The following is a 72,089-nucleotide window of genomic DNA, read 5'->3' as shown; positions in this document are numbered from 1 at the left end:
TTTATCTGACCACGGCCTACGCCCGTGCTCGAGAGTGATTTTTAAGTATCTTTGCTCCCTGTAGAAATTCTTTTTGTAAACCCTGGCATCAGGTTTGTTCCCTGACTTGAAGATCTAGCCGGAGCCCGTGGACTCCATGCATGTGGCGCCAGGGTTATGGTTTGAAGCAAAGAAACATCCATTTTCAAAAGCAGAACCACTAGACATCCAAAAATATGCACAATACACATACACAATATCTGTCCCCTTTAAGAGTAATCATTTTTTAAAAAGTCATACCAGGACCCCCCTTCCCCAACGACAGCCCACACCCCTCAAATGTTAAAAAAAACCAAAAATTGGCATGAGGGAAGCTCACTCCCTCCTGCCTTGGCCACCCAGACCCTCCCCCAGCCTCAAAATTGAAGATCAGCAGGAGGGATTCCCATTCCCTCCTGCTGTCAGGGCCTGGCAATGAAACCCCCCCCCTGCAAACCCCTAAACAGCCCAGTGTACCTCTAAATTGAATATCGGCAGGAGGGATGTCCACTCCCTCCTGCTGGTAGGCCTGCCTCTTCAAAATGGTGGGTCTTCCCCTTCTTGGTGCATCCTGGGATGCACTGGGATGGGCATAAGGCTCTTATTGGCCCAGGCACCTAAGGTTCCTCCCAGAGTCTTAGGCCCATCTCAGTGCATCCCATGATGCACCGGAAATGGGCCTAAGGCCATGATAGGCCCAAATGCCTAAGACCCCTTCCTATTGGGATCTCTTAGGCAGAGTAGGAGATAGTGGATGCCACAAATGAGCAAACTGGCTGGGCCATTTGGCCTTTATCTGCCATCATGTTTCTGTTTCTCTAAGTGGCTAAGTGCTACTGAAAATGACCAGATAGCTACATACAAGTGAGATAACTGGTCAGTAGCTGTTCCCGGACAGTTAATATGCTTTGAATATAGGTTGGTATATTTATGACAAACAGTGGAGCTGTTGGTGTCATATTGGATATGTGCACCCTATTATAAAACTGTAGAAGCCCAAGAGGCCATTGACTTCTCCAAAGATTAATGGGGAAACACATTGTTATTTATTTTGGGTGGAAGTGATAAAAGGTATGGTTTTAACTGATCTCTTTGCTGAGGTAAGGGTAAAGGGGTTGGGACTTGATATACTGATTTTTCTGTGTGGTTACAATCAATATGGTTTGCATATTTTACACATATGTACATTTGTCCAGAGTCACAAGGAGCTGCAGTGGGACTTGAATTCACAACTTCAGGGTGCTGAGGTAGCTGCTGTAACCACTAAGCCACTCCTTATGGTGGGGGTGATCCATATCATGCTAGAGTTTAACAAGTCTGTTACAACTCTTTAGCTGGAAAAGAGTTTGTGAGCCAAAACATATGGTTGGAAAAGTGAGTAGGCCTGCATGAGGGATCATGCAAGTTAACCCTGATATATCAGATGCCAGAGGACTCATATGTGTAGGGGTACCATATTTAAAAACAGAGAAACCCAGATGCATGGCCACGACTAATTCCACCCCAGTCCCACCCTGTTATGCCTCTAGCCCCGCCTCCAAAAAGCATTGTCTTTTTTTTCCAACTTTCAAGCCACGTCTGGAGGGCCTCCAGCATTCATGCATGCTTATTGAAGGCCCTCCAGATGCGGCTGGAGCTCAGGGCTTTCCAAAACCCAGACAAACTGCCAGGTTTTGGAAAGTCTGTTCAGGAACCTGGACAGTCCTCTAAAGAGAGGACATGTCCAGGTTTTCCCGGATGTCTGGTAACACTACACATGTGCCCGAGCGGGGTTGGCAGAATCAAACATTTGGTCCCAACTACAACAATGTAATATTTTATGGAATAAATAAAAGCAGAGGTGAAAGCCTCTGTTAATGGCTTTTTCCTGAATATGGCTGAAGATGAAGCTTTTAATACCTGGAGGTTAGTCTCTCTGGGTATGAGATCTGTTTGTATTGAAGAAATTATGATAGAGATAATACATTTGGATGCTTCTACTGTTGAATTGGAAGCCTTTAGGGTGGACCGGAACTGTATATTTCATTGTGAGATCAGCAGTAGGTGAAACAAAGTATAAAAGTTCTCATGTCTCAACTTCCTCAGGAAAGGTAAACAGGAATTTCTGAACATGATATTAATTACCTAGAGCTGGAGTACAAGAGATCACGGGGAGAAATGGCCTTACTGTAGTCAGAAACAAATTTTCAAATCCATGTACAAGAGGTGGTGGTCGATGTAAGTGTTGTAGAGTGCAACTGGCATAATGAATTTAGACTGGCTGCATCCTATATTGTGTTTTACCTATAACAGTACTAGGGTTCGCTGCCCATGCCAGGCTAAAAGGTTTAGGCAGTGCTCAGGTATGCAGGCCACAGATGAAACGGTGAGTAACTGATGCCTGTGTTAAAATTAGTTTGTTTCTCTTGGAGGGGGAGGTCCTTGGGACAATCCAATCTCATCTAATCTTCTATTTGTGCATCGCTCATGCCAATACAGGCTCATACCTATACAGGCTCAAGATGACTTTAAAGAGTAGAGAGAGGGGAGGAGGATAGGCAGGAGGGGAGAGAGGGAGAAGAGCTGGATGAGTGGGGCCACATAGTTTCCATAAAGTATGCGGTGAATGATGCAAGATATTTTGAATGTTATTTGCAATTGGATAGGTAGCCAGTTCAATTGTTTGATGAAGATGGTGACTAAGTTGTATTTTCTCATAACAGACACATTTTGATCACTAAATTGAAAATAAAATCATTTTTCCTACCTTTGTTGTCTGGTGATTTAACGAGTCTCTGGTTGTACTTCCTTCTGACTGTGCATCCAATATTTCTTTCCTTCTTTCTGCCTCCTGCATGCTTCCTCTCCTCCAGACCTCATTCCATTCCCCAACCAACATCTCTCTCTGTCAACTTTTTCTGCCTCTCTCCCTGCCCCCTTTCTTTCTTTCTTTCTTTCTTTCTCTCTCTCTCTCTCCCTCCCTTTCTCCCTGCCCCCTTTCTTTCTCTTTCTTTCTCTTTCTCTCTCCCTGCCCTCTTCTTTCTTTCTCTCTGCCCCCCTTTATTTCTTTCTGTCTTTATTTCTCCCTGCCCTCCCAAGCCATTGCCATCGATTTCTCCCTGCTTCCCCGACGCTGCAACAGGCCAGGCGCGTGCAGCGACTGCACAAGCGCCAGGCCCACAAGCCTCCCCCCGATGTCAATTTGTCTGGTGGTATTCAAACTTGGGAAAGGTAAACTTGGGTTTTGGTGGTTTATGTTTTGTAGTTTTCTTTTTAGCTCAGCAAAATCAGTCAAGCAGTAGTGTAGCCTTTAGAGTCTGTTAGAGAAGGAGGGAAGAGGACATTCTCTTTCTGAGAGGAGAAAAGCAGAAGACATATCTTTGGGTAAGTACACATTATTTTGCTCTGAGCTTTGATAGGTTTGGGAAGAAAAGTTCATTTGTAGGTTCCCTTCTAAATAGCTTTGGGGAGGTTAGTTAGCTCAATAATAATAAGGTTAATTAGCTTAATAATAAGATGCAGACAGTAGTACAGAGGCAAGAGGGTTGCTATCCAGTCTTTTGCATTGAGTGTCACATATTTTACTTTCTCCCGGTTGGCAAGAAGTTATATATGTGTGCTCACTGCAAAGAGCTCCTAGCTCTCAGAGAATGAGTACGTTCCCTTGAGGCTAGAGTAGCAGACTTGAATGAGCTGAGGGAGACAGAGAAGTACATAGAGTAGACCTACAGGGATGTTGTAGAGAAGTCCCATCTCCAGTCTGGTAGCCCCTGTGCTGCCTTGGAGGACAAAGGTCTAAAAGAAGAGCATCATCCTGGTGAAGTAGGAAATAATCCTGTAGCTAGGACCTGCAGGAGATGCAATATCCTCTCGCAATGAGGATGTGTCTTCAGGGGCTTCTGCCCAGGATGGAAAAGTTAGTGCAGCGGTTGTAGTTGGTGATTTGATTATTAGGCTTGTAGATAGCTGATTGGCTGGTGGACGTGAGGATCGCCTGGTCACTTGCCTGCCTGGTGTGAAGGTGGTGGACCTCATGCGTCACATAGATAGGATTTTAGATAGTGCTGGGGAGGAGACAGCCGTCTTGGTACATGTAGGTACCAATGACATAGGAAAATGTGGGAGGGAGGTTCTGGAAGCCAAATTTAGGCTCTTAGGTAGAAAGCTGAAATCCAGATCCTCCAAGGTTGCATTTTCAGAAATGCTCCCAATTCCACGCGCAGGACCCAAGAGGCAGGTAGAGCTCCAAAGTCTCAATGCGTGGTTGAGACGATGGTACAGGGATGAGGGTTTTAGATTTGTTAGGAACTGGGCAACCTTCTGGGAAAGGAGGAGCTTGTTCCAAAAGGACGGACTCCACCTTAACCGGGATCGAACCAAGCTGCTGGCGCTAATGTTTAAAAAGGAGATAGAGTAGCTTTTAAACTGGGGGAAAACCGACAGTCGCCTGGGAGCGGATGGTTCGGTGTGAGGTATCCTTGGAGGATACTATTGAAACAGGATATTTAGGGAGTCCTTGTAGAGAAGTTCCAATAATAGTGAAATAAAGCCAGGAGGGTTTAAGAGGAAGGCAGAGTAAAAGACTCAAATTTTCCCTATCTTCTCAGCAGCCTGTAGTTGCAAGGAAAAAACACAATTTAAAGTGTCTGTATGCAAATGCTAGAAGTCTAAAAAATAAAATAGGATAGTTACAGTCAGTGTTCCCTCTAAGCGGGCGGGTGTTGTGAGCAAACTTTTTTCACTGTGAGCTAAAAATATCGGGCGCCAGCAAGTTATGAGCCAAATAAATATGTTGCTTTCTACCACAGAACTTCCTTACGTTTGTATGGAATCTATCCCCTTTCAACTTTAGAGAGTGCCCTCTCGTTCTCCCTGACTTAGCTACTAAGTCTATTCCCTTCAGTACCTTGAATGTTTCTATCATGTCCCCTCTCAATCTCCTCTGCTCAAGGGAGAAGAGGCCCAGTTTCTCTAATCTTTCGCTGTACGGCAACTCCTCCAGCCCCTTAACCATTTTAGTTGCTCTTCTCTGGATCCTTTCGAGTAGTACCGTGTCCTTCTTAAAGTACCAGTGCTGGACGCAGTACTCCAGGTGAGGGCGTACCATGGCCCGGTACAGCAGCATGATAACCTTCTCTGTCTCTTCAGTCCAGCATCTGCCCCTTCCATTCACTGTCTGTCTTTCCCTGCCATCTCTCCTCCTGCCCCCCCCCCACCCCCCAATTTGGTCTAGCATCCATCATCTTCCTTCTGTTCCCCTCATGGTCTGGCATCTCTATCCTTCCCTCCCCCCTGTGGTTTTTTAGCATATCTCTCTTCTCATTTCCTCCACTCAGATCTGATCATTCTCTGCTCTCTTTTCCCTTTTCTTCTCTGGTCTTCCTTCTCTATTTTCTGCCTCCATCTAAATTAAATTCTTTCTTACTATTTAGTCCCGTTTCCCTCTTTTCACTGTGTCTACACACAGCTTGTCACCCCTTTCCCTCACCCCTCCATTATCTTACTATTTTCTTCCCCCTTTATTTATCTCCTCCTTCCATCCAGTATGTGTTCTTTCCCCACTTCCATTCAGCATCTGCTCTCCCTTCTCAACTGACATCCATCTGCCTTCTGCTCTCTCTCCCTTCTTCTCACTTCCATCATCTGTCCCCTTCTCTCTCTCTCTCATCTCCTCCATTCCATCATCTGCCCCTTCTCTCTCTCTCTCTCTCTCCCCCCTCCCCAACTTCCATCATCTGCCCCCCTTCCCCTCACCTTTGTGGGTCACTTTCTTTCCCCTGAGGGTGGCTCATGTCACAGGGGAAGCTTTGGCCGAGCAGAACCGCTTGATTGACAGTGGAACTTACTTGATTGATGTCGATGCTGGGGCCCGTTGCCGTTTGAAGGAAAAAAAAAAGGTGGAAAAAAGGAACCTGTAAAGGCGAGAGGAAGGGAAACCTCCAGGACAGCTGCTTTTTGCCCTCCTTCAGCGGCCCAAGAGTTCAGACCAGCAGCGGCAGCTCTGTATGCTTTTAACTTCGGCACAGAGCTGCCCCTAATCAATAGTTTAGCGAGGTTTCATGAGGCAGCCTCGGGGCCTTTGATAGCCGGCCCGCTTCGATGATGCGATGTGGGCCGGCCTAGCAAAGGCCCCGAGGCTGCCTTATGAAACCGCGCTAAACTATTGATTAGGGGCAGCTCTGTGCCGAAGTTAAAAGCATACACAGCTGCCGCTGCTGGTCTGGAGGTGCGGAGACAAGGCAGGAGGCAAACGCGGTGGAAGGCAGGAGGCAAACGCGGTGGAAGGCAGGAGTCCCGGCACAGCGACTGCAACAGGAAGTTGCAAGTCAGCTGACGCCGGCCTTTCGTTGCGGCGGGGACCGAATCCTTCGCGGACCGGCAAGATTTTGTTTGCGGACCGGCGGTTGAAGAACTGTGCTCTACACTGTGTGCGCTGTGACGAGAAACTTGTGCGCTGCGAGGTAATATTTTGAGCGCCAGCGCACCCCAGCGCAGCTTAGCGGGAACATTGGTTACAGTATATAGCACTGAATGATGAGATAGATATAATAGGCATCTTGAAGACCTGGTGGAAGGAGGATAATCAATGGGACACTGTGTTACCTGGGTACAAATTATATTGCAAGGATAGAGTGGATCAAATTGTGTGTGTGTGTGTGTGTGGGGGGGGGGTTGTGCTATATGTTAAAGAGAGAATTGAATAAAATAAAATAAACATTCTGCATGACATAGATAGCAGTGTGGAATCCTTATGGATAGAAATTCCATGTGTGAAGGGAAGGAATATAAAGGTTGGGTTATACTACCGTCCCCCAGGACAAAATGAGCAGACAGATGAAGAAATGTTTTCAGAGATTAGGAAAGCTGGTGAAATAGGCTTTCAATTCTAGTCTCCTTATCTCAAGAAAGATATAGTGGCATTAGAAAAGGTTCAAAGAATACTTTTTTAAATTACGCCATTCAGGGAACCCACTCTGAATGGCCTGTTTCAACTGCAACCACCTATAACTTTATGACTTTGAAATCCCAAATAACTGTTGCAGCCATGAAAAATCAAGCATTAGGTCCTATGCTTCCAGACAGATTTTTTAGGGCATCAGGCCGCTAGGTGGTATAAATTGTTATCTGAATTCCTGAATAAAAAACCAAAATCCAGTATTAGAGAAATTTGGAGCATCCAGATAAAGCAGTATATTTCTGTGTCTCGATGGCTACGTATTTGGACTTGGAGGATGAGATGTACAGCGTCAGCATCTATGAGACAAACTTGGTTTTTCTTGTTACACAGATCTTTTTGGACCCCTGTTAGGTTACAAAAGTTGGACAGTTCTACATCTAATAGATGCTGGCACTGTCATCTAGACATCGGGACATTGGATCATCTGTTGTTTTATTGTCCTTTGATACTCAACTTTTGGAAGTCAATATGGGGACAGATTAACCTCATATTGGAATCGACAAGCCCATTGACTTATGAGGTAATTGTATATGGAACACTACTGTATGTTAAGCCCCCATGGATCGTTATAAATGCCAGCTTCTTCTGATTATGACTGAGGTAGCCATACAGATAACTCAAAATTGGAAAAACTGTGATTGTCTTAATTTTTCCTTTTGGTGGGCGAGCTTATGTTTAAGTTATAGGTATGAAAAGATGAATGCTGACATTTTAGGGCATTCTAAGATATTTAACTGGTTTGGGGTCCATTAACATCTTTTTTACAATTGTTATAGCCTTCTTTTATTAGTGTAATTCAGACACATCCGGTGGGGTGGGGGGCATCGGTGGGGATGTATCTTTAGGGTGATCTTTAAGGTAATTGTGGGGGAAGGGCATATATTGTTGTACTAATACTGATTGTATTTAACTGCTTATTTATTATTACTGATGTGAATACTGTGTTGCACTTTTTGTTAGTAATAAAAATTAATAAAGAAAAAAAAAAAAGAAAAGGTTCAAAGAAGAGCAACCAAGATGGTAAAGGGAATGGAACTCCTCTCGTATGAGGAAAGACTAAAACGGTTAGGGCTCTTCAGCTTGGAAAAGAGACGGCTGAGGGGAGATATGATTGAAGTCTCCAAAATCCTGAGTGGAGTATAATGGGTACAAGTGGATCAATTTTTCGCGCTGTCAAAAATGACAAAGACTAGGGGACACTCAATGAAGTTACAGGGAAATACTTTTAAAACCAATAGGAGGAAATTGTTTTTCACTCATAGTTAAGCTCTGGAACACATTGCGAGAGGACGTGGTAAGAGCGGATGGCGTAGCTGGTTTTAAGAAAGGTTTGGACAAGTTCCTGAAGGAAAAGTCCATAGTCTGTTATTGAGAAAGACAAGGGGAAAGCCACTGCTTGCCCTGTATTGGTAGCATGGAATATTGCTACACCTTGGATTCTGGCCAGGTACTAGTGACCTGGATTGGCCATCGTGAGAACGGGCTACTGGGCTTGATGGACTATTGGTCTGACCCAGTAAGGCTATTCTGATGTTCTTAAGTTCCGGGCTAGCCAAGCAGCGATTGACTGGCCCAGAACTTCCTCTCCAATGTCAGAATTGACGTTGGGGGGGGGGGGAAGGCTTGTGGACCTGGCGCTTGTGCAGACGCTGCGATAGGCTCCGCGATTGACTCGCGTTGCCTTTGAGAGCTACTGGTAGATCGCAATCGACGTTTTGGGCACCCCTGCTTTATAGTAACATAGTAGATGACGGCAGATAAAGACCCGAATGGTCCATCCAGTCTGCCCAACCTGATTCAATTAAAATTTTATTTTATTTTTTTTTCTTCTTAGCTATTTCTGGGCAAGAATCCAAAGCTTTACCCGGTACTGTGCTTGGGTTCCAACTGCCGAAATCTCTGTTAAGACTTACTCCAGCCCATCTACACCCTCCCAGCCATTAAAGCCCTCCCCAGCCCATCCTCCACCAAACGGCCATACACAGACACAGACCGTGATTGATAAAAGAGTAAGAAGAGGAGGTTATGGGAGGGAGAATAGAAATATTTGCCTCTCCATCCTCACTGAAGCTGGATTTTATGTATCCAAGGTCCCTCTATGTGTTAAGTCACTCTACGGTTCTTGGAAATCTGATGCTGTTGTATCACTGTTGTTTATGGATGGAACCATTGCTCTGTGTAAAATACAAGTGCTTTTGTGGAGCCGCAGAGCACTCATATCACTCAAACTTGGGTAACAAATGCTGTTCTATGCAGTTTAACCTACCTGCAATAGAGTTCTATGAGCAGCTATTTTTTTTTACTATAATACCTTTGTTCTCACTGACATTATCCTGAATGCCTAAGACGATTGCGTAAGCATTTCTGTGCATAAAGCAAACCTAATAAAACCTTGCCAGGAAACAAAAGCCCATTGCATTAAAAAAAAAAAAAAATGCAGTGGAAATAGGTGACATTTCCAGTATCTAGTTGTTTTCTGCCATTGTTCTGCAATGAAACCTAATTTAGCTCATGAAAAAAAAAAAATCAATGACTTTGAATATTGTGCTCTTTTTTATCTGATCTATAAATAATTTAAGCAGAATTAGCTTTCCTATTATTGGTGCTTATAGCGGCAAAAGCTTTGATGATTACCTATGCTATCAAGGGCAACAGTTTACTTGGAAGGGTGTACAGATGACAGACAAGAGAGAGAAAAAAAATGCACAGTATATACAGTGTGAAGAAGGCAGCTAAAGAACCATGGCCTACCTGCTATCTTGTTTATTTCAGACTTTATGCATTCCAGCTTTAATACTGTGTAACCCCCTATTTTTGCAAAGCACTCCAAGAAAATGAAAAAGGTGAGAGTTGCTTGTTGAGCCCTAAAACTCATTTCAGTGTCTGCAATAAGGCAGCACTGGGGTGCTGATACTCAAAGGTTCATGAAAGAGTGACTCCCTACCGTGAAACTAGCATAGATAAATTGACATGGCGTGCTCAAAGAAATGAGCAGGCAAAAAGCATGCCGCAATGAAATTGTGGCAGATCTGCTGTTCGACAAACTATTTCAGCTTTCAGTGCCTGAGTTGGGATTGGCTCTGACAATGACGGGAAAGTTGCCATAAAAAAAAAAACATACCAGAGCAAACCCTTTAACCCCAACCTGACACCTCTTCATGCCCCCTTGTAAACATATCTCTGGTGTCTGGCAATGCCCACCATTACTTAACCTTCCTTCTCCAAACCTTTTAAAATACAGTCTGGTGGTTCCTCACCCCCTTCCATCCCTCCCTGCAGATGAAAAATACCCTGGTAGTCTGGTGACCCCCCTTTGCCCCCATCTCACCAGCCAAGCCTGACCTGGCCCCCCCTGTCACAGCCTGGTGGTGTAGCGGAAGCCCAGCCCAACCCCTCCCAGATCCCCAAACCCCAAACTCCTGCTTCTCTGGGCACAATTTGAAAATGGAGGCACCAGGACCTAACTTGCATAAAAGGGAACTCTTGAAAGTCAACTCATGGATGTTCCTCAGCTCTGTGAGCCTGTAGAATAACAGACTGTTGTTGTCTCCCCAGATCCCTCTATAAAATTAATTCTCTATGACTCCTTAATTAGGGTTACCATAAGGCTCCAGAAAAAGGAGGATGGATTGAGACTTTCAGGTTTTACTTCCATTGAAAGCAATGGAAGTAAAACCCATATGTCTCAATCCATCCTCCTTTTTCAGAAACCATATGATAACTTTATCCTTAATTCACCTTTAGACTCTGCCCCCACCTTTGGGGACAGAGTCTAATAATAGCAACAACAATTTATTATTTCTATAGTGCTACCAGGTACACGCAGCAATGTACATTGGACATGCAAGAGATGGTCCCTGCTCAGAAGAGCTAACAATCTAATTATGACAGACACACAGAGGGGCTATAGGGAACTATTAAGGGAATGACAGATATGTTGGTTGGATCAGTATTTAAAAGCAGCTTAAAATAAGTGGGCTTTTAGTCTGGCTTTGAATTACATTACATTGATGTCTTCTATCCCACCAATACCTTTCAGTTCTAGGCGGTTTACAACAAGGAATCAGCCTGGGCATTCCCAGGGAGATTACAAGGTTGATAGCTATAGTATGCGTTGGGATCTGGGAATGGTCGATACGGTTTGATTAGATCATTTGACAAATTTCATGAATAGTATGATTTTCAGTTCTTTCCTGAATGTTTTGTAATTGGGCGTCATGGTCAGCAGATTTGAGAGGTTGTGGTCTATTTTTGCTGCTCTGGTGGCTAGAATACCGCCAGAGCTAGAGCCTGATGTAGTAAGCTGGGCAGGTTGTTCCAAGCATGTGATGTAGCAAGGTAGAAGGGATGGAGACGAGAGTTGGTGGTAAAAACATAGAAACATGATGGCATATAAAGATCAAATGGCTCATCCAGGCTGCCCATCCGCAGTAACCATTATCTCTTCCTCTCTCTAAGAGATCCCACGTGCCTATCCCAGGCCTCCTTGAATTCAGACACAGTCTCTGTCTCCACCACCTCCTCTTCCAGGAGACTGTTCCATGCATCAACCACCCTTTCTGTAAAAAAGTATTTCCTTAGATTACTCCTGAGCCTATTACATCTTAACTTCATCCTATGCCCTCTCATTCCAAAGCTTCCTTTCAAATGAAAGATATTCGACTCATGCGCATTTATGCCACATAGGCATTTAAATGTCTCTATCATATCTCCCCTGCCTTTCCTCCAAAGAGGAGAAGGGTACAGAGAGGAGGGACTTGTCTGATGTGCGGAGTTCCCGGAGTGGAGTATAGAGAGTAACAAGAGAGGAGAGATACTGAGCAACTGCAGAGTGAGTACACTTAAACGTCAGTCAGTAAGAGGAGTTTGAATTGTATGCAGAGACGGACTGGGATCCAGTGAAGCAACCTGAGGAGAGGAGTAATGTGGGTATAATGATTCTGGCAGAATATAAGGCGCGCAGCAGCATTTTGAACAAATTTAATTGGATAGATATGGCTTAGCAGTAGACCGTTGAGAAGCACATTGCAGTAATCCAGACAAGAGGGAAAGGATGGATTTTAGCAATATTATAGAGAAAGAAACTAGAGAATGACATGGTGGCTATTACCCACGTCTAGCCGCGGGTAATCTGCCAAAATGGTGGTGGGTGGTGGGGTGCTCACTGCAAGTACAGGGACAAGGCCATTCATCGCCCTATGGAGTGGTGAATGTCCTTGTCTCCTCAGTTAAGGGAGGAAACGCGCGCGGTCACCGATCACACGTGTCCCCTCTCTCCTTCTACCTACAGGCCGCATCTATTTCCCTCCCTCCCCCTTACCTTCCTGATGTGTTAGTGTAATTTGTTCAGGCCACCAGAGCCTGCCTGAAGTCGCATGTGTCTGCGGGCGGGAGCTTCTCCTCTGACGCAACCAGAAGTTGTGTCGAAAGAGAAGGTTCCACCCGCAGACGCACACGACGTCAGATAGGCTCTGGCGGCCTGCACAAATTACACTAACGCGCCAGGAAGGTGAGGGAGGGAGATGCTCGGACCGCGCGATGGGTGCTGTAGGAGGTGAGAGGGAAGGTAGTGGTGGAAAGGAATGGAACAGATGCTGAAGGGGGGTGGGGAGAACCAGACTGAAAGGAAATGTGGAAGACAGAGTGGGAAGAAGACACTGAAGGGAAATGGGGAAGAGAGAGTGGGGAGAAGATGCTGAAGGGAAATGGAGAAGACAGAGTGGGGAGAACACGCTGGAAGGGAAGAAGACAGAGATGCCAGACTATGGGGGAGTGGAGGGACGAAGATGGGTGCCAGACCAATTGGGGGTGTGTGTGTGAAGGGAGAGGCACAGTAACAGAGCAAATGGAAGACGCAGAGAGAAGACAGACAGTGGATGGAAGGAATTGAATGAGAAGATGAGGAAAGCAGAAACCAGACAACAAAGGTAGAAAAAAAAATTCTTTTTTTTTTTTTTTGCTTTAAGATAAAGTAGTATATTAGTTGTGTTGATAAAAATTTATAAACAAAGCCCTGCCAGCTGTTCATCTCTTTCTCTAGTTCAGCAGCCAGAACTTTGATTTATAAGGAAGGAATAAGCTAAATATTGCAGTACTGAGGCTTGTATGGATGCTGAGGGGACGGGGACAGTGGTCACGGGGACGGGGCGGTGACAGGGATGGTGGTCACGGGGACAAATTTTTTCCCCCGTGTCATTCTCTAAAAGAAACAAGTTTTGCCAGTCTGTTGGATATGAGAGGAGGAGGACAGCGACGAGTCAAAGATGACTCCGAGGTTGCGAGCTGATGAAACAGGGAGGATGAAGGTGTTATCTACTGCTAAAGAGAATGGGGAAAGGGAAGAGGCAGGTTTAGGAGGACAGTATTGGCTATGTTTAATTTTAGATGGCAGCGAGACAGGCTGAGACTTGGGCCTGAATTCCCGTAGAAATTTCAGGCGTGGAGAGGTAGATTTGTGAGTCATCAGCAGAGAGGTGGCACTGGAACCTGTGGGATGAAATTAGAGCATAGAGAGAAGAAGTGCAGATCCCTGAGGTACGCCGACCGATAGCGGAAAGGCAGCGGAGGAGGATCCTCCAGAACTTATGTTAAAGGTGAGATGGGAAAGATAGGATGAAATAGCAGAGTTCTGAAACCCAAGCAAGGACAGCATTTCAATGAGTAGGCGGCGATCTACGGTGTCAAATGCCACAGATAGATCAAGGAGGATGAGGATGGAGTCGTAATTTTCCTAACGCACAAGGTGCTTTGAGCTGAGCATTCATACTCTAGATTTATGGCATCCTTAAAAGCCCACTTCCCTCCCCTGTATTCCACTGTACTTGGGGGGTGGGTTGCCTTCCAGCTTGAGTGCAGCTATGTTTTTTTTTCCCTTGATTTTCTGGCTGTCCTATTGAAAGTGGTAGCTCCTTTCCTTTTCTTGTTGGTTTTTTTAATTGCAAACTGCTTTGATGTTATGTGGAAGGCAGTTTATCAATAAACTAAACTAAATACATGTACTTCAATCCCTAAACAGAGCTCTAGGGGTCTCTAAAGCTAAGCATAAAAAAAGGGGATAAATCCTTTACCATTAAAAGACAAATACTGTAACTTTTCACATTTGAGTGCCTTGTTTTAATCCTATTGCATATTTAGATTTATAATGCAGATGTGTTTGTTACCTTTCCAGAAAAAGAAACGCAGGTGGAATAGTTTGTTCATTGATGGCTTGCTTCACCTCCACTCTGTTTAGCCTCTAGGTGCAGTGGTTCACAACCCTGTCCTGGAGGACCACCAGCCAATCAGGTTTTCAGGATAGCCTTAATGAATATACATGGGGCAGAATCACACGTCTGGCACCTCCATTACATGCAAATCTCTGTCATGCATATTCATTAGGGCTATCCCAAAAAACCAACTAGCTGGTGGTTCTCCAGGACACGGTTGAAATTGGAAACCACTACTCTAGTGGATGATTAGTAGAAGAAACCAAGATAGCAAGGATCACAAAAACAGATATTTATAAGGTATTTGGCAGATCTAGAACAAAGATTCTATAGGTGAAAAAATATGTTTGGAATATGATAAAGAAAAGTTACCAGAGAGGTGCAGTTAACATCCTCCTTCCTCCTTTTATTCATTGTCCAAAATGCTCAGACCTAAAGAAAAATGTCTACAAGCTATTGTAATTCTGGCAGGGTTTTTTTAACCAGGGTTTGCAGCTTCTAGCATGAGCTCTGGACATTGTTTATGAGCACATAGAAATGACTGTTCTTAAAGTATGTGCTTCTTAACATATTTATAAATGATCTGGAAATTGGAATGAAAACTGAGGTGATTAAATTTACAGATGACATTAAACTATTCAAAGTTGTCAAAATGCATGCAAACAGGGACTGCAGGGAAGACCTTAGGAAATTGGAAGACTGGACATCCAAATGACAGATGAAATTTACTGTGGGCAAATGCAAAGCAATGCACATTTTGAAGAATAGTCCAAATCATAGTTACCTGATGCTAGGGTCCACCTTAGGGGTCAACACCCAAGAAAAAGATCTAGGTGTCGTTGTAAACAATAAGATGAAACCTTCTGCCCAATGTGCGGTGGCGGCCAATAAAGCAACCAGGATGCTAGGAATTATTAGAAAAAATGATGGTAAAGAAGACTAAGGGCTAGATTCACTAACCTCCGATCCGTGTCCGATCTTTTTGCATGCAGGCCGACAAATTCACTAAAGGCCTGCATGCAAATGGGGACGATCGTTGGCATGCCCCCACCCACTGCACGGATCACTAGAGAGTTATCCATGAGCATGCGCAGACCATATTTCTTGCCTGTATATGGTCTGCGCATGCTCTCAGTAATTTTTTTTGAGAGGGGGGGGTTGCAAGCCCTTCATGCCCGGCAGAGCTTTTTTTTTTTTTACTGTATTTTTCTACTTCATGAGCCCGTGGTTTTAACCCGCTATAAACTCGCGGGTTAAAACCACAGGCTCACACTTTGAGGAAGGGCAGGCTAGTCGGGGCTGAGCAGGACGGGAGATCGGGGCTGAGCTGGGCGGCAAGACAGCTGGAAAGTCAGGGGCTGAGAGCAGGAGATTGGGAGCAGAGAGCAGGTCATTGCAGAGAGCAGGAGAGCCGGGGGAGGCAGAGAGAGATTCAGGGAGGCAGGTCGCGGTAGACAGCAGAGGCAGAAAGCAGGTTTATTTCAGGGCTGCAGGGCCAGCAGGACTGTCGGAAAGGAGGTGAGCGACTGGTTCCCAGCAGTCGCTTCTTGGTGATCGGACAGCCCAGTCGGTGTTCAAGATTTTTGTTTAGTGAATCGCTTCCCTGCCTACTTTGCATGCCATTTCCCTCATTTGCATGCACGGATCGGAATCGGATCGATACACAGGTTAGTGAATCGGGTCAGAGGGAAATCAGGTCGCAAAGAGCTCGCAAACTGATCGGTACATGATCGGTTTGCTTATTGAATCTAGACCTAAGAATATTATAATGCCTCTGTATTTCTCCATGATGCAACCTCACCTTGAATATTGCATTTGGTTTTGGTCTCTGCATCTCATAAAAGATATAGCAGAATTAGAAAAGATTAAAAAAACAGAGCAACCAGGGATGGAACTCCTCTCGTATGAGAAAAAGCTAAAGAGGTTAGGGCTCTTCTACTTGGAAAAGAGAACATTGAAGGGAAACTATGATTGAAGTCTACAAAATCCTGAGTGGTATAGAACAGGTACAAAGACTGGGGAATACTCAATGTAGTCATAGGGAATTACTTTTAAAACAAATAGAAGGAAATATATTTTTTTTTCACTCAAAGAATAGTTAAGCTCTGAAACTTACTGCCAAAGAATGAGGTAACAGTGCTTAATGTAGATGGATTTTAAAAAAAGGTTTGGACAAGTTCCTGGAGGAAAAATCCATAGTCTGCTATTGAGACTGACATGAGGGAAGCATAGAATGTTGCTTCCATTTGGGTTTCTACTAAGTACTTCTGACCTGGATTAGTCTTGTGAAAACAGGATACTGGGCTAGATGAACCATTGGTCTTACTCAGTATGGCTATTCTTATGTTTTCTGACACATAGAACATCTGAAAGGCTGTTGTACTCTCCATCCATTCATCCGTCTGGGGGCAAGCTAATAAGTATGCTGAAATTAGAAATATCTTGGTTGAGTTGTTTTTTTTTAAAGAGCATTTGAACTGTGTTTTTAGGGAAATAGAACTGCCTCTAAATGCTTTGGTATGGGAGGCAATGCTATTAGGGAAAACCTGAAGCAGCTAATGAAGAAAGATATCCTTTAGACAACCTTCTACTTTGCAAGTCTCATACACGTGGAGGGGCATAATCTAAATAAACATCTAAGTCCGTTTTGGGCTGAGGGCACTAGTTGCTCAAAGTTGGCAGCATCCAAAGTCCATTCTCGAAAAATACGTCCTAAAATTTTTTTTTTTTTAAGCCGTCTACGTCTACGTCCAGCTGTTTGATCATCCAGACTACTAATACATCTATCTTATACTACATTCTCGTCCAAAACATTGTCCAAGTCCCAAATGCCTAGAACAAGACCTTTTGGACGTGGGAGGGGCCAGCAAAGTGGCCTCCCAGACATGGCAACAGAGTAGTGGAGCACCTTATAGGGCACTGCTGTGAACTTTTCACAAAGGGTGCCACATAGACATCTCACCACAACTCTCTTGCAGGTCATGGTGATCCCCCAAAACACCTCAAAACCCACTATACCCACCTGTCTACAACCCCAATAGCCCTTATGGCTGCAGGTGGCACTTATATGGTTTTTGGTGGACTCCAATTTTCCATCATGAATGCAGTGGTTACAGTGGCTTATAGGCCTGGGTCTTCCTCGCTATGGTTCACTAGCACACCTCCTCCCCCCCCCACCCCGGATTACTTAAGCAACCTCTGTGCCAGGTGCTGATGTTCTGGAGGCAGGTACATACGTTTTTATTCTGATTTTTATGGCAGTGGGGGGGGGGATCAGTGATCACTGGGGGAATGTGTGGGGGTCTGTACTTTTTGGGCACTTAAACCTGTTTTTAGATCACCTAAGTCACAACGTATAAGTTCCGTCCAGGCAGCCTTGTAAAACTTTTGATTATCCCTGCGGTACGACTAAGTCTAGGTTGGCACACATCCCGCCCTAACCACTTCTTCAAAAATGATCCTTTCAGCTCTGGATGCACATCGGGATTCAGAGGCCTAAAAAGTCTCTGGATACATCTAAAAACCCTTTTTGATTATCAGCACTTGGATGACCTGTGTTTTAGGTTGTCCAAGTGCCGATTTGGGCGGGTTTTTAGATGTATTTCTATTTTGATTATGAGTCCCATAGACACCCCAAACATAATGACATACATTGACACACTTACCCCCTCTTCTACGAAACTGCGCTACTCTACTTCTACGAAACTCCCCACGCTAGATACTGCTAGTGCAGTTTTGTAGAAGAGGGGGTTAAAGTCACCAAAAATAAACCTGTAGTTACTTACACATGGTAAATATATTTCTAATCAATAAGTTACTAAAGACAAAAGTTTTTGTTATCATTGATATTGTTATTTGAGCAAAAGCTACTGCAGACATTAGGGGCATATTCTATAAACAGCAAAACTGAAAAAAACAATTTAAAAAATGTTAGCAATTCCTAGAAAAACAGCGCCTTCATCGTATCTACGGAGGCACCTTAGAACCCATAAGGTCAAAGTAGGCATGGTTAATCCCAGAAATGACCTTAGGCATTCTTGGACACCTCCGTAGACTCGATTCATGTCAAACATAAGCGCTGGGAATGTAGCCCTTCAAAATCTTGGCCTATATTTCCGGCGCTTATGTTTGAGGTCGCGGCGATTCTACAAATTGTACCGTTGCATGATTGACATGTGATCAGTGGCAATTTATTAGCGCCGTTTGTAGAATCCAGCTCTCAATGTCTTTAGACTGAATTACTTTCTGGACCTTTAAATCTATGAGCTCACCAATTTATTTGGTTTGCATGCAGACCATATTTCTTGGTTTCTGTAGCCCTAACTAGCACCATTTTGGTGCCTACACTAAAGGGTGGTATCAGAATAGGGAAAAGTCAGAGAGGGTTTTTAGCTTGGCCCCTTCAGGAAGACCAAATGAGGTGAGTAGTTTATATGAAGGCACAGAGATGACTTTTCTCTACCAAAGAAATAGTTCCAGCTTCTCTCTGGATGCAGTACCATTATGAGCTCCCGTAGCAGATCTCCAATGAAAACGGACTGCAGCCTCTCCACTTCTGACACTGCAGGCTCACCTACTACAACCCGACATACCGGTAGCAGCGTAGCCTTTACCTGACTGAAAGTAATAGGAGACTTCCTAACCCTTTCCATAGGTACTATACATCATTAAAGTCTTGGAGGTCTAGACTAGTGGTTCTTAAACCTGTTATGGGGACCCCAGCCAGTCAGGTTTTCAAGATATCCCTAATGAATATGCATGAGGCACATTCTACACTGGTTGCCTGATGGAGGCACGTGTGAAATTCAAGTTTGGTTGTTTTTGCTTCAAAGTATTCTACGGCTTAGCCCCTAAATATATAACAGACCTTTTCTCCTTCACAACCAACAGACATAGCAGAAGCTCACATCCAAACTTTGTTTCTCCACCGGTTAGAGGTTGTAAATTTAAAAGTCATCACCAACATCTTTTCTCACATCAAGCAGCATTATGGGCTAAAGATCTGGAACAACCGCTCGAGCCCACAACTTATAGGGAATTCAGGAAACGCCTAAAAACACATCTGTTCCTGAAGTACTTAGGTAACTCACCTATACAATCTTTAGAACTGTTATTCACTAACTCTGATGTAAGTTTATTCCACTCAATCTGTAACACCTTTAATCATTGTAAACCGCATAGAACTTCACGGTCCTGCGGTATATAAATTGTTATTATTATTATTTGCATGCCTGTCACCTGTATTATATGCAAATCTGCCTCATGCATATTCGTTAGGGATATCTTGAAAACCCGATTGGTTGCTGGTGGGGGGGTCCCCAGAACAGGTTTATGATCTAAACTAGACGAAATATAGGTTTATTTAAAAGAATATATGTCCAAATAAAATGTAGAAAGTGACTGAAAACCTGGGCACAGGGCGGGATTAAAGGGTAGGCTCAGTAAGCACGTGCCTCGGGCCCAAAAAACATTAGGGGGGGCCTGCCGGTGTGGTGCTATGACCAGGGCCAACGTTAGAGGAGGGCAAACAGGGCAGTTGCTCTGGCCCCGTTGTCCGGGCATCTCTTCCCCTTGTTGGACTATCTCCCTCTCTTCCCCTCACCTTTGCAGCACTTTCCCAAACTAGCTTTCTCTCTCAGAGGGGCCCTGATGCAGCAGCCATTCTCACTAGTTGCACATGCACGGTTTCCCCAAAGCTTCTCCTCTGACGTGATTCGGCAGAAACTGGAAGTTGCATCAGAGGAGAAGGTTTAGAACAGCCACATGCAATTAGTGAGAAAGGCTTCCCCTTCAGGGCCTATCTGAGAGAGAGAACTTTAGTTTTGGAAAGTGTCCGTGAAGATGAGGGGAAGGGAGGGAGATGGCCTGATAAAGGGAAGAGGTTTAGTGGCACTTCAGGTTTATTGTGTGGAGAAATTAGACGCTGGTGCCATAGGGCGGTAAAAGGGGCCAAGGAGGCAAAAAACTTCTAGCCGTTCTTTCTTTTTTTTTTTTTTTTGTAGTGTATTTGTATTTATTTATTTTTTATTTTTTTTTCATCTTTATTCCTTTTTATTTCTTTCAACAAGTGTACAATATTATTACAAGTAATTCACATCACTCACTTGACATTCTTAAACAATATTATTACACATGTTTTAATTCCCTCCACCCACTTCCCATCCCCTCCCCTATCAACAAAATATTTTATCCAAACATATACATATTTAGACTCTCCCTCCCCCCCATTTTTACAAATTATCCCCTAAGGAAAAAGAATAACCCTTAATCATTACAATATTCAATTAATGGCCTCCACACCTCCTTAAACCTTTTAAAATATCCCCTCTGTACTGCAAGAAATCTTTCCATCTTATATAAATGACAAACTGAGTTCCACCAAAAACTACAATTCAATCTAGAACAGTCTTTCCAATTAGTCGTTATTTGTTGAATTCCCACTCCAGTAAGAATCATCAATAATTTGTTGTTTGCTGCAGATATCTGACTTTTGGCCCTCATACACATTCCAAAAATCACTGTGTCGTAGGATAATGCTACATGATTTTCCATCAATATATTAACTTGATCCCATATTGATATCCAAAATGCCTGAATACATGGACAATAAAATAAAAGATGGTCTAAAGTTCCAATTTCAATTTTACAATGCCAGCATCTATTAGACTTAGAGCAATCTAATTTTTGTAATCTAGTAGGGGTCCAGAATGCTCTATGCAACAAAAAGAACCATGTTTGCCTGATAGATGCCGACATCGTACCTTTAATTCTCCAAGACCAAATACGTGGCCATTGAGATGCATTAATTTGATGCTTAATCTCAATGCTCCAAATATCTCTTAATCCATTTTTTGGTTTCTTATTCAAATAATTAGATATCATTTTATACCACTTTGCGGCCTGGTGTCCCAGAAAATCTGCCTGGAAACTTCTAGCCGTTCTTTCAATATATCAAGGGGAAACGACCCGTGAAAGAAGCGGTGGGACCGTTGGATGACCATGGAATAAAGGGAGCGCTAAAAGAGGACAAAACAATCGCCGACAAAGTGAACACATTTTTTGCGTATGTATTTACCGAAGAAGATTTACACAGTATACCGGAACCCATCAGGCTATATGCTGGAAACGAAGACGGAAAGCTGACAGGATTGACGGTCAGTCTAGAGGAGGTGTGTAGGCAAATTGATAGGTTTAAGAGTGATAAATCTCCGGGACCAGATGGCATCCATCCAAGGGTCATCAAAGAACTGAAAGGAACCATAGCTGAACTGCTTCAACTAATAGCCAATCTGTCTATCAAATCGGGAAAGATTCCGGAAGATTGGAAGGTGGCGATTGTTACACCGATCTTCAAGAAAGTTCGAGGGGAGATCCGGGAAACTACAGACCGGTGAGTCTGACCTCAGTACCGGGGAAGATGGTAGAGGTGCTGATAAAGGACCGCATCATTGATCACCTTGACGGACATGGGCTGAGGAGGACCAGTCAACACAATTTTAACAAAGGCAGATCGTGTTTGACGAACTTGCTGCACTTCTTTGAGGGAGTAAACAGGCAGATAGATAAGGGCGACCCAGTTGACATTGTATATCTGGATTTTCAGAAGGTGTTTGACAAGGTTCCGCATGAACAACTACTTCGGAAAATTGCGAGCCATGGAATTGAGGGTGAAATACTCATATGGATTAAAAACTGGCTGGAGCATAGGAAACAGAGAGTGGGGGTAAATGGACAATACCAGTGGGTGCTGCAGGGCTCAGTGCTTGGACCTGTGTTCTTCAACATCTTTATAAAAGATCTGGACATTGATACGACGAGTGAGGTGATTAAATTTGCGGACGATACGAAGTTATTCAGAGTAGTGAAGACACAGGGGGATTGCGAAGATCTGCAACGTGACATAATCAGGCTCGAGGAATGGGCATTGACATGGCAGATGAGGTTCAACGTGGATAAGTGTAAAGTGATGCATGTAGGTAACAAAAATCTCATGCACGAATACAGGATGTCCGGGGTGGTACCTGGAGAGACCTCCCAGGAATGAGACTTGGGAGTTCTGATTGACAAGTCGATGAAGCCATCCACGCAAAGTGCGGCGGCAGCAAAAGGGTGAACAGAATGCTAGGAATGATAAAGAAAGGGATCACAAACAGATCGGAGAAGGTTATCATGCCGTTGTGCCAGGCTATGGTGCACCCTCACCTAGAGTACTGCATCCAGCACTGGTTACCGTACATGAAGAAGGACTGCTCAAAATGGTCCAGAGAAGAGTGACCAAGATGGTTAAGGGGCTGGAGGAGTTGCGGTACAGTGAAAGATTAGAGAAACTGGGCCTCTTCTCCCTCGAAAAGAGGAGATTGAGAGGGGACATGATCGAAACATTCAAGGTACTGAAGGGAATAGACTCGGTAGATAAGGACAGATTGTTCACCCTCTCCAAGGTAGGGAGAACGAGAGGGCACTCTCTAAAATTGAAAGTGGATAGATTCCGTACGAACTTAAGGAAGTTCTTCTTCACCCAGAGAGTGGTAGAAAACTGGAACGCTCTTCCAGAGTCTGTCATAGGGGAGAACACCCTCCAGTGATTCAAGACAAAGTTAAACAAGTTCCTGCTGAACCAGAATGTACGCAGGTAGGGCTAGTCTCAGTTAGGGCGCTAGTGTTTGACCAGAGGGCCACCACATGAGTGGACTGCTGGGCATGATGCAGTAATCCAGCCAACTGGTCTGACCCAGCAGTGGCAATTCTTATGTTCTTATGTGTGTGTGGGGGGGAGGGGGTTAGAGAGGGTTGGAAGGATGTGAGGAGGAGAGAAAAAATGGCACATGCTGGATTGGGGAAGAGGATAGAATTAGATATTGGAAGGGGTGAGGGAAAGACGTTGCAAACTGTAGGTAGACACAATGAAAGAGGAAAATTGAGGACTGATTAGTAAGAAAGAATTTAGACAGAGGCAGAAAATAAATTGAGAAGGAAGACCAGGGAAGAAAAGGAATAAGGGAGAGGAGAGAGAGATGCTAGAGCATGGGGGAAGGGGAGGAGACAGATACTAGATCTGGGGGGGAGAAAAGGAGGAAGGAGACAGATACCAGATCTGAGGGGAGGAAAGGAGGAGAGAGAGAGAGATACTAAAATCTGCTGGAAGGGAGAGATGGAAAGGAAGAAGACAGATGCCACACCATGGGGGAGCAGAGGTTAGTAGATAGATGCTAGATTAATGGGGGGGGGAAGGAGAGATGGAAGGGAGAGGCAGACAGTTTCTGGAAGAGGCATAGAAAGAGAGCAGATGTCATATGGAAGAGGCAACGAGAAGGCAGACAGTGGATGGAAGGAAGAGAATTATGAGAAGATGAGGAAAACAGGAAGCAGAAACCAGACAACAAAGATAGAAACAAATTTCTATTTCTTTTTACTTTAGGATAAAGTACTATTGTAAAATGGAAATAAAGTGATCCTTTTTATTGGACTAATTTTAATACATATTTTACTAATTCAGAGACCAAAACTCCCTTCATTAGGTCAGGAAAGGGATACCGTAATAGCAGTATACTGTAGTTTACTGACCTGAAGAAAGAGGTTTTAACCTCTGAAAGCTAATTGATAAAATGGTGGACACTAAATTTTCTTCCTGCCATGCCCCATGCCTCCTACCCAAATGCAAAATATAAACTGGTGGACTTCCCAGAGCCCTGCCAACTGAAGATCTCTTCCTAGGAAGGGCGGATTTGTTCAGAGATGTTTGGGGGTTGCATAGAAGAAAAACTGTACACTGGCACTGGTATAGTAATCTTTGTTGTTTATTTGATTTGTTAAAAGAAAAAAATCGAGTGGAAATAAAGAAGTAAAAAACAAACAAACAGGTGGGATGGGGCAGAGGGTCCAGTTTACTTGTGTGCCTAAGGGCCCTCGAAAAATTAATCGTTCCTTGCCTGGGCACACAGAAAGTGAGAGTATTTTTTTCTCATTCTTCTGTAATAATCTGCCCTTCTGCCACCCATCACAACCGCCCCCCCCCCCCCAAACAAATTTAGTCAGGTAGACTGTTCTTTGATTTACTATGAACTGGCTGTGCATCCTAGTCAGAATATTGTTTTTCTAGAACTAAGGAATGTTTCCAATGGAGTTCAACCCCAATGTGTTTTCCAAATACCAGGGTTTATATGTAGTGGTTGCTGTAGTGGAGTGTGCTAGACCATCATTCAAGGGTGTAACAATTAGATCATATGATTAACTAATATACCTTTTCTTTTTTTTATATACAAACACTGTGGTACTTTCTATACCACCTGAACCAGCAGAGGATCTAAGCGGTTAACAAAACTGAAATCAAAAATTACATGGAAACAGAACACCAAAATCAATAGGAAAGATCACACAGCATCATATCCATCATACAGAGAGTAGATACACAACAGACCTGCCCAACACTCCTCCACAACACCGATCAGTAAATGCTAAACAGTTTGATAAGCCAACTAAAAAAACCAAAAGTTTTAAATTAAACTATTGTTCTAATCAAATGTGATCAGGTAAGGAATTCTATAATGAAGGAGCTAAAAAGTAAAATTAAGTTGATTTTAGGTGGGCTGATCTCAGGTCATTCTACATTATGCACCAAGGAAATTACTTTCTCTGCCATTAACTATGCACAAATCGTTACACACAGCAAAGAACACCTTTAGATTTGGAATTTATTCATATGAGCTCTTTATTTTGCCACATACGCTGTGATAAGGTAAAAGCATCAGTTTAAATTTAGGCAAACAGCATTTCTCTCAAAGCTAATAGCAAATAGCTACTAAAACTTGGGTAAAGTGGTTTGTCTAAAACAGTGAATCGCAAACTGTGTGCCGCTGCAAGATTCTGTAGTGCGTAAATGCCACTTCACATTGTGGAAATTGCGAACAATTAAATCTTATTTTGAATTTACTGCTTTTAGATTACTGGTTCAATCGTTGCTACTGAATCTTCTCGATTATTGTAATATTATCTATCTGACAGTCACCAAGAAAGAATTAACAAGACTTACAATAATACAGAATACAGCGGTCAGAATGATTTACGGCCTGAAGAAATTTGATCATGTTACACCCTTTTATCGCAAATTGCATTGGCTGCCAATGGAGGCCCGGGTAATGTTTAAACTAGGCTGTTTCTGTTACAAGGCTGTTTATGGTACAGCTCCTTCTTACTTAGTCAATAGATTTTCTTTAGCATCATACAGACATAGTAGAACTCATCCTTTGTTTAATTTTCCATCTGTCCAGGGTTGCAGGAATAAGAAATTTCTGAATCACACTTTGGCATCTCAGGCAGCTCTTCATGACAACGAATTCCGAACATTGTTGCTTACTACCCATTCCTATGGCCATTTTAGAAAACAACTGAAGACCTATCTTTTTTCTAAATATTTGACTGTTTAACGAATCATCTTATTTCATGTAACATGTTTACTTTTATAACTTTTTGTAAACCGCGTTGAACTTCTGGTTACGTGGTCAATAAGCACTATGTTATGTTATATTATTAAGGAGATTAAATGCCTTTTTAAAAAAGAATGTCTTTAACAGAGTCTTAAATCAGGGAAAATTGACGTTTAAATGTATGGTAGGGGAAGGTCGTTCCATGTTTTAGGGGTAATAAAAACCCCCACAGTGCTTCTAGTTAATTCGTAGTGGGCTTTGCGAGGACTAGTTGGTTTACGTCAAGGGAGTGTAGCAATCCTGAGGGAATGTAGGGAACAACTGATGTTGAAAGATATGGAGGTTGACCAGTGTAGAATGTCTGTTGAACATAAATAGGTTTGATATTGGATAAATAGCCAGCAAAGATGTAGAAATAATGGAATCAGTCTCTCGGAGCTATAAGCATGACAGAGTAGATGCAGGGTATTTTGTAGATGCTTAAGTTGTGTGGTAGTGATTCCGGCATAGATGCAATTACACGAGTCTAGTTTTGAAATTATAAGGGGCACCGGGGCAGCCGCAAAGATTTTCAGACGCATTGTCCTGCTAATGCAGGTATGGGCTTGGTCAATGCTACTTATCAGGGTGGCAGAACCAGTTATCTGCAGAAGCTGCTTTGAATATCGGGATGCCTTCCTGATGAAATCACTGTTTAATGAGTAACATCACTTCTAGCATTTAATGCAGAAACCGGGATTGGGCAGATTGCAGATTCTTATTTTCAGAAGCTTTTTTTTTTTTACAGAAGAACAGAGAAGACCTTTCATAAGTTGGCTCTGGATTTTGGCCCGGTTGCTCTGTACATATTCCCTGCCCACTCGCATGAAATTTTAACAAGATCTGCGTATTAAGCAACAGTTATGTCTTACTAAATCAACAGTCAGCCAACTTATTTCAAGACAGAGCCCAAGTCAGGATCTAATGAAAAGAACTTTCCTCCCTGAGGTGGGTTAGGAAATTAAATATTATCATGGAAGAACTGTACGTAGTTCTTCTTAATCTCAAACCATTATAAACAATTCTGGCATCTGGATAATGTCAAGCCTCACTGGTTGCAACACGTTAAATGTGTTGTTTGGTTACCAGCTTGTCAGACGGGGAGATCTGCCATGCTATGCATTCCTTTGTCCTTTCACTTAACTGTACAAGAATAAATTCTATCACTACTGCAGTCTTCTTTAATGTTCAGGACATTTCTTCCTTGCCTGGACGGGCCTTCCAACGAATTTGGGAGCCCTTTTGGTCTACACTATCTCCGGTGGCTCGTAGCCGCCTTTTGAACTGCTAGGGTCTTGGTATTATCCTCTTATTTACCTCACTTTGTTTGGCATAAGTGAGATGGGGGAGGGTGGGGGGATGGGTTGGGTTGGTAGGGTGGGTTTGACGGTTTTTATATACAATTTTGAGCTACCTTGTTGTTCTTTGTTCTTGATTTTGATTGTAGTTGTATCTTGGTGCTCAATAAAATAAAATGCTCAATAAAATGATAAAACCTTTTTTTCCCCCCCCAGAATCCCAGAAGAATTGTTTAAGGGCTGTTCAATTCCTGGTATAGGATTATTCTACCTTGAGAAAATTGTATCTGTTTCTGAGTGTCAGGTTGCATAAGGAAATCAATTCCAATTAAATGTGTTAAAAGCAGCAATGCTAAGAAAAGCGGCCAGATAATGAGAAGAACATTACGTATCATTAAAATTCTCTTTTTTTTTTCTGATGTAATTTAATGTGCTGGACAATACTGCTGTTTCTGACATTTACGAAAGCCCTACCTGGTCCCTCTCGCCATTATTGAATCTAAGGGGCTCTTTTGCTAACGTGTGGTAGGTAACTGCGTAGCCTGTGTGGTAAATATAGGGGCGGTGCCTTGAATCTACCCAGCGTTTAGGGGTCCTTTTACTAAGGTGCACTAGCCAATTTAGCACACGCTAAATGCTAATGCATCCATTATATTCTATGGATGGGTTAGCGTTTAGCGCGCGCTAAATCGCGCCTTAGTAAAAGAGGAGGGCAGTTAATGCATGGCCACCACTTTACATGTCTGGGCTGATAGTGAAGGTCATCCACACTCAGGGCCGCCATCAGGGCAGTACTACCAGTCCTGCATTCAGGGGCCCGGAGCTGACAGGGGGCCCGGGCTCCCCCAGGGTCCTAGGCAGTGTTCTAAGGCAGGGGCGCAAGTAGCTCGCCAAGGCAAAGTGAGTCGATCACCCAGGACTCACTTTGTCTTGGCGATCTATCGGGCCGATCAGTCTTCCTCTCCCCGACGTCAATTCTGCAGTCGGAGAGGAAGTTCGGGCCAGCCAATCGCTGCCTGGATGGGCGGAACTTCCTCTCCGACGGCAGAATTGACATCGGAGAGAGGAATGCTGGTCAGCCCGAAGCAGGGAGAGCATGAGGCGTTGGCGGCGTCGGCTTTGGGGCCTGTTATCCATTGCTGGCGTTTGGATCCTGTTCCCCGATGGCAGCGGCAGTGGCAGTGGCTTGGGGAAGGGCAGGGAGAAAGAAAGAAAGGGGGCAGGCAGAGAAACAGAAGGAAAGAAGAGAAACTGAAAAAAAAAGAAAGGGGGCATGAAGAGAGAAAGAAAGAAAGGGCAGGGAGAGAGGAAGAAAAAATTGGGGGAGGGAATGAGATGTGGAGGAGAGGAAGCATACAGGCTGAAAGAAGGGAAGAAGATTGGATGCACAATCAGAAGAAGAAAGTGCAACCAGAGACTCATGAAATCACTAGACAAGGTAGGAAAAATGATTTTATTTTAAATTTAGCAAAGTGGAGGCAGTATTACCACAGTTTTCAAAGGAATTTGCCCAAATAACTTAATAGTTAACTGGGTAAATTCCCAGAGATGAAAACTTCCTTTCACTTACTATGCACAGTTCTGAATTTATATCTGCTGTCTATATTTTACAATATGGTCCCCTTTTACTAAACCGCAATAGTGGTTTTTAGCGCAGGGAGCCTATGAGCGTCAAGAGCAGCGCTGGGCATTCAGCGCAGCTCCCTGCGCTAAAAACTGCTATTGTGGTTTAATAAAAAGGATGGAGGGTATATTTGTCTATTTTTGTATGGTTGTTACTGAGGTGACAATGCATAGAGTCATCTGCCTTGACCTCTTTGAAAAAAACCCAGAATAGGAATGATAATTAACATTTTCTCAGCGTATAGTGCACTTTGTGTTTTTTAATTTTATTGTTGGTAGATCATTTTGACTTGGTCATTTTAAAGTAGCTCAAAAGCTCAAAAAGTTTGGGCACCTCTGAGCTAGAGCGTTGAAACTGTGTATTTCTATTTTATCCCCCCTTTTACAAAACTGTGGAGCGTTTTTTAGCGCCAGCCGTGGTGGTAGCAGCTCTGATACTCAGAATTCTATGAGCGTCAGGGCTGTTACCATCGTGGCTAAAATCCACACTACAGTTTTGTAAAAGAGTGAGGGGTTAGTTTGTGATGATATATTACATACTAGGCGAAGGTGTTTTCTGTGTTCTGTGTGTTCGAAAGACATGGTTTTCTGTTAGGATTGACGGTGTAGGATTGATCTGTGCTGGTCTGGCTTGTTTAGTTTTACAATGGGTGTATTGATGTACTGCTCACTGCAATATGTAAGATGCTGCCTTTTCCTAGGTACTCATGTGTGACGTGTGGTTTGTTACTAAAAATCATGTTTTTATTACAGATGGGGGGGTGCCAAAAAATGATGGGCCCCGGGTGTTACATATGCTACGTACGCCACTGTATATAAAGATACCAGAAAGCTGGCGTAGCAAAAACTTTAAGTAAATTGTTATTCTTCTAAGTTTTGAGTATTTAACCCTCCCACAATCTCACGGGCACTCGTTTCAAGTTTCAAGTTTATTGAGATTTTGATTTAAATGCAATATCAAATATTTTCAATGCGTATAACAAAAATTAATTTGGGGAAATAAATAAAACCATTTGAACAATAAACATACAAACATATCCATAGATGATTAAAATTACATAAGGAGTACAAGGATAAACTGCATTTGTTTAAAAATGCGTTCTCCGCGCCTGCTCATAAATTTGTTGACTGTAATGATCCAGCAATGTGGCCAGATGTCATTCAGGACAAAGACAGAGAAAGAATTGTGCAATTTGGATTAATGATGGAAGATGATTTAAAGCAAATGGCACAGTCTATGAGTAAAGATCTTGACGTACGTTCTTTTTATGAATATCTCCTCTATGCCAAATCACCCAATTTTTTGAGAAGATTTTAAGTGAGAAGATTTTAAGGGACTGGCTTAGGTGGAGCATTAGCAGAAAAGTATGTGTGTATTCGGCCCATGGAAGAAGGGGGGGATGTCGGGGGGGGGGGGGAAGGGGTGCGTGGGGGGCCCAATAGGATTGCTCAGTAAGGGGCCCAGAAATTTCTGATGGCGGCCCTGTCCATACTATTGGTCTAGCTAGGTAACATTGTGGATTTGTGGTAAAACACAGCACAACTACCTGTACCATATGTTCCCTGACACCTCCCTCCCCCCAGTTAGATCTTTCTCTCTAATGTTAGACCTCCTCCTAATCAAGTGCCCAACCCCCCCCCAAGATGAATCCAAACCACAGACTAACCTAATTGTATTTTTTAAGTTGAAAGATGAGGCGGAGGCTCCTCTCAAGATCCCCGCCTGCGTCAGACTTCCAACGCAGGTGGGGATCATGAGAGGAGCCACCGCCGCGTCTTTCAACTAAAAAATACAATACGGCAAGGCACGCAGGGAGCAGGGCAGACCGAAGCTCCAAATTGAACTGCCAGTTGGCCGGCTCCCTTGCCGGAGTTATTTTTCAGTTTACAGGTGCCACCGCGGCTCCTGTCATGAGCCGCACCTACTTCAGAGAAGACTTCTGATGCAAGCGGGGATCGTTAGAGGAGCTGCTGCGGCACCTTTAAACTGAAAAATAACTCTGGCAAGGGAGTCGGCCAGACCGCGGGAAGATTAGGGGGATGGAGAAATCCTGCTGCTGCACAGGGAAATGGAGGGGGAGGGAATGCTGTGGCTGCTGCACAGGGAAGTGGGGTGAGGGGAAAAATGCTGCTGAAAGGGAAATGGAGGGGGAGGGAATGCTGTGGCTACTGCACAGGGAAGTGGGGTGAGGGGAAAAAATGTTGCTGAACAGGGAAATGGAGGGGGAGGAATGAAACATAGAAACATAGAAACATAGAAAAAAGCGGCAGAAAAGGGCTATAGCCCACCAAGTCTGCCCATTCCATGTATCCCCCCCCAGAGAAATGGAGGGGGAGGAAATGCTGTGGCTACTACACAGGGAAGTGGGGGGAGGGGAAAAAATGCTGCTGAACAGGGAAATAGAGGGGGAGGGAATGCTGTGGCTGCTGCACAGGGAAGTGGGGGAGGGGAAACAATTCTGCTGAACATGGAAATGGAGGGGGAGGGAATGCTGCTTCGGCTTTTTCACAGGGAAGTAGGGGGGAGGAAAAAGTGCTGCTACACAGGGAAATGGAGAGGGAGGGAATGCTGCTTCGGCTTCTGCACAGGGAAGTGGGGGGGAAGGGAAAAAATGCTATTCCACAGGGAAATGGAGGGAGAGGCAATGCTGCAGCTGCTGCACAGGGAAGTAGGGAGAGAGACAGGAAGAAAGATACAGGGGCAAGGAGAGAGACAGACAGTCAAAGGGGGCCAGGGAGTGAGACAGACAGAAAGAAAGACAGCCGGAGGGAGAGAGACAGAAAAAAAGACAGGGGTAGGGAGAGAGACAGAAAGAAAGATAGACATATATTCTAGCACCTGTTAATATAACGTGCTTAAAGACTAGTTATGTATATTTTGGTATCTGCAGCCTATTGTTTTGTTTTATTCTTATACTTTTGTATTTGTAAAATTTCAATTAAAAAAAAAGAATAAATTGACAGTGTGTGACACCACTGCATAGAAGAAGACATTACTGATTGACAGACTGCACGCTATGAATTATATCTTTTCTTGAAGACAATAAAGTGAATATTAAAGAGAATGTTTGTTCCTTGATAAAAGTGCATTGGAATATAGTGAATCTAATCTTATCTAATCAGAACATTTACCACCCAATATTAAGCACTATATAGCAGGCTAGCACAGCTCCTGTCTGGCTAAATAGTTCCTTATCCATCCAACATCAATTAGCAAAATGCTGGAACCAACTAACACTTATATTATGACCTTGTGACCACTATCTCAGATTTAAAAAAAACTTTTAAAAGCATTTCTATTCTAAGACAGGGAGCCAACCCTGAAGTAACTGAAATGGTAATTGTAAAAGGTAGGGCTGTATATCGCTTAACATTTTTAATCGCACGATTTATTGCATAAAGCACCCCCTCATACTTCCTCCTCTATAGTGCAATATATAAATAGCCAACGTAAATTCTCAAAACATACACATTTCAATTCAATTGTCCTACAGAAAGGTGATATATCAAAACTCATTACCCTTTACTAAACTAAAAATAAAAAAAATCTTATCTTTATTATCTGGTGATTTTATCTTTCTAATCATTTCATTCTGCATCTCTGGTTCTGCTTCCCTGCTCTGTCTTTTCATTGTTTCTTTTTCTGTCCTCTATACTTCCTGCCCTATATCCATCTTTCACAATCAACTTTACTTCCACTTTTCTTCCTCCTTTTCAAATCTGTCTAGTTTTTGTCTCTTCTCTTTTCTTCCCTGCCATTCATGGGCACTGTCACCTCTCTCCCCTTTCTTTCTTTTCCCTTCTATTCACTTCCATGGGTACCCTCTCTTCTCTCCCCTCTCTGTCCCCACCACTCTGCTCACCATTTCTCTCCTTCCCTCTTCTGTCACCATCTCCCTTGTTTTTCCAAACCCTATTTCCAAAATCTGGTCCTCTCAAAGATGCTTCCCCCCCCTATCTGCACCTCTTTCTTCCAGCAAATCTTACTGTGATCCTCTCTTCCCTTTCTCCTTCCCTCCCTCTCTCTGTGTTTGGGTATCTCTTTCTTTTGTTCTCTCTCCTTCCTCCCTCGGTGGTTGCCTGCCTGTGGTATCTATCTATTTTTCCTCCCTCCCTCCCTCCCTCCATGGTCAGGTCGGGTTGGTCACTCTCTTTCCTTTCCTCCCTCTAACTAACCTTTTATAGTCTGCCGGTAGTGCTAGTGATTAAAGCACAGCACCACCGGCAAGCTAGTCAGCTCCTTAGCCTCTCACGATCTCTTCATTTGTTGCTACACTGGAACAGCTGATGTGACTTCCTGCTCCAGTGTAACAAGGACTGAAGAAACTGGAAGAGGTTGGAACTGGGGAGCCTGCCAGCAGTGCTGTGCTTTAATCGCTAGTACTGCTGGCAGGCTATAAAAGGTTAGTTGGAGGGAGGGAGGAGATTTTAGTGGACTGTGGTGGGCAGCAGAAGCGGGTGGTGGCTGATCAAGTAAATAAGTTTTTCAGTTTTTTTCAGAAGATAAGATTATCAATTTCTCTGAGAGGTTGAGAAAACTTATTCCATAGTTCAGGGCCTCTGCCTACATTGGATCTTAGTTGTTTCCTGGCACAGTGGGCTAGAAGGAATTGTTAAATGAATTTCCTGAGATGAGCAAAAAGATTTGGTTGAAGAGTAATTATATGGCGCTAAACCATATAAAATTGTATGGATAAATGACAAAAGTTTAAACTCAGTTCTTGGTTTTATAGGAAGCCAATACAACTTTATGAGAAATGGGGTGGCATGACCTTTTGATTTAACCTTAAAGATAAATTTGGCCACAACATTCTGCACAGTCTGGAGTTTGTGTACCCATCGAATTGGAAGAACTAAATGATGTTGCTATATTCCAGTTGAAGCAATCCATGAGAAAAAGAAACCAACCCCATGTCAAACTTTTAGCTTTAATGCTGCCAGTATCCGCACGTTACGCGGCTTATCTAGTGCGTTGTTCCTAGCTCTTGTGCATTTTTTGATAAGAGCCTGGAGATTGATACCATCACCCCTGAGGAAGGCTTTTCTTTTTGGAAGCCGAAACACAGGCCGTGTTGGGTCCATCAGCAGAGGAATAGACTTTGTATGTATACATGTGATATGTTCAAACATATAATTATATTCAATAAATTTCTTTGTTTCTAAGGCTTATGTGTACAGTCCCTTCCCCACTTGTTTTCTTGTTTTATAATCCGGTTGAAGTCAGAATGATGGCCTGCAATCCTAATTGTAATTGAATTGAATCCAAGAATGGTTTTATCCTATGCAAAAATTTTGTTAGCAAATGACTTCTTGATAACTCCATTTATATGTTTTTCCATATTTAAGTTGGAATCAACTGTCACTCCTAGAATCTTGATATATATGTTTTGTGTCCTCTCACCCATAATATAATGGTTTTATCTGGATTTATTTTCAATTCATGGACTAAGTCTAGTAATGATTTTTTTTTTTTTTTCAAATACTGCATTCATTAAGCCAAAGATATCCAACACGGCATTTTCAATTGGATCTAAAACAGAAGTATCATCCAAATAGGAATAATAAAAGATTATTAAAGGGTTTTAGTACTTTTTCTAAACCGATCAAGTAGACATTGAATGAAAAGGGTGCAAGGGGAGACCCCATGAGGCATTTAACAGCAACTTGAAAAATCTTTTCTGCAGGAGACCTGTAACGTTCTATTTTTAAAAAGCCTGAAAACAAAATTCAGTACCTTCCCTGTAATACCAATTTCATTGAGTCTGTAGACATTGGGCTAGATTCACTAAGAAAACCGATCGTGTACCGATCAGTTTGCGACCCCTTTGCGACCCGATTTCCCTCCTGCCCGATTCACTAACCTCTGTCCCGATCATTTACAGCTCCGATCCGATCCTCCCATGCAAATTAGTAAAACCCCATGCAAAATAGCCAAGCAATTGATTCACTAACAATATAGTACAATGAGGTCATTAATATTAAAAGGAGCACTCTGGGTGATTCTCTATCATTACCGAGTGATTCCCTAACATCGTTATTGTACATTTGCGGACAAATTGTTCTGGTAAGCTGTCGTAGCCTTACTTTCCTATCAGTGCTTGAGTGCTGATTGGCTCAGGTACTGACAGGAATGTAAGGTTTTACAGCTCAGAACCCCCTCCCACACATATTTTTTTTAAAAGAGACCCCAAATCGAAGATCAGCAGGAGGGACGCCCACTCCCTCCCACCACCGCCATAAAATGACCCCCCTGATATTCCCCTGGCAGTGGGCGGGATGCCCACTCCCTCCTACCATCATCAAACAACCCCCCTGCCACCAACCTTGTAGCAGGAAGGATGCCCACTCCCTCCCACTGCTACCATCGAGTGTAGCTGGTTTTAAGAAAGGTTTGCACAAGTTTGTGGAAGAAAAGTCCATAGTCTGTTATTGACCGACAGGGGGGAAGCCACTGCTTGCTCTGAATTGATAGTATGGAATATTGCTACCCCATGGGTTTTGGCCAGGTACTAGAGACTTGGTTTGGCCACCATAAATATGGGCTACTGGGCTTGATAAACTATTGGTCTGACCAAGCAAGGCTATTCTTATGTCCTTAATCCCCCTGGCAGCAGGAGGAATGCCTACTCCCTCCCGCCACCACCATTAAAAACCCTCCCCCAATTCCCACCACCGCCATGGCCCTGAAACCCCTCCCCGCCCCTATCTTCTTCAAGAAGGACAACCAGAGGGATGCCTGCTCCCTTCGGCCAGTAGGCCCAACTCTTCAAAATGACGGGCCTTCCCCTTTCAGGTGCATCCTGGTATGCACTGGGAAGGGGTCTAAGGCTCTGATTGGCCCAGGCATTTAAGGCCGGCCCATAAGAGGGGCCTTAAGCACCTGAGCCAATCAAGGATTTAGGCCCCTTCCAGGTGCATCCTGAAATGCACTAGGGAGGTGCCTAAACTCTGGTTGGGGGTTCCTACAATGAGAGTTTAGTGATCCTAGCCATGTGAAGGTGAAAATACCTGAGAAGATCATAACTTAGCAGATCCCTAAGTTATCATATTAGATGTGAGGAAGAAAGATATTAGTAGAAGCTGCTGTGGCTCAATGGGTAAAAGCCCTGTTCCCATCTTCCAGAGGTCATAGGTTTAAATCTTAGCACATATTTTAATTGTGGCATTCTACCTTGCAGGTGCACCTTGAAGATCTCACAATGAGGTCAGCATTGTGCAGCTGCACACATCCATTTGCAATGAAGTAGAAGCCATGCTAAGGTCTGTATCTGCTTTCTTTAGTTTTTAAGCTTTTGCAAATGAAGTTATGTATGCAATCTATGTATTTTTTTCATATGCTTTCCTTGCTTTCAGTAATGAGCTGATTGGAGCACTGTTTAGTCAGAAAAAAGGGGTAGTTTTTTAGCAAGAAACCTAAAGCTGTGTTTTTCATGTGCTGTGCTTCAGTTAATGGATCTTTTCTTCTAATTAGCAAATAGCATTGCTGTTTGTCCACAAAAATAGAAGGTTTTGCATGCAATATAACTGTTTTGATGTGCTTTGTTTATGTGGTGCCTTATTAAATGTATTTTGAGCTTAATAAAGCCCAGAGAGCTATGTAGCAGATCGCATTAAGGGAACAAAACAGGGGAAAACAAAACCACATATACAAATATGCAAAAGACAGAATGGAATTGTCCAAACCAGAATGATTTGCACTAATGAAAGTGTGCTCCAACTCATCTGAAAGTGTAAAAACCTTTATTCATTCAATAGCACAAAAGTTCAACCGATGACTCAATGACTCGACATGTACATGTTTCGGTACCTTGCTTTGTTTCCAAGAAATCATCACAAGCATTTTCTGTTGAAGTTTGGCAACACCTTTGTTAGTTGACACCACACCAATTCTCATTGGCGTTGGAGGCTCTTAAGACTCTTGAGGCAGGTCCATTGGCTGAAACATGTACATGTTGAGTCATTGAGTCATTGGATGAACTTTTGTGCTATTAGATGAATAAAGGTTTTTACACTATCAGATGAGTTGAAGGACACTTTCATTAGTGCACATCATTCTGGTTTGGACAATTCCATTCTGTCTTTTGCAGATCGCATTAAGGACATCCAAATTGTGCCTAAGTTCCGTTCATAGAACTCACATCTAACTGAAGGCCAAACTACGCTCAAAAGTAGACCTCCTTTACAATGCCTATAGGACCTAGTTTTACAATTGCTATGCAACTTGCTAGCTCATTGTGTAGCACACTGGTTAAACCTATAGCCTTCCTTAATGTTGCTGGTTTGAATCCCAGTCACTCTCTCTGATGGAAGAGAAATAAATAAAAGCATTAAACAGATCCAACTCCCTGTATCACAATTATAATGAAAAACATCATAAAATCGTCATTCTAATAACGTCATAATAATAAAATATTATAACATTAAGGACATTGTTTGATCGTCTCTCACCTAAAATCCGATTCTATAAAGGACGTTTCAAAATTTGGACGTCTAAACAGAGTTGAGCATCGCAAATTTGGTTTTAATAAATTACAAAATTATAGATGGTTGTAGTTGAAGCAGGCCATTCAGGTTGGGTTCCCTGAATGGAAAAATCTCAGTAATTAGTATAGTTTGCCGCTCTTATGCTTTCAGGTGGACTTCCTGGGACATCAGGCCACTCAGTGGTATAAATTAATATCTGGATTTTTAAATAAGAAACCAAAAACTGCTCTTCGGGACATTTGGAGCATTGAGATCAAGCATCAAATTACTGCATCTCAATGGCCACGTATTTGGGCTTGGAGGATGAAATGTACAGTGTCTGCATCTATGAGACAAACTTAGTTTTTTTCTGTTACATAGAGCATTTTGGACCACAGCTCGTTTACAGAAGTTAGATAGCTCTAAATCTAATAGATGCTGGTACTGTCATCTTGAAGCTGGGGCATTAGATCATTTGTTATTCTATTGTCCATTAACACTTGCTTTTTGGAAATTAATATGGGGTAAAATAAATAATTTGTTAGATAATTCGGTGGCATTATCCTATGCCACCGTATTGTTTGGTATGTCAATGAGGGCTAAAAGCCAAATATCCTGTAATAATAATAAGCTTCTACTCATTATGACAGGGGTTACCATACAGCAGATTATGAATAACTGGAAAAATTGGGAGAGGCTAAATTATAGCTTTTGGTTGAACTCTTTGTGTCACATATATTTAAAATGGAAAGGATAATTGCCATGCAGCAGGGAAATTTTAAAAAATTTCAGGTTATCTGGGAGCCATTAACAAGATACTGTAAAGATTGAAATTACTGCATAGAATAAATATTAATTTTTTCCCTTTTGTTCATACATGTCCAGGGTGGGGTGGGGGTGGGTGGGAATATGTTATGATTTAATTTGCTTATGAATAACTGTTGGGTATAAGGGAGGGGGGTTATTTGATGCAAGTTAGAATTTGAAGATTTATTAAGTGATGTTAAAGTCTAAATGATTGTATTATTTGTTACACTTATTGTGAGGTTTAAAAATGACTAAAGATTAATTTAAAAAAAAACAAAAAACAACCCAATAGATCCAGCTCCCAGGATCACAATTATAATGAAAAACACCATAAAATTGCCATTCTAATAACATCATAATAATAAAATATTATAACATTAAGGACATTGGACTTCTAAAACCCAATTCTCTAAAGGACGTCTAAACGGTGCTGAGTGCGATTCTACAAAGGACGCATACCTAGGACGTCCAAACTGCATCTAACTTTAGAGGCGCTTTGCAGAATCAGGGCCTGAGCGTGTTGACTTACAGCCACAAAGCAGAAACACTGGAAAAATTGTAAAGCATACTTTTCTCTGCTTTAATTAAGCTTTAGTAGCAAGATAGAATCTTCAAACAAAATCTTTTTATTGGCTCTGTTAGTTCATCTTTCACTACTTTTTCTGGGTCTCTTTTCTGTTTGGCTGTAATCTCTTTTCAAAGATTTTTATTGAAATAGAAAACATACATTTTTTTCTTTTTTATGGGCACATTCATTTTCCAAATCCCATTTCCTATAGATCCTAAAATCTGAATAACAGATGTCACAGACTCTAATATTAAGGAGATATTGGTTAAAAAAAGATATTTGTCTTACTCAAAAAAACTGATATGTGTAATTTTCAGGACAAGGAGCCAACATAGATAATCTATTATTGTCCTCTGCTCTGCTCATCAGCTTACTGATGGAGATTGATTCATCCAAATATACTGTATAATACATCTTTTATTTGTTCTTGAAAGCTTCGAGGATCCATATCCATATCTATATTTATCTATCTCTACATCTCTATCTTTATATCTATATTGATAGTTATATATAGATATACAGTATAGATATTGTTATCTCTCTTTATGGATGCTGTAAATTTGAGCTAAGCAGGGGCACAGCTGTGCAGCTCCCACTAGTTCCTATGTGAGCAATTTGGTACTTTTAAACTATGTCTTAACATGAGGAAAATAGATAAGGGATGAGTGAGGAGTTCACAAAGGTACTGTTGGCAGTGATGATGTGTAATTACTGGGTAGAATCCCCCCTATAATTCAAATTTGAGAGACCGAGGGGTTTACTTGATAAAAAATGCTTGATAAAAAATTCATTTCATATTGGAGGTCTAAGCCTTAGAAACCAATACTCTTTATTTTCAATGTAGGCCTTTAACAGCTATTTTCCATTATATAGAGCCATGTTCTCCTCTATCCCTTTTATGGTTCCAGTTTTCTCTAGGCTATGTATCAAGAGTGAATACTTTCATGCATTTATAACCTTGTGCAATTTTATGAATGCTTATTCTTGCATGCAAAGCAGCTTTTTAAGAACAAAAATACTTATAAACTTACCTCTGTGGAGGATAATGTTCTGTAGATTGGATAAGTTTTGCTATGAACCTGGAAATGGAATGACCCCAAAATGCAACATATACTATACTTATGCATATCTCTGCCCCCTCCAAGCACATATGTCACACATGCAGAAATATAAGTACAAAATGCTTCTATGTGATGTGCTGACCTGCATATGAAGGGACATTTGCAAAGTAGCTCTGGGCCTGCAAACTTAACTTTGTTGCTGTAGACACATCTTTAATGGTAGTCCACCTTGATAACTCCCCCTTAGTGCATTTAACTTTGCATATTTCCAGGAGCTGAGTTTTCTGTAGGCATATAGATACATATATTGCCTTTACAAAATAGCCATAGGTTTAATAAGCCCCTTTTAAAAGTCATTCTGTTATAAAATTCCCTTTATATGTAGAGAAATACAGTTTTATATTTTATATCGATTTATACCATAGAAGTTGTATGATCTTTCAAATGTTTTTCCCCATAGGCCAAGAATGAGAAAAAAACTCACCATAAATCATTCAGCGTGTCTTACTAGAAGCTTTGGGCATTGTAATATTTCTTACTCCTACTAATAAAACAGAAAAAAAAGTCATTCAGCTAGTGTTGGTTGGGGGGAAGCTTGGTTGTCCCTCATTAAAAAGACCATTAAAACATCATTTTAAAAAATGGTAGGCAACACAAAAATAGAACAAAACAAAAAGAAAAACTGCCTGAAGGAATGAAAAAGGCAGAAAGCGCTTAAGGTTTATAAATCTCAGCCTCGATGTATTTAAACATTTTCTCGGCAATCCAAAACATTTCATCATAGCTGCCTAAAGAATACTGTCTGTGCAAAACAGTGACAGTATAAGATTAGTGAAACAAGAAGAGGAACATCTAAAGTGCCAAAACTGGCAGAGCAAGCCTCAGATAAATGCTTTTTTCTAACCTGCACATGTTTTGATAAGATGTAATTTATCTATTTCAAGGGATATAAACACTTACTTCAGATTGCAATGATATGTAATGATGGTTCTTTCATCTGCAAGAACTGGCTTCTCAAATAGTCTACTTTTAGCCATCACTCTCATCTGTCCTGGAGATTTAAAACACATCACAATAAAGACATAAATATTCAGAAATTCTTATGTGGCTCCATCAGTTGTTAACCATATAAGCACTTTTGTTATAAAATTTCTTATTGACTAGCACATATATTTTGGGCGACACAACACAATGCCCGGCCAAAATTTTTCTGCCTAAGATAAGGAGGAGTTGGAGATATTCTGCACACAGGGCCAAAACTTGTCCAGACAGTGGGTATATTGAGTTGCTGTCTAGATAAAGTTATTTGTTTAGGCGGACCAGATCAATAGGAGGCCAAATTAAAGCTGGTAGATGGCACCACTGCATATGCATGATGTTTCTGCCACTTTCACAGTTTTAGGAATTTTTCATATTGCTTTGTTAATTTTGTTTTGTTTACCATCTCATTAAGGGGGGGGGGGCAGGGCGCAGAGTTATCAATGTAACATAGTAAATGACAGCAGATAAAGACCTGAATGGTCCATTCAGTTTACATGCATAACAAATCCATGAGTAAATTCAATTGTCTTTATTCATTGATGTCTGCCCAGTAATGTGCTTAGGTTCCAATCACTGGAGTTGCCTTCGAAGCTCACTCCAGCCTTTCTAGACCATCTCAAATTACTGAAGTGCCCATCAAAGCCCTCCCCAGCCAATCCTAACCCAAATAGCCATATACAGGAAACAAACTGTTCAAGTCTGTCCAGTACCAACCTTAGTTCTTCCAATTATACCTTTCATTTTCTGATTAGAGATCCTCTGTGTTCGTCCCACGTTCTTTTGATTTCTGTCATTGTTTTCTTCTCCACCACCTCCCTCTGGAGGGCATTCCAGGAACATGGGTTTACTAAAGGTAAATCGTGCCAAACAAATCTGATTGAATTATTTGACTGGGTGACCAGAGAATTGGATCAAGGATGTGCACTAGATATAAGTTACTTAGATTTCAGCAAATCCTTTGACATGGTTCCTCATAGGAGGCTCTTAAATAAACTCCATGGGCTGAAGTTAGGGCCCAAAGTGATGAACTGGATTAGAAACTGGTTGACGGACAGACGCCAGAGGGTAGTGGTGAATGGAATTCGCTCAAAGGGAAGGTCAGATGAGTAGTGGATTCTGTTCAATATGTTTGTGAGTGACATTGCTGAAGGGTTAGAAGGTAAGGTTAGCGTTTTAGTGGATGATACCAAGATTTGTAACAGAATGGACACCCCGGAGAGAGTGTAAAATGTGAAAAAGGATCTGCAAAAGTTAGAACGGTCTAGCGTCTGGCACCTAAAATTCAATGTGAAGAAGTGCAGAGTGATGCATTTGGAGGGGGGGGGTTAGAAATCCAAGGGAACCGTATGAGCTGGGAGGTGAGGGAAAAATGCTTGAGTACCTGAATAAGTTCATGTAAACCGTTCTGAGCTCCCCTGGGAGAACAGTATAGAAAATTGAATAAATAAATAAATAAATAAGCACAGATGGAGAGAAGGACCTTCAGGTGATTATGTCTGAGGATCTAAAGGCATCTAAACAGTATGATAAGACGGTGGCTGTAGCCAGAAAGATGCTAGGCTGTATAGAAAGAGGAGTAACCAGCAGAAGAAGGGAGGTGTTGATGACCCTGTATAAGTCATTGATGAGGCCACATTTAAGTTTTGGAGGCCATATCTGGCGAAGGACATAAAAAGACTTAAAGCAGTCCAGAGAAAGACAATGAAAATGGTAAGTGGTTTGAACAAAAAGAAGTATGAGAAGAGAATGGAAGGCCTAAATATGTATATTCTGGAGGATAGGAGGGACAGGGGAGATATGATACACATGTTTAAATACTTGAAAGGTTTTAATATAGAACCAAATATTTTCCACAGAAGAAAAAAATGGTAAAACTAGAGGAGATAATTTGAGGTTACAGGCAGGAAGACTTAGCAGCAATGTTAGAAAATTCTTCTACACGGAGAGGGTGGTAGATGCCTGGAATGCCCTCCTGAAGGAAGTGGTGGAGAAGAAAACGGTGATGGAATTCAAAAAAGCGTGGGATAAAAATAGAGGATCTCTAATTAGAAAATGAAGGATTTAAATTATAGAACTAAGGCCGGTATTGGACAGACCTGCATGGTCTGTGTCCCATATATGGTGATTCGGTGTAGTATGGGCTGGGATGGGCATCAATGGGAAATCCACTAATATGGAACAGGAGGATGTTACTGGCCAGACTTTACAGTAGATATCCTGCAAAGAACGGGATGGTTGAAAAGGCTGGAGTGCGCTTGAATGGCAACTTCAGCATTTGGAACCTAGGACAATATCAGACTTTACATTCTACGGCCCAGAAATATCAAAGAAGAGACAAGTTAATTTAATCATGTATTTTTTAATGGGTATAACTTATGGACAGACTGGATGGACCGTTCAAGTCTTTATCTGCCATCATTTGCTATGGGGTCCTTTTAATAAGGCGCGCTAACCGATTTATCGCATGGTAAATGCTACGGCGACCATAGAATAGCATTTAGTACGCCTTAGTAGAAGGGTCCTTATGTTACTATTAAGCCTTAGTAAAAGGGCCCTAAGTTTACTCAGCTTGGAATCAATCTGGAATGTTCTGCAAAAAAGAAACATTTCAAAAGATCAATATCCTGGTCACAAAAGCAACTGATGATAGCTATTTTCTATACTTTTGTGGCATAAGCAATTAAGAAAGAACACTTATTACAAAGGAACAACAACAATAATAAAAAAAAAAAGCTCCCGGCTTAATAGTAAGAATCTTCTGAAGCCGGGAACACATTACTCATGGTACAGCCACAGTCACATAACAATTCCTTGGTTTACTGCAATAACATAAACGAGTTAATGTACTTCTATGGCACTGAACATGATCCTACTCAGTGGAGGCATTTTATAGACTCATCAAAGAGGAGCCTCAAAGGCGTGTTACTGCATAATGGGAATGTGTATGGATCCATTCCTGTGGTCCATTCAGTTTAAATGAAAGAGACATTCAAGAAATGAATAAGTATCCAGTATGAGGAGCACAAATGGCTTATCTGCAGTTTCAAAGTTATAGGAATACTATTAGGACACCAAGCTGGGTTCACGAAAATGCCTTGTTTTCTATGTGAATGGGACAGTCGGACAAAGCAGACATTGGAGTATGAGAGTTTGGCCAGAGCGGTGAAATTTTGTGCCTGGAACTAAAAGCATCCTGCATGAACCGCTTGTAGACCCCCCCCAAAAGTCCTGCTTCCACCACTACACATCAAATCGGGTTTGATGAAGCAGTTTGTAAGGGCTCTACCACAGGATGGGCCCTGCTTAAAGTACCTTTCTAAGAAATTTTCCATCATTACACAAGAAAAATTGAAAGCTGGAATTTTTGTTGGTCCTCAAATAAAGAAACTGATGACAGATAAAGATTTTGATTAAACAATGAATGAGAGAGAAAAAGGCGCCTGGACCACCTTCCAATCTGTTACTGAAAACTTTCTAGGGAATAACAAAGATCCTAATTACAGAGCCATTGTTGAAACAATGTTGGAAAATTTCAAGAAGTTGGGTTATAATATGAGTGTAAAAGTTCACTTTCTACATTCCCATATCGACAATCCGGGAAATCTGGGTCATTCTGGAAAAATCTGGGACATTCTGGAAAAATCTGGGACATTATAGTGAAGAGCAAGGTGAAAGTTTTCACCAAGATATTAAAGAGATGGAGAGAAGGTACCAGGGGAGATGGAATTAAACTATGATGGCCAACTAACTGTTGGCTGTTGAAAAGGGACAGTCATGATCTTCAAGGATCTGCAAGGAAGTCAAAGAGGAGAAAGTTTGAAAATTAATGGAACATTGTATGCTTTTTGTTTTGTTACAGGGAAGTCACGAAATAAATTAGGGCAGTTCTTTACAATATTTTTAAAAATGTGTTTGTAATAAAAATTGACTTCGTGTGAAATGGTGTTTGAATACATTTGTGCTTACAGTAGTTAAAATCGTGAAAACATAACTTCTTATTTTGGGTAAAACCTGATGTGATAGGCAAAAATGGATGTCATTTCTAGAATCAGCATACAAAATTGATTCAAGAACAACTACTTTTAAGAAATCATCTGAGTAAAAGTTTTAAAATGCAGACTGGTGTAATGGGAAAAAATCTTATAAGAAAACTTAAAAGCAACCTCATGTAGGGCAGGTGTCACAGCAGAGTTTCAGCCCTATAATGGTATACTCTTACCTCTGCAGTAGGCAGAAGAAACAGTATTATTATAGTCATTAGTTAGGTAAATGGAAGCAGAGGATGATACAGTAACATTGCTACGGTCAGTGATTTAGAATCAGAAATACCAAGTGATATTTTCAAATCACACTTCACCTATAGTATATTGACAATGTCTCCCTGATATCATATACTTTTTTTTTGTCATTATTTCAAAGATTGTTTTAGGACATACCAGGGTGTGATTTTGGGGAGGCAGAGCAAAGCCCTAAGAGATATCAGCGATTTTTGCTCACCTGGGTTGCTTATTTAGGTTCGTTGACCCCGAGGGGGGTCGTAGTTTACTGGTAAACAGAATATAATACTTTGCTGATGCCACAATCTGTTTGGAGTGGGCCTCTCCTTGTTGCCTTGTTTTTGGTTTTGGTTTTGACCTTGCCAGCAGGGGTTGGGAGGGTGTAGATCAGGGGTGTCCAACCTTTTGGCTTCCCTAGGCCGCATTGGCTGAAAAAAATGTTTCTGGGGCCTCACAAACGTGCAAACGCTGCTGCAAGACAAAGGAGGGGGCCGGCAAGACGGTAAACACCTGGGGACAGCAGAGGAAAACACTGAATCGCCCTTGACCGGGGCTGCACAAAATACTTCACGGGGCTGCATGCGGCCCTCGAGCCACAGGTTGGACACCCCTTGTGTAGATCTTATTAGACCGGAGCATTGGGGCGTGGGGGGAGGGGTCTGGGATTCGTATTGTTTTAGCGCCATGTTACTAAACCCATGATTTGGTTGTCTTGTTCCATTGTTGATGATCTTCTTGCTGTAATTGTGGTCCCCTTTCTGCTTATCCTTGTGGTTTGATTGTTGGGTTGAGAGGACGATATATTTTTTTTGAAAATTTGATATTAAGGCTTGTAGACCTTAGTTTGGCTTGTCTTTGTTTATATCTTGATGGAAGCTGGTTGTTCTTGTTTCTGTTGTTTTCCTATCAATAAAATTTTTTAAACACTAAAACAATGTGTAATGTCCAAAAAAAAAAGGTACCAATTGTAAACATGTTACAAATACTTTAGAAATACAGAATGGGGTTTTGCCTAAGGTAGAAATTGTAATCTCAGTGGCAAACTATGTGGAGTGGATATATGGCAACACAAAAAACAAACAACCCCAAAAAGGGAGACCCAATGATCCACAGTAAAAACAATCCAAAGATAAAAACAACAGACTGTGGATGTGGATGTTCTGAAAGATGATTTTTATTCGCTCTTCACAATAAAAATACAAATAAAAGTCTGAATTAGTAATACACGTATGATTGTCCTGACGGACCCTACATGGTCCCTGTTTCAGTGAGACCGCTTTCCTCAGGGGTCCTAAAGGGAATAAGATATAATGAAATGAAATAAGAATGATAAATGAGACGTAAAAATGACGTGAAGGTGACTGTAGTGCCAACCGTATGCATGCAAATTTGATGACTGACCTTGACCAGAAGATAAGAAGAATTAGAGAAGTGCCAAGTGTGACCATGCTGTCTAAGGTGGCAAAGAACAACAACAGACATAAGAAGAAAGAGAATGTAAACAAATTGAGAGTACCAAGACTAACCAGTGAAAATTCCATAGTGCATGATGCGCACGTGCAGATATGGGAACAAGCACTGGTGAATGTCATGATGTGACAGTAAAAATTGCAAAGGAAACCACATACATACCGGATGATGGGTGCAAAGATAAAAATATGAGCAAAACAATGTATGTGTCTTTGAGCTAGGGATAAAATGATTAATGTATGAAACTAAAACATAAATGCATGGAGTGGATATATGGACCTGCAGAATATTGTGGGGCATTTCAAATGTACTCATTGCTTTACATGTGACTTTATGATGGAGCCAGTAGTTTTTATCCATCCCGGTACCTGTCAGTGGTTTGAGCTTACTGTTAAAATGAAGTATCAAACCACTTCTGATATATTTACTTTATGATATATTTATGACATTATGATATATTTACTCATGATATATTTATTATATGTGGCACAGACTGCCTCTCAGCATCTATGATCCCCCTTCGTCTTGGCTAATCCCCATGCATTATATCATCATGCACCTTCCTAGAATAATCATCGTTACTTCCCAAGCTGCTTGAGGAATAAAGAAAAACAACTTTTGCTTTGTGAAACATCAGCCGTTTCTGCTCTCATCCATGTAATTCCTCTGCTCTTGTTAAAACATTTTTGGGCCTTAGTATCTTTTTTAAAACCTCAATTTTAGTTGCAACATCCTGCAATTTGTTCTGTAATGTTATCCTTGTATAAATTAGTCAGCTGTTTATCAGTGCTACTTTTCTTGACAGTGATCTTTTCAGCTTAACATACATAGCAAGTATTTGTGAGAGAAGTATGCACAGGGGAGGAATATAGACACCGTTACAGTTAACTTACTAAAAGAAAAAAAAATCAATAAAGACAAACAGGGTAAATCAACCATGATAAAAACAGACACAAATAGGCTAAAAGGAGGGGAAGGAAAAATTTACAAAATATTTAGGGGGAAAAAAACCAAGGAAGACAACAAAAGGGAAAGGGAAAGAAGCGATAAACCATAATTAACTATAACCTCCCTCTTTTATGAATGCGTAGCGCGGGTTTTAGCACTGACAGAGGCGGTAACTGCTCCGATGCTCATAGAATTCCTATGAGCGTCAGAGCAGTTACCGCTGCTGCCGGCACTAAAGTCCACGCTATGTGTTTGTAAAAGAGGGGGGTAAAGTAAGAAAGAAAAAAAAGTAAGAAAGAAAAAAAAGTAAGAAAGAAAAAAAAGAAAGAAAGAAAAATGAAAAATATAATTATGTCACATACCTTTTTAAAGTAATAAGCCTTTAATTGAGACTTAAAATTTTTTAAAGATTTTTTGGCCCTTAAATATAATGGAAGAGAATTCCACAGAGTAGGTGTGATGGCAGGGCTCCTACTTGCCATCTAACTTATAGAATACTGTAAGTTACAAATATCCCTGCAGCTCTATGGCTTGTGTAAGCAACTAAGTGCTAGGCATATCTACACTGATTCAGACTAGTATTCTATAACAGAACCTAAACATTTAGGTTCCTATATTGAATAGGCTACTACTGTGTGCCTTTAGAGCAGGGGTGCCCAAGTGGTCGAATGCGATTGACCAGTAGATCACAAAGGCAACGCGAGTCGATCACGTTGCCTTTGCGATCTTTACTTCCTTCCTCCCAGAGCCAAGCCAGGCACGTACAAGCGCCGGACCCACCTTAGATGTCAATTCTGACGTCGGAGAAGAAGTTCTGTGCCAGCCAATTGCTGCCTGGCTGGCCGGGAACTTCCTCTCCGATGTCTGAATTGATGTTGGAGGCGAAGGCTTGTGGGCCTGACACTTGTATGCGCCAGGCCTGGCTCGGGGAAGCAAGGAGGAATCGGCGTGATGGCTTGGGGAGGGGGTGGCAGGGAAAGAGAAAAAGAATCGGGGAAGTGGAGAAATTGGCATGATGGCTTGGGGTGGCAGGGGGAGAGAGAAAGAAAGACAGACAGGCAGTGGGAGAGAGAAATACAGAAATAAAGAGGTGGCAGGGAGAGAGAAAAAAAGAAAGAGAGACTGAAAGAAAAGGGGAGGGGGCAGAAAGAAAGAAAAATTGGATTTACAGAAGAAGGAAGTGCAACTAGAGAGTCATGAAATCACCAGACAAAAAGGTAGGAAAAATGATTTTATCTTCAATTTAGTGATCAAAATGTGCCTGTTTTAAGAATTTATATCTGCTGTCTATATTTTGCACTATGGCCTCCTTTTACTAAACCGCAATGGTGGTTTTTAGCATTGGGAGATGAAAGGGGCATTCAGTACCGCTCCCTGTGCTAAAAAACGCTATTGTGGTTTAGTAAAAGGGAAGGGGGTATATTTGTCTATTTTTGTAAAGTTGTTACTGAGGTGACATTGCATATTTTAAAGTCATCTGCCTTCACCTCTGAAAACATCCCCAAATACAAATGATAATTAACATTTTCTCTGCGTACAGTGTGCTTTGTGTTTTTTTTAATTTTATTGTTGGTAGATCATTTTGACTTGGTCATTTTAAAAGTAGCTCGCAAGCCCAAAAAGTGTGGGCACTCCTGCTTTAGGGTACCTAAATGGAGCTTCTGCAATAAAGAACAATTCTGTACATGCCCGTTGCATGTAAATATTTACTGTACATGCCCGTTGCATGTAAATATTTAGGGCCCAAATTCAGCTGGTGCTGGACAGCACCCTGTCCTCCCGACACTAGTAATCAACCTGGATATTTAATGCTGGGCTGTTTCCGTCGACCGCTATTTATGTAATCCAATTTGCCTGTTAAACTTAGCCAGCCAGTGCTTGAATATTCGCAGATAGCTGGCTAAGTCATGCAACATAGTGGCTAGCTATTAATCGTGAATATCCAGCAGAGATAACCAGTTATCTGCCGCTGAATATCAGTGGTTAGCTCACCAAATGCTATTTAACTGGCCTGTTAAATAGCGCTGAATATTGGGGGGAAGGGTTAAAATACTAGTACATACATGCATATATACTATTATTACTGCCTACTGAAATCTTCAACCACCATTTGGCTGTAAATACACAGTTGAGCATCCATCCTCTATAATAAAACCCTAAGCGCGCATGCGCACTTAGGGTTTTGTGATCCCTGCAGCGTGCTGTGCCCTTCCGTGGCCGTATTCTATTTTCGGCGCGTGCCCCACGTACCGCAAATAGAATACGGCCACGGAAAGACACAGTTTGCGGCGCGTGCGCTGGCTTGGAGCGGCTTGCGACAGCCCCCCGAAAGCAAGAGGGCAGTGACCAGGTCGGTGGTGCCCTGCAGGTGGTGCCCCTACGGGAAGGCAGAGTGGGGCTCGCAGGTGCAAGTTGTGTCGGATGAGGAGATTGGGTCGTTCCTTTTGCTCCCCTCCTTGGAATGAGCAGTGCGGGCCATGCACATGGACCCGGAGACACAGGTGCAGCGCAGTGCCGGCTCCGCCACCACTCAGGTGCACCGAGAGTGAAACGGGATTCCTAGGCCGCCGAGTGCAGTCTCCTGGCGGCCGCAGCCTCAGCAACCGCTGGTCCTCCTCCCAGCTCGTATCCAGAGCCTTTCCAGCACCGCAAATTTCATTAAGTCCAGTACGCCCCCAGCGAGAGGTTGAGCGCCACTTCGGCCTCGAGGCCTGAAAAGTGCAGGTCCAAGGTGCTGCCGCCGCCCAGCAACAAGGGGACACAAAGGCAGGTGAGGAGGAATAGCGGCGGCCCCTCTTCCATGCTTCCAGCGCCTCAAACGGACAGGGGGAGCAGGGAAAAGGTGCTGCTGGACAGGGGGGGGAGGTAAAAGGAAGGAAGGCCTACTGCTGGACAGGGGGAGCAGGGAAGAGGTGCTGTTGGACAGGGGGAAGGTAAAACTAAGGGAGAAGGGCTGCAGCTGGACAGGGGGAGCAGGCAAGGGGTGGTGGTGGACAGCTGAGGAAAGAGAGAAACAGAAAGAAAGACAGATAGACAGCAGCCAAGAAGAGAGAGAGGAAGAAAGACAGACACACACATCTATTCTAGCACCCGTTAATGTAACGGGCTAGTATCTAATAACTTGGTAACAGTTATCCCAACTCAACAAAGTTATTTTAAACAGATCTTCAGTATCTTGAGTATATTATTCAAAATTTCCAGCTCAAATCCTCATTGATCCATTATTAATTTTATGTCTGTTTTCTCAGTACTTATTTGATGCGGCTTTAACTACTAATATAGTGAAAATTTAATTTGTGACTTATATTTGAAACTTATTATTTGTTTTATTCAACTTATCTTTTAATTGTGGATACGTTGGTCACCTCTCCTGACATGAATTGACATTTCATGGGTGATATGAGAGGTGCTTGTGCTGCTATATATACTTGACTATATACTGGATTAATTTACTGATTGACAAAAATGCGTAAGACGTATTATTTTCGTTTATATGGCTAGGATAAACACTTTGACCCTGAGGAAGAAAGTGAAACATAGGCAGGACATAGACTAGGCTCCCACTTACAAGCATAAATTACAAAATACTGTAAGTTACATGTGTCTCTGTCACTTTTTGGTACTCACACTTAAACCAGTTCTATGGCTGGCTTCAGAGCAAACACATAAATGCTAGGTGTATCTATAATGGATTACTCTACCTCTAGTATTCTATAATAGAACCTAGATGTCTAGTTCACTTCATAGAAGAGGATATTACTGTGCACTCTTGAGGCATCTAAAGGAAAGTTCCCATTTATAGAATCATCCCCATAAAGTGCTCTATTACTCTGGAACACTCATACAATAGACTCTCAGTTAACTGGCACCCATGAGGATTAATAGATGCTGGATAAATGTAGTTTATGGTTGCTTGAGAGTTAATATTAAAAATAGACCTAATACTATACCCCATACTGTGCCATACCATAAACTGTTCCAAACAAACTACCAGACAAATGGTAGACAAACGTGGGCATATTCAGGTGCGGCATGCCAAGTTTACACTTAAATTTCCATCAGAAATTGATATTATTTTCATTTTTATTTAAAGTATAACAGTATTTCTTTATTTTTTTTTTTTTTTTTTGCTGGTTGCTTGAGTTCCAGTTAGCAGAGAGCCTACTGTATTATTGTTCAATAATGCACACTACTGAAAAAAAAAATGATTTTAAAATGACATGAAACAGCATGTTTTCTGACATTACTACTAACATTTCAATTTGAACACACATCCATAGGGCCTGTCTCTGTTAATACTACTTGAGACGAGAGATAGACACATGAGCAGGTTATGTTAAAGTTTTTTTGTTTTGTTTTTTTCCATTGTAGTGTCTCTTCTCATTCTGTCTCTGCTATTTTATTTCAGTCTAGGGCTTCTCAGTCTGGTTTATTGTTGATACTGGACTTTGACCAAATTCAGCAGCCACCAGATTAAGGATTGCTTGCAGATAAGAGAAATGGCATTTTCACTTGGGTAATCTCTCTAGAGATCTATGTTCTTGCTGATCAATGATCTAAGAGAATAGGATGGATTGCCAAATATTGGTTTCCTCAGTTAGCATGGTCTGTTGTTGTTAGGAGCCCTCAACTCATGCTTGAGTCCTAGCGTCTTGATTAGTTGTGAATCTAAAAAGAAATCGGTTTTGTGGTAGTCCGAAAAGGTCCTCCAGCATCATCCCCATGGTTGTTTTCAATGTGTCCAGCAATCTGATTGCAGGTCGCCCTCTTCTCCTGGTTCCTTCGATCTTCCTAAACATGATGTCCTTCGCCAGTGATTCTTTCTTCTGATGGTGCAACATCATCATTTGTCATCTTCTGACAGTCTACGGCATGCCTAAAATTCTTCTCCAGCATCAAAGCTCAAATGAGTCAATCTTCTTTCTTTATTGTTTCCTTAGTGTCCAGCTTTCATATTCGTAAATGAGTGCATGGACAAGTCTGATCTTCATTTGGAGTGTTACCTCCTTGCCTTTGAATACTTTGTTGAGAGTCTACATTGAAGAGTGACCAAGTGCTATTCTGCGGAGTATTGAAAACATTAACATGGTCTGCTTATACTCAAAGTATGTTCATGTGTTTTTTTCTTTTCAGCGTAAGAGGTGCTTACATACAATTGCTGTCTACTTTGGTGTGTAATCATATTCAGCCTTCTGGCTGGAAGATTAGAAATATATTCAGCATATATTTGAAAGCATCTACTTGGTTTCAGAGAATGCACAGCACAAGTTAATTTGAAGACAATTGCATACAGCCAAAGCTGACAGCAATAAATGAATAAAATGAGATCTCTGTGAAGTCTCCTGCAGTGTCAAATGATTGCCCACGGAAGTCTGAAAACATTTTAGTTGTCCACAGGATAAGCAAAATAACTTTCTTCAGTAAAGTGTTTATTTTCCTGCACTTTAAGCAGTCTGTACATGCACCTATTTGATTCCCTTTTCAAAGCCTGGCACCAGGGCTGGCTTAACCTATGAACCAGGTGAGGCTGTGGCCCAGGGCACTGAAGCTAAAGGGCACCAAACGCCCAGGACCATGATGGTACTGGCCCAAAAGTTAAGCAACCCTAAAGCTACATGTCCTTCCTTCTCTACCCTCTTCTGTTGCTGCTGCCTTGTCCCGGCAGGGTGCAGCTTCATAGGCCAGCTACTGCGAGGAGGGAAGGCAATGTTAGCAGCAGAGTAAGGAAGTGCAGAACAGACAAGGGCAAGGCAGAGAATGGACCGAGGGGTGGGGCATGGGCCAGGGCACTAAATCTCTTCTGCTGGCTCTGCTTGGCACTCAAACACAATTCAGGCACTAAATTAACATCCATAGTAACTTAGTAAATGATGACAGATAAAGATCCAAGTGGTCCATCCAGTCTGCCCAACCATACATGCTCCATAAATTAATTTAGTTTAAAGGGTTCTTTTTCTTAGATATTTCTGGGCCAGAAACCCAGAGCCCTGCCCAGTAGTGTACTTCGGTTCCATCTACTGGAGTCTCCATCAAAGCTCACTCCAGCCCATCTTAACTATCCCAGACATCGAAACCCTCCCCAGCCCGTCCTCAACTGAATGTTCACATACAGGACACAGGCTGTGCAAGCCTGCCCAGTACTGGCCTTAGTTCCTTCAATGTACAGTGTTCCCCCACGAATTTGTGGTTCACGAATTGTAGACTCACTAATTCATGGTATTTTCTGACCGCCTCTTCCTAGAACGGAACCCCCCGTGAATTTCAAGGGAGTACTGTATACCCATTATTTTCTGATTAGAAATCCTCTTTGTTCATCCCACGTTTATTTGAACCCTGTCACTGTTTTCTTCTCCATCACCTCCTTCGCGAACGCATTCCACGCATCAACCACCCTCTCCGTAAAGAAGAATTTCCTAACATTACTCTTGAATCTACCACCCCTCAACCTCATATCATGCCCTCTGGTTTTACCGTTTTCCTTTCTCTGGAATAGATTATGTTCTACGTTAATACCTTTGAAGTATTTGAATGTCTGAATCATATCTCCCCTGTCCCTTTTTTCCTCGAGTATACATATTTCCTCTATGGTACACATATCCATAAAATAAAATAAAATACTCATTACACCAAAGTTGGCCACAGCTTTGTTTACAATTATCCAAGAAGCAGTAACACAATGGCAGCAAATCTTTAAACCAGAACCCCTTCTTCCTTATCAGCCTTATCTTCACTCTTTTCCTTAAGGCTAGTCAGTGAGGATCCAACCCATTCAAAACCCAAGAATTATAAAATTCCAACCAAGACATTCTCCAGCAAGGGATGCAGGGAGGCCAAACACTCACCACTGCTTAAGGCAGTAATGCATACAAGCATTACACTCCCAACTTACATCTCTACTATATCTGGAACCAAACTCCACCCCCACCAAATTGGCCACCTGGAATGTAACCTTCTTGTTCCCACAGCTATGACTCCCCCCCAAGCCCCCTGCCCAAACAGCCCACTCTAAAAATAAGAAAGCTACATCTCAGAAGACATAATTCAAAGCCTTAAGGACATCACACCCCCACCACACAATTGGGTGCACAATGAGGGAACAAAATTCCGCACACTTCCTACACACTCTGTCCTACCAACAAACCTCCCACCCAACAAACCTCCCACCTCATTAACTCTCAACTCACTCATACCAAACTCCTCCCTCCTACCTTGACACACCAACCCTTCTCTTTTTTTATCTAGCCTTACTCCATTCTTCCCTAGCAACTATACTCCTGCTTCCTCTCCAACCCACTACCTCAAGTCATATCCCCTCACCACTACCACTCCATCCATCTCAACCCTCCTCCCCTCACTCCTACCCAAAACTAGCATAAATTAAACAACCAACCTGGTCTCTTGATTTGGCCAAAGTTAACCAACTTGCTTCTGTACTCAGCGAGTTCTCCTTAAAGGGGGAAGTTATCAATGTGGGCTATCATTAAAACATAAAGAAAAACCTGAGAGAGAAAATATATATCATAAGGATTCACAGCTACTAGAGTGTAATCAATTAATCAAAAAAAATCCACTATTCAAATATAGTCATATCAATTAATTCAAGCAATAATTTAATCTAAGATAATAAAACCCTAAGTGCGCATGCGCACTCCCACCTGCGTGTTCCATTTTCCGTGAGCTGTAGGGCCCCACGGGCAAAAGTGCGCATGTGCGCTTCTACTCTCTCCCTCACTGTAACTTCGCCGCCGTCATTCGCCGCCGTTGTGGCCCCCTTCCCCCCATGCACCCTTTCCCGGTGCACATAAGAATCTCTCTCTCTCTCCCCCGAGGCGGATGTCGACCGCGGCAGCTATTGGCGGCTGCAGGCCATGGCGGCCGAGCCCAGAGCCAGTGTAGATGGCTGAAGCCTGGCTGGAGGAAGACAAGGAAGAGCTGATGGATTCGGGGGAGGGAGTGGGAGAAGGGAGAGATGTTGGACTCAAGTGAGGAAAGGAGAGAGAGACAGAGACAAATGGATGAGAAGGACAGAGGGGCTACTAGGGGGACCAGGAGAGATGGTAGGGGATAGGGAGATATAGACTTCAGGGAGTGTGGAGGGGGCAGGAGAGAGAGATGGTCTTGGGGAAGGACAGAGGGGGACAGGAAAGGGAAAGATGGCAAAAGGGGTGAAACAGGGTCAGAGAGAGATGGTAGAGGGTGTGAAAGGGGGAAAGGGAGAGATGGAAATGGTAGGACCACTGCTGCTTTGGGGCACTGAGGGAGGAAAGGTTGGTACGTCAGGACTGCTGCTGCCACCTCGGGTAAGTAAAGACCCTGTCAGGTGATAAATGCAATGGAGGATCTATGAGGGCCAAAAGGGTAGAAAGGAAATGGTGAAAGGTGAGGTGGTGGGACCAGTGGGAGGCAGGGTCCGGGCATGATAGAGGCGGGGCATGGGTGGGATCAGAGTCAGGGTCAGGGTATAGGTGGGGCTATTCTAGCACCCGTTACTGTAACAAATATAACGGGCTAAAACACTAGTAAGCTAATAATATCATAGTGTTTAACAATAAGAATAAAAAAACTCAGAGGAAGGAACAAAAGAGTTTCATAACACTTCATAACATTTGCAAAATCCTTTGAATATGAGCATTTTCTAGATGGTTAAGGACATACATTTTGCTTTCTAACATCTCTTCGGACTTAAAATATAGTAGTCTGAATTAGGTTACATTACATTAGTGATTTCTATTACGCCAATACCTTGCGGTTCAAGGCGGATTACGTAAAAGTTTTCAGAGATTACATAAAAGTTTACAGGAATAGCATAAGAGATGTCATAAGAGTTACATAAGAATTACCAAAGAGTTGTCGAGATCCTTCAGGTTACTGGTGCAATCGCTGATCCTATTCACCCTGGACTACTGCAACATTGTCTACCTGGGTATCCCACAAAAAACAATTAAAAAACTGAGATTAGTACAAAACACTGCAGTTTGCTTAATCTTCAGATTGAGAAAACAAGACCACATTAGCCCCTATTACAAAAAACTGCACTGGCTACCAATGGAAGCATGAATACAGTTAAAATTTGCATGCATCTGCTTCAAACAAATCTGGGGCCTAGCACCTTCCTATCTGCAAGCATACTTTACTCTACACAACCCCACACGAACAACCAGAAACAAAAACATCTTCGCCTATCCTAAAATCACTGGCTGCAAATACAAATCCTTCCTTGACAGAACCTTCATGTTCCAAGCTAACAGACAACAATCCTGGCTGGGAAACTACATAAATAAAACCAGACAGACCTACAACGCATTCTGAAAATCTATCAAAACCACTCTGTTGGACAAATTCATCACCTAAACAGACCAATCTGCGCTCACTATGCTTTTCCCCCCCTACAAACCCGAAGCAATCTTCATGCAATTCCTACCCCTCTCACTTTCCCTCCACCTTTCAACCCCTCTTACAACCCTTTTCTTCTGTAACATTCCCCTCATGCATTTGTAATTCGCTGAATGTCCAGCCTTCTTTCGATGTGAACCGCCTAGAAGTCGTCTGACTATGGTGGTATAGAAAAATAAAGTTGTTGTTATTATTATTAAGGTGATAAATGTTGGGTAATAAGAATTACCAGAGAGTTTTGACTGCTCTTTAAGCTAAGTGAACTATTTATTAATTAACTAGCTATTTGTAACTGTCTGAATGAAGATTTTGCAAATATTATGAAGTGTTATGAAACTCTTTTGTTCCTTCCTCTGAGTTTTTAAAATTCTTATTGTTAAACACTATCATGTAAATAAGTCATAAGTCTGTAAATTAAAATATTTTGTGTTCCTGTCGTGTACTGTATGTCCCATGCCATGGGACATACGATGGCAACGACATTTTTGGAATGTCCCGTCAGCCAGGACACACGATAGGAAAAGGCTAAAACACCTAGGGTTCCTTTTACTAAGGTGCATTAGGGCCTTAATGCGCGGAATAGTGCGCGCTAAAATGCCATGCTCGCTAGACCTTAACACCAGCATTGAGCTGGTGTTATTCTAGAAGCGTACTGCGCGGTGTAGCACACGGTAATTTCATGCGTGTGCTAAAAACGCTAGTGCACCTTAGTAAAAGGAGCCCCTATACCAGGGGTGCCCACACTTTTTGGGCTTGCGAGCTACTTTTAAAATGACCAAGTCAAAATGATCTACCAACAATAAAATTTAAAAAAAAACACAAAGCACATTGTACGCATAGAAAATGTTAATCATCATTCCTATTCCAGGGTTTTTCAAAGAGGTCAAAGCAGATGACTCTAAGCACTATCACCTCACTAACAACCATACAAAATCAGACAAATACCCCCCTCCCTTTTTACTAAACCACGATAGCAGTTTTCAGTGCAGGGAGCTGTGCTGAATGCCCAGCGCTGCTCTCGACGCTCATAAGCTCCCTGCGCTAAAAACCTCTATTGCAGTTTAGTTAAAGGGACCATAGTGTAAAATATAGACAGCAGATATAAATTCAGATACATTTTGATCACTAAATTTAAAATAAAATCATTTTTCCTACCTTGTCTGGCGATTTCATGAGTCTCTGGTTGCCCTTTCTTCTGACTGTGCATCCAATCTTTCTTCCCTTCTTTTAGCCTGTATGCTTCCTCTCCTCCTGACCTCATTCCCCCCCTCAACGTTTTCTTCCTCTCTCCCTGCCCTCTCTTTCTTTCTCTCTTCATGCCCCCTTTCTTTTTTTCTGTTTCTCTTCTTTCCTTCTGTCTCCCTGCCTGCCCTCTTTCTCCCTCCCTGCCCTCTCCCAAGCCACTGCCACTGCCGCTGCCATCGGATAACAGGCCCCAAAGCTGCCCGCCGCCGGCCAAGCTCTCCCTGCTTCGGGCCGACCAGCATTCTTCTCCCTGACGTCAATTCTGCCATCAGAGAGGAAGTTCCGCTGGCCAGAACTTCCTCTCCGACGGCAGAATTGATGTCGGGGAGAGGAAGGCTGATCGGCCCAAGATCGACCTATTGGGAGAAATGCTGCCGGGTCCTGCCTTTGAGGAAACAGAAAGTAGGCAGGACCTGGCAGCAAGAAGAGCAAATCGCAAGCTCGATCACTGGCACAGTTCTCGGGCTTTTGTTGTGAGGGGGGGCAGACACGTTCTCCCCCTCCCCCGCAATCCGCTCTTACCACAAAGGGGGGGGGAGGGGGATGATCAGAAATCAAACTGGGACGGAGAATGGCTGAAACGAAACGCATGCTACTCTGGACTTTTCATTATTACTATTACTATTTTTTAAACTTGCTATTACTTTTTAGCCTCCCTTTGCCGAAGTCCATGCTTCTGATGTAACTTCTGGTTTTGCAAAACCGGAAGTTATATTAGATGGACAGACTCCGGCGGCAGAGGAAAAGCCCTTCTAGCAAGGGGACCGACTTGAATCGGTGAGTTCGGTTTTTTGTATAAACGAATCGATTCACCCAAAGTGAATCGGTGAATCAATTCGAATCGCGAATCGGGCAGCACTATTGCCTACACCCTATACAGACAGTATCGAAGATGAATAAGTGAGGCAACTTGGAAACTCCCACAATGAATATAAACCTCATTGGTTAGGGATCAGTTACAGAATGGCACAAAAGATCTTAACGTATCCACATCTGTGATTGTTCTGTTTGAGCTCAAATCCTGTCCTTCTGGTTGAATGTAGCTGGCATGCTTACTGCTGTTGTAACTATTGTCTTTTTTACAAAATGTATAAATAAATAAAGTCTAAAAAGAGCACATATTTCATTTTTACTTATCCTTTAAGGCAGTGTCTCTAGCATGTTCAATACTGAATTATTTCTGCTGACCGACATTGAATATCCGTTTTTTTTGTGGCCTCCTCAAACCTAGCTGGCCGGTTAAGTTATAGCACTCAAAGATAGACTAGCTATTTGGACAGCCCAATTTGGCTGCTAATCTTGCCCGGTCAGCATTTAAAATTGGTGGCTATCAAGTGATATAGCTGGCTAAGTTTTAGCCATTAAATACTAATATTCAATGGAGATAGCCAGCTATCTCCTGCCAAAAATAAGCACATAGTCAGCCAAACACTATTTAACCAACCAGGAGCTGTTCCTGGATGGTTAAATAACGCTGACTATTGGGTAGTTTATGCCTGTAAAATAGGCACAATATAAGTTATGTGTGTTCTTAGGGGAGTTTTAGCATTTATGCTCAGTTTGTGCACACATACCAGCAGCATGCGGTCAAGGCCTTCAGCAGATTCGCCCCACCCCCTAAAGGCCCTGAGGGCACTGCTCTGAATTTGATTGATTGAGTAAACAACAGGCAGATGCTGATCAGCCAATCAAATTCAGATCAGTACTGTCAGGGCCTTCAGGGGGTTCAGAGAATCCCCAGCCCAAAAGACCTGTTGTTGTTTTTTTTTTGTTTTTGGAGGGGGAGAGGGGGTTACCTTTTGTTTGATGCAGTTTGACTGGTTGAGCAGGCTTCGTACTCAACAAATCAAACCGCATCAAGCAAAATGTAAACAAAAAAATAATAATAATAAAAAAGCAGGGCTGTAGATCTGGGGATTTACTGAATTCTATGAAAACCCTCACCGCACGCCACTGACACACTCACATTAAATGGCATCTGTTATATAGAATTATCCCTCTGGAGTGCTCAGGCACATCTTGGGAACATAATCTGACAAATACTGTGGTGCCTCCAACTTCATATCTCAAAGGCAATAGTCAGTATTTGAAGTTAATGGAAACAAATGAAGGTCTGATAATGCAGAGGGATCACCGTCCTTGGGCTTAAGGCCCCACAGGAACAATATCCTGGTATTTTGTATTGTTGACTGTAATAATCCAAATGAACCGTGATGGTGGTCTGCACCACAGTATGAAGAGCCCTTAATTTTAGAAAAGGGTGCAGATTATGGATTAAGGAAAGCTGATTAAAAAGAGGACTTCATTACCTTGTTCTTTGTTACCTTTGTAATACGCGTATATTTCTGGAGCTATCAATGCTGTTGCCAGTGGCTACCGTAAAAATGGTGACACAACGGTGCCATTTAGAGAAATGAAACAAAAAGTGTGGAATAACTTGTAAATTTCATGGCTCCACATTATTCTCTTCGTGGTTGGGCTGACAATTTTTTCAGCGGCTCCCCTCATGTGTGTTAGCTGGTGTCAGGTAAACTAGATATTCAATGCTGAAGCCTGGACATGGCCCAACATTGAATGCTCACTGCTGCTGACTAAATAGTCCACCTCCCCCCGTTATTTAGTGCCAGTGAATATCAACAATTATATATTATACAAAAAAAAGACACCGTTAAACATATTACCTCTGTGCTAACTCTAATGGCAGTCTGTTATTATCTTGCTATCCAGTAAATGAGAGTACAAGTCAATAGCTACAGTACAATCCCACTAAAGTCACTTTCTTCTCTATTGTTATTGTACTGGTGGATTTATTAGGCCATAAAATTGTTACAGACCACATGAATATATCCAGGCCTACTTGCATTTCCCCTTTAAGCAGTCAGGCATAACAAACCACCCACAGAAATATTCCACAGAGATGCATTTCAGAAGCACAGATAATTTATACCTACTTAAAAAATATACTGTATGGCAAATATTTTGTAGAACAGGGATAGCAGCAGAGATTTACGTAGCCTCTGAAATAAGATCTCATATACCGTAATTAACTGAATAAAAAGACAAGGTCCTGAAATTTAAAAATATAAGAAACTGTTCAAGTTGGGGCACGTGCAATTTTTTAAAAATTTCCAAATATTGTTTATTAAAATTTAATATGCTACTTCAGCTGGTGACAGATCTAAGTTGGGTTCAATACCAGATGGACCAAATGTAGGTACACAGTATGAGGGGGGTGCTGAAAAGTTCTCAGCCCAACCAAGAAAAGAATAATGTGGATTACATTACGTTACATTAGAGATTTCTATTATGGTTCAATCAATGATCTGAAACAATGCCAAAAAACATAGAATTATGTTTCTGCAAATTGGCACTTAACAAAATAAGATAACACTCTTTTCAGCACCGGTGGCAAAATAACACTCAGAATTTGATCTGAATCTGATCTGAATTTGAGAACTTTTCAGCACCCCCTTGTATTTATTAATTATTTCTTTTTATTTTACAGGTGTTGAATAAGTATATAGTTTTCTCCTGCGAATTTGCGGTAGGCGAATCGCGGACTCACTCATTTGCGGTCTGCTCCAACCGCCTCTTCCTGTAGTAAAGTCGGGCTACACCAATCAGGAGCTGTGTGTCAAAGCAGCTCCTGATTGGTGTAGCCCGACTTTACTACAGGAAGAGGCGGTCGGAACAGACCCGAGTGATTTTCTTCACCCACCAGTGCTCCAGCTGTCCTCTCCTGCCTCCCCTGCCTTTTGACAGGCGAAAAACTGCATTTGCAGTTTTTCAAAATTTGCAGGGGTTCCTGGAATGCAACCCCCCACTAATTTCAGGGGAGCACTGAAAATCAAGTAAAAGTGAAACAATGTGATTGCTACAAAAGCTTTATACAAATGTTATTTGTGACACCTGTAAAATAAAAAGAAATAATGAATAAATACTGTATACCTACCTTTGGCCCACCCTGTAGATAAAAGCATAGAAAATGAAAAGGAACTCCATAAAATCAACAAGACAGATTTAGTATCATACATACAGAAGAGTCATATATCTTACATACTGTCAAAACGGCAACAACAAAATCAGATTATAAAGTATTCCACAGAGACAGAGTGTTATGAACTTTCTACTAGTAAAATTCAATGTAAAATTTTTCCCTGTTATACCTCAATACCTTGCTAAAAATATGTTTTCAAAAGACTCTTGAATGATCTAAAATTTTCTTCTCAATATAAATGTTTGGGGAGTAGTTTCCATAATGATGGAGCATAGTAGGAAAAAAAAAAAAAAAAAAAAGCTTTGGATCTAATGAACTCCCATCTAGCCATTTTAAGGATGGAACAATTAATCTATGATCCTGTAATGGTCTTGATACCCTAGATATAATGTAAGGAATAGTCAAAGAAGCCAAATAACCTGGTGATTGAGAACAAACCGCTTTATGAGTGACTATAAACGTCTTAAACCATATCCTATATGAAATAGGTAACCAATGATATTGAAAAAACAGAGGAGTGACATCAAACTTTTTCTTATGACTCAATAACTTCAATGCCTGTTCTGAAGTTTCTGTAACCACTTTAGAAACATAAAAACATGATGGCAGATAAAGGCCAAATGGCCCATCCAGTCTGCCCATCCACAGTAACCATTCTCTCTTTCTATCTCTGAGAGATCCCATGTGCCTATCCCAGGCCCTCTTGAATTCAGACACAGTCTCTGTTTCCACCATTTCTTCCGAGAAACTGTTCCACGCATCTACCACCCTTTCCGTAAAAAAAGTATTTCCTCAGATTACTCTGGAGCCTATCACCTCTTAACTTCATCCTATGCCCTCTCATTGCAGAGTTTCCTTTCAAATGAAAGATACTCAACTCATGCACATTTATATTACTTAGATATTTAAACATCTCTATCATATGTCCCCTCTCCCACCTTTCCTCTAAAGTATACAGATTGAGATCTTTAAGTCTGTCCCCATATGCCTTATCATGAAGATCACACACCATTTTAGTAGCCTTCCTCTGGACCGACTCCATCCTTTTTATATCTTTTTGAAGGTGCGTTCTCCAGAATTGTACACAATATTCTAAATAAGGTCTCACCAGAGTCTTACACAGAAGCATCAATACCTCCTTTTTCCTACTGGCCATACCTCTCCCTATGCAACCTAGCATCCTTCTAGCTTTCGCCGTCACCTTGTCAACCTGTTTGGCCACCTTAAGATTATCACATACAATCAAACCCAAGTCCTGCTCTTCTGTCGTGCACATAAATTCTTCACCCCCTAAGCTGTACTGTTCCCTATGGTTTTTGCAGCCCAAATGCATGAGCTTGTATTTCTTAGCATTAAATTTTAGCTGCCAAATTTCAGACCATTCTTCAAGTTTTGCCAGGTCTTTCTTCATGCTGTTCACATCATCCGGTGTGTCTACTCTATTGCAGATTTTGGTATCATCTACAAAGAGGCAATTCTTACCCGACAACTCTTCAGCAATATCATTTATAAAAATGTTAAAAAGAACAGGCCCAAGAACAGAACCTTGAGGCACACCACTGATAACATCCCTTTCCTCAGAGCGATCTCCATTGATCAATACCCTCTGTCGCCTTCCACGCAACCAGTTCCTGACCCAGCCCGCCACTTTGCGACCCATCCCAAGGGCACTAATTTATTTATCAGAAGTCTGTGTGGAACACTATCAAAGGCTTTGCTAAAATCTAAATGCATCACATGTAGAACACATCCTCTATCCAATTCTCTGGTCACCCAGTCAAAGAAATTGATCAGGTATGTCTGTCAAGACCTACCTCTAGTGAATCCATGTTGCCTCCAGTCCTGTAATCCACAGTATTCCAGAAACTTGACCATTCTCTGTTTTAAAAGCATTTCCATGAATTTGCTTACCACAGAAGTCAGATTTACCAGCCTGTAATTTCCTACTTCTTCCTTACTTCTACTTTTGTGGAGAGGGACCACATCTGCCCTTCTCCAGTCCACTGGTACCACTCCCGACTCTAGAGACTCATTGAAAAGGTCAGTCAGCAGAGCTACCAGAACTTCTCTATGTTCCTTCAGCACCCTTGGATGTACACCATCCAGCCCCATCGCTTTGCCTACCTTTATTTAACTAGCTCCTCATGAACACAACCCTCTGAAAATCGATCAGGGTCTATTACTCCTCCATCCCTATTCACATTTGACTTCTGCGGTCCCGCTCCCAGCAGTTCATTTGTGAACACAGAACAGAAATATTTGTTAAGCAATTTGGCCTTGTCTTTATCAGTTTCTACAGATTCCTCCCTTTCACCTTTAAGTCTCACAATGCCACTTTTGCACTTCTTCCTATCACTAATATATCTAAAAAATGTCTTGTCTCCCTGTTTTACCGTGTCAGCTATTTTTTTCTTCCATTTGCATCTTTGCTTTCCTGACTACACGACCAGCCTCTCTTAACTTTTCCAGATATTTTTGACTGTCTTCCTCTTTCTGCGATCTTTTGTAGTTCATGAAAGCTAACCTCTTATTCCTTACCTTCTCAGCTACTACTTTTGAGAACCAAATCGGCCGATTTTCTTCTTACTTTTACATACTTGCCTCACAAAAAGGTTTGTCGCCCTTACAATCGCTCCTTTCAGTTTTGCTCACTGCACTTCTACTCCTTCCGGACGTTCCCACCCAGACAACAATTCCTTGACGTAAATTCCCATCCGAACAAAGTTAGTTTTTTTTTAAAGTCTAGAACAGGGGTTCCCAAAGTCCCTCCTTGAGGGCCGAATCCACTCGGGTTTCCAGGATTTCCCCAATGAATATGCATTGAAAGCAATGCATGCACATAGATCTCATGCATATTCATTGGGGAAATCCTGAAAACCCGACTGGATTCAGCCCTCAAGGAGGGACTTTGGGGACCCCTGGTCTAGAACCTTTGCTTTTGAATGAGCTCTCTCTATACCCATGCAGTGATGACTGGATGCCAGATGATCATCCACTGTAACATCAGAAACACTTTCCTTGTTTGTAAGCACTAAGTCCATCCCGCATGGGTTCCATTACCAACTGCTGGAACAGTTCTCCTTGTAGATTGGCCTTTGATATTCCTGTATAAACAATGTTACAATAATTTATTTTTGACACCAGAAATGCATGAAAAGCTGGCTCATCAAAATAATGGCTGACAGAATGTAGTAATCTAAGGGTATAGAAACCCTTCTCTGAAGTTATTCCTATGGGCATCTTTAGTGGTCAGCGCATGCTAATGCGCTTGCACTTACTAGCGCACTTAGTCCCTTTGATGAATTACCCCTAAATGTCAGCTGTCAATCCACTATTATCCCTAGATATTTAAATGTATTTTCACCATAGAAATTGGTTTCCCCAGAAAAGATTGTGGTTGGGGTCCCAGACTAATAATCCAACAAGAGGTATTTATCAGTGCTTTTTTTTTTTTTTTTTTTAATCTTTATTGATTTTCAAACTAAAACAGTGCAATGCAAACAAAAGAACAATAATTACTATATACATTGCACTATTAACTATATAGGTAACAAATATATCATTTAAAATTCTCCTATTTTTCTTACTTTTATTAGTAACATAACATAGGAATATAATATGTAATGATAAATTAAATTACCCAAGTGTAACCATCAAGATTTATTTCCCTCCCTCCAACCCCCCACCCTGGATGTAAATGAGTGCTTAATATGAGATTATGCTTACTTAAACTTATTGCTGAAAGACAATTTTGAACACCTGCTAGATCTAAAGTAATTCGATCCATTTTAGCAATAATTAAAATATTGTCTACATAAGAATATGCACTTGCTCCAAATTCTTGGATGATCATTAATAGAGGGGCAATAAATATATTAAAAAGAACCAGCAACAGTGCCACTGGTGTAGTAAAAGGGGTGCGGGGGGGGGGGCATTGTAAAGGGCACAGGCACCTGTCCTCCTCTCCACCCCCTCCTTCCTGACCCCCCTGTCATGCGCATGCACCCCTTCCCTCGTATCTCTTTAATTTTTCCTGTGCAAGCAGCATTACGAACTTGCTGCCCGCATCAGTGTCACCTTCCTCTGATGTCACTTTTATGTCCCATGCCTAGAAAGTGAAATCAGAGGGACAGCCAACACAATGCGGGCAGCAAGTTTGTGCTGCTGCTCTTACCTGGAAAATTAAAAAGGGAAGGGGAAAGGGAAGGGGGGAGGACGCACACGTGGAAGAGGGGGTCAGGAAGGAGCAGGGGGGCAAAGAAGAGGGCAGGGGAGGGGCAGCACCACCTCCTGGTGCCGCTTCCCTTCGCTGTGCCGCTGAACAGCACAGATCCCTGTGGAACACTATTGGAGAGATGGAATTCCTTGAAGGTAGAGTTAAATAAATGAGTACAATAGGGCTGCTGAGCTCATTTAAACATTGACTAAACCACATTAAAATTTGGTAGTTACATCACATATTAAAGACTAGATTTGATAACAGCGCTCAAAATTTGGTGCTAAAAATACACTGGGTGCTATTCTATAAAGGGTACTCTGGGGTGGGCACCCTTTATAGGATTGTGCATAATGATGGGATCCATACTCGGCTCTAAATGCAAGGATTTACGCTAGCTGAAATCAATCCTGGCATGTAAGTTAGATGCAAGTCCTCAGAATTCGATAATACTGCATGCATCTTTATTTATTTGTTTAAAATATTTATTATTTGCCTAAAAAACCTAGGCGACTTATAGTAAAAACATCCAAAATAATTTAAACAAACATTCACAATAAATCATCAGCTACAATAATGTTAAAAACAAAACTTCCTTAGTGAATGTCCCCATCACCATCCCATCCCCACAAGCTCGGTCCCCGCCTGTCCCTGTGAGCTCGGTCCCTGCCCCATCCCCACAAACCATCTGATCCCATCCACACAAGCCTCAAATAGTTTTATATTGAACTTATTTTATTAAAGTATAAAAAGAAACAATATTCTGTACAATTGTCATTTTATAAATCAAAGTTCTGGCTGCAAAACTAGAGAAAGAGATGTTCAGCTGGCAGGGCTTTGTTTATAAATGTTTATCAACACAACTAATATACTACTTTATCTTAAAGCAAAAAAAAAAGAAAAGAAATAGAATGTTTTTTTCTGACTTTGTTGTCTGGTTTCTGCTTTCCTCATCCAATTGATACCATCCATTGTCTGCTTTTTCTCTCCCTTCCATCTCTCCCCCCATCCCCACCCCACCCCCAATTGGTCTGGCACCCATCTTCTTCCCTCCGCTACCCCCATAGTTTGGCATCTCTCTCTTCTCCATTTCTCTTCAGCGTACCCCTCTCTCTCTCTCTTGCCCATTTCCCTTCAGTGTCTTCTTCCCACTCTCTCTTGCCCATTTCTCTTCAGCATCTTCTCCCCACTCTCTCTTGCCCATTTCCCTTCAGTGTCTTCTTCCCACTCTCCACTTCTCTTCCCAATTTCCCTTCAGCATCTTCAGCCTACTCTCTCTTGCCCATTTCCCTTCAGCGTCTTCTCCCCACTCTCTCTTGCCCATTTCCCTTCAGTGTCTTATTCCCACTGTCCAATTATCTTCCCATTTTCCTTTCAGCGTCTTCAGCCCACTCTCTCTTGCCCATTTCCCTTCAGTGCCTTCTCCCCACTCTCCACTTCTCATCCCAATTTCTCTTCAGCATCTTCAGCAAACTCTCTCTTCCTCATTTCCCTTCAGTGTTGTTCCTCTCCTCCCCTCTCTCTCCACTTCTCTTCAGCGTGCAGTCCAACAGTCCCTCCCCCCAATCGCCGGAGATACTCCCTCCCTCCTGATCGCTGAAGTCATCTCCAAGTCATCCGAGGGCATCTCCCTTCCTTCCTTCCCCTTACCTTACTGTGGCAATTTTCTGGGCTTTTTTCGTTCCCAGCTGCCCGAGCCGGCTTTCATCAAGTCGCATGTGGCTGCCAAAACTTCTCCTCTGATGCAACTTCCTGTTTCCAGTTGCATCAGAGGAGAAGTTTCGGCAGCCACACACAACTTGATGAAAGCCAGCTCGGGCAGCTGGGAAATGAAAAAAGCCCAGAAAATCACCACGGTAAGGGAAGGGAGGGAGGGATATGCCCGATCGGTGACTGCGCATTCCCAACTTTAACTGTGGAGACAAGGCCATTTACCGCTCCACGGGGTGGTGAATGGCCTAGTTTCCGTACCCGTGGCGATAACTTTTTTCTCACCATTTTGGTGGGTTAACCATGGCTAGCCACAGGTAACAGCCACCGTGTCATTCTCTACTCTTGTTCTTTCCTTGTCATGTTAGTCCCTCATGGTCTTGTATCTCCCTCCCTTTTATAAATTTTAATTGTTTATATTTTATTTTTCTTTAAATGCTTTTTAATGATTGTAAACCATCTAGATACTTTTTTGATAGATGGTATATCAAAGAAATTGCAAACTTGGAAAGCTGTAGGCACTTGTGATCTAATTAATTATTTTTAATTGTTATTTAATTGCAATTTTCATTTGGGAGTTCCGATTAAGCTCTACATGCCAATCTAGGCCCCTAACTTTAAGCATCTTTTATAGAATCAGGGTCTAAGAGCAATTCTATAACTGGGTGTCCACATGTATGTGCCCTTGTGTGTGTAAATTTGCACACACAAGGGCACATACAGAAAAGCAAACACTTGCACATAAATGCAAGTAGAGCACCTAAGCCCTATTCTGTAAGGTCTCACGTAAGTGGGATAGTGCATAACTGCTAGTAGGCATACACATGGGTGGCAGATGGATGGCAATGGGCAGGGCTTTCACCTCAATGTGTACCATATGTATTACTGTAAGTTATACGTGCCCCTGCCACATTTAAATGCCTAAACTTATGTCAGGTCTATGGCTTATATCAGTGTTCTTCAATCACCAGTGCCGGTTCACAGAAATTTCCTGCCGGTCCACAGGGCCAGCATATGCATTGGGCTCAAGACAGTGTTCTTCAGCCGGCTGCCTTACAGGCTGCCAAACTGAACTCATGGCTAGCCCAAATTGTCCTTGAGGCCCCCACCTACCTCGGGTTTAGAAAATCTCTCAAAACTCACCTATTCCATGGACAAGACACCTAACACCCCTCTCCAATGAACAACAATCTCCTCCTGCCCCCTTCCACCTCTCTTTTCCCAATCTACCCACCTCCAAACCCCCCCTTGACCTACACTCCCCCCTCTCTCTTCTAACTTCAACTACTTCCTTGCTCCTAATATTGTTCAATTGTTTTCGAACCACTTGTAATTTATTGCTTGCTTCTAATAGTGTTCAATTGTTTTTAAACCACTTGTAATTTTTTTTGTTAATCAAATGTAAACCGCCTAGAACTCCTTGGGTATGGCGGTATACAAAAATAAAGTTATTATTATTATTATCCCTCTTCATCACTGATGTGGTGCTGTGGTGCGGGCAGCATGTCCTGTGCCTGAACCAGAAGCCTTCTCTCTGATGTCGCAATGTCAGAGAGAAGGTCTCTGGATGAGGCGCGGGATGCGCGAGAAGCTGCTGCCCGCGGCTTTGTGCATTGTGTTAGTGAACATCATATACCGTATCTTACAAGGAGTCTCTTACAAATGAGGTTTTTGGTTACTTGTATTCTTATCCAGACAGTGGTGCGTTCTGGCTGAGGGAGCAACCTTTTTCCTCAAATATGTTTTCAAATGCTTTGACACTATCACTGGAACCTCATTTGTCTTTGAGAAACTGAGACAATTGAAACCTTTTCTTAAGGGGAAGTCTGGTTGGTTTGATTCTATGGGCATGTAATTTGCTTTATTTTGTTGTTTTATTTGTTGGGGGAGGGTATTCGTTGAAGAAGATAATGAAGGCTCCCCAGATTTCTGTCTCTTTCTCTTCCTATATATGGACTTGATTTATAAATTGTTTCTTTATGATTAGTGAATTGGTGTTAGTATGTTTATTTGTTAGTTTGTTTATTGCATGTGTAAGTAGGAAAATTCTAACAAAAAATATTCTTGAAATTGTCATTTTGAAAAGTAATTAAAAAATTAAAACAAATGAATAATTCTTCTCTCACTCCATAACATCACATGTTTTGTTTTGTTTTTTTCTTGATTGTCTTCTTGAGGATGTTATTCTATATTCATTTTCAGTTTGGGATTATAATTCTATTCAAAAGTTAACCCCAAAAAAATATTTAAAGAAAACAAACAAAAAATAATGCTCAGTCTGAAAAATCAAAAAGCAAGCTAAAAACTTACCTGTGCACATCCTTAATTTAAGAATGTGTGGGATTCAGGGCAAAGCTACTGTAATGGGACTTTGGTATATTAAAACATAGTTCACCTTCAAGCTGAGAAGAACTCATAGTGCTGAGGTAGGTTTATAAAAGCAGCATGAGGCTCAAGGCATTCACCCCTATTTGCCCTCTCTAAGGATAACCCTGCTTGTGGTGGATAAAGAAAAGTCAGTGCTGTAAAACACTTCTGCTACTCATTCAATTATTAATTTATAGCTCAGAAATCAGCTTGGTCTCACATAAAATGCATCATTGCTTTTGAGATTCGTCAGTCAACAGTTTAGACATACAGTATTGATTGGGAACTGCTAAAAATGTTGTGCTCAAATTCACCCTCACTGGCTTATTTAAGAATAAATGTTTCATCATCTGGAAATCTGTAGTCCTGGATAGTCAGTTGTTTGGTTACTGTATTGAGCTATGAATACATCCTCAGATGTTTGTAGCTTGTTAGTTATAAAAGCCAACTGCATAAGAGAAGCTAGAGGGCTCAGAAAGATGTTGAAAAGAAGTGGTGAGATTAGGGAGCCCTGTGGGACTGTACAGGAGAGGGAAAAGGAGGGGTTTGGGGGCAATACCAGGGTAAGAGAACTGAGAAAGAACAGTTAGACAGAAGAGATGAAACCCATGCCAATACTTTTCCAGAGATGTTAAGGTCTGTTAACCTTTTGAGAAGAAGAGAGTGACATAAAATCAAAAGCCGCTGTTTTGTCAAGAGAGATTAAGAGAATAAAATTTTCCCGATCAAGTGAAGAATGTAGGTCATTTAACAATGAGGCCATGATAGTTTCTGTGGAATGTCCCTGCTGGAAACCTGACTGAAAAGGGTGAAGAAAGCCTGAGTAGTCAATGTGTTGGGTCATTTGTTCAAAAACAAAATATTATAAGAACCTAGACAAGAATGGTAGATTGGAAATTGGCTTATAGTTAGATTACAATTCTGAATCTAGTGACTGGTTTATCTACAGCCATCTTCCAGATGACGGGAACTTCACCTGAAGAAAGACCACTGGCAACCATAGCTAGAATCAATGGGAGTAGTCCAGGATGGCTAATGTTCAGCTAGGATAAGGAGATTGGGTCTAGGGGACATTGGCTTTTCTCACTTTCAAGATCATCTTTTCTAACTGAGTAAGAGTTGGAAAATTAAATTGGAACCATGAATAAGACAACTTTCAGTAGGGCCTTAAGCATGAGACATTCAGGTCAGGAGTCAGGATAGTAGGAGTAGAACAAGCAGAGGTGGGACTCAAGGGTCTTAGGATTGAAACGTTTGCATCAGAGATTGAAATTGCGAGACTAGAAAAGAAAAGAGTGGGACTCAAGAGACCTGAGGTGGAAGGGCCAGGGAGTGTATAAATCGTATATCTACCCTTTACCTATTTGTTCCAGTTTGTATCAATAGAATATAATGATTAGTATGTATTATTTTGTCTCATTTGTATTTGTCATCCCTGCCTTTTATTGTATATTAGAATTATGTAATACGCATTGAAATATTGGATATTGCGTAAAATCAAAATTTATTAAACTTGAAACTTGAAACTTGAGTGAAGATCTCAGGAAATCAATTTTATCAAATAAATATTGTGCAAAATCATTTGCTCTAAAAGAAGATGGGTATGTGGACTATTAGCTTGCTGAATCTCCTCAGCCATTTTTCCTGTAAACCGCCTTGAACCGAAAGACTTTCATGGTATATAAATAAAGATTTATGTTATGTTATAATATCTCTTGGATTACTAAATCAGCAATTTTTTTTTTTTTTTGGGGGGTGGAGCAATTTGCATCTTTAGTAATCCAAGAGGTATAATAATGCTGCCTCACAGTGTGGAGGTAGAGGTGATAACAGTGGCTCCAGTCAGTGGGAAGTTTAGTCTGTTACCAGGTTATTTCTTTCTTTCTTTTTTTTTTAAATATCTTTATTCATTTTAAAACTTTCAATAAGTGCAAAATACATTACAATCACTTTACATTTTAGCATCACGTAATATTTCCAAAA

Source organism: Geotrypetes seraphini, chromosome 1 (genome assembly GCF_902459505.1).
Source record: "Geotrypetes seraphini chromosome 1, aGeoSer1.1, whole genome shotgun sequence".
NCBI classification, from domain to species: Eukaryota; Metazoa; Chordata; class Amphibia; order Gymnophiona; family Dermophiidae; genus Geotrypetes; species Geotrypetes seraphini.
The sequence above is the reverse complement of the archived record's forward strand: the minus strand, read 5'-3'. Positions refer to the sequence as shown.